The sequence below is a fragment of the Herpailurus yagouaroundi genome, unplaced genomic scaffold (genome assembly GCF_014898765.1).
Source record: "Herpailurus yagouaroundi ecotype Mexico unplaced genomic scaffold, PumYag 141, whole genome shotgun sequence".
Taxonomy (NCBI): Eukaryota; Metazoa; Chordata; class Mammalia; order Carnivora; family Felidae; genus Herpailurus; species Herpailurus yagouaroundi.
The window spans coordinates 9,686,831-9,758,919 of NW_024412396.1; the positions used below are offsets into that span (position 1 = coordinate 9,686,831).

The 72,089-nt window shown below is 39.7% G+C and overlaps 1 protein-coding gene and 1 non-coding gene across 3 annotated transcripts; both read left to right on the forward strand.

Moving 5' to 3' along the window:
• The first annotated feature begins 35,430 nt into the window (after positions 1 to 35,430).
• LOC121032572 (U6 spliceosomal RNA) lies at positions 35,431 to 35,535 on the forward strand. The gene has a single exon (XR_005791382.1). It is a non-coding gene; the product is annotated as a U6 spliceosomal RNA (small nuclear RNA).
• A 19,908-nt stretch (positions 35,536 to 55,443) lies between these two features.
• On the forward strand, positions 55,444 to 70,403 carry COCH (cochlin). Of its 2 annotated transcripts, none has more exons than XM_040476857.1 (12): positions 55,444 to 55,464; positions 56,260 to 56,317; positions 56,407 to 56,454; positions 58,521 to 58,677; positions 59,775 to 59,908; positions 60,414 to 60,476; positions 61,552 to 61,596; positions 61,683 to 61,830; positions 65,076 to 65,179; positions 65,900 to 66,126; positions 66,296 to 66,812; positions 69,422 to 70,403. In XM_040476857.1, the coding sequence occupies exons 2-12, from the start codon at positions 56,284 to 56,286 to the stop codon at positions 69,595 to 69,597; spliced, it is 1,653 nt and encodes a 550-aa protein (XP_040332791.1). In that variant the 5' UTR covers positions 55,444 to 55,464; positions 56,260 to 56,283; the 3' UTR covers positions 69,598 to 70,403. The 2 variants fall into 2 exon arrangements, with proteins under 2 accessions (XP_040332791.1, XP_040332792.1); XM_040476858.1 differs by lacking the exon at positions 55,444 to 55,464 and adding an exon at positions 55,836 to 55,913.
• Positions 70,404 to 72,089: the final 1,686 nt, after the last annotated feature.

Below are 72,089 nucleotides of genomic sequence, written 5' to 3' on the forward strand. Positions count from 1 at the left end.
TCTGAAAATAAGTTCATAGCCATTCAAAACTATAAAATATATGAAATAATCTATTGTAAAAAAAAAAAAAGATACCATAGACATACAAAAAAGAGGTGGGGGTTCACACTTGAATAAGAGAAAACTAAGCAATCTGAAATCAGACACCAGAGGAGGCACAGAGAGAGAACGAGACAGAATCCAAAGCAGGCTCTGCGCTGTCAGCACAGAGCCCGATATGGGGCTCAAACCCATGAAGAGTGAGATCATAACCTGAGCCGAAGTCGGACACTCAACCAGTTGAGTCACCCAGGTGCCCCTAACTTTCCGCTTTTTTTAAGAGCATCTAGGGAAACTGGCATTCCACAGGATACACTTAAGAAAACTCTGGTTTATGCCAACAGAAATAAGAGAAGAAAGACACATATAACTCTGCACAACTTCTAAGAATGCTCAAATTGTTTCTATTTTGGCTTTAAATCATGTCCTATCACTTGCTTGATGATGACATAGCACACACACTCTTGTCCTCCCACAGACATGCACATACCCTTGGCACCAGGCCTGAGTCCACAGCTAAGACCCCAGGACCCACCTTCCTAACTTCAAAGTCAACATGAAGGTCACTAGAGATAACCTACCAAGGACATTTGTCATTAGAGAGATGCAGACTTAAGACAGTATTTTTGCTTTTCATTTAAAAAGTTTTCTATTTTGGGGCACCTGGGTGGCTCAGTCGGTTAAGTAAGCATCCACCTTTGGCTTAGGTCATGATCTTATGGTTTATGGATTCAAGCCCTGTGTTGGGCTCTGTGCTGATGGTATTCTCTCTCTCTCTCCCTCTCTCTCTTTCTGCCCCTCCCCTGCTCTTGCTCTCTCTCTCTCTCTCTCACACAAAATAAATAAACTTTATAAAAAAGATTTTATTTGGAAGCACTTAAAATTTTTAACAATTATAAAAAGAAAATAGTACAAAGAATACCCATTTGCAATCCCTATCAAAATAACACCAGCATTCTTCACAGAGCTAGAACAAACAATCCTCAAACCTGTATGGAACCACAAAAGACCCCAAATAGCCAAAAAATCCTGAAAAAGAAAACCAAAGCTGAAGGTATCACAACCCCAGACTTCAAGATGTATTACAAAGCTGTAATCATCAAGACAATATGGTACTGGCACAAAAACAGGCACTCAGATCAATGGAACAGAATAGACACCCAGAAATGGACCCATCAACGTATGCTCAACTAATCTTTGACAAAGCAGGAAAGAATATCCAATGGAATAAAGACAGTCTCTTCAGCAAATGGTGCTGGGAAAACTGAAAAACGACATGCAGAAAAATGAACCTGGATCACTTTCTTACACCATACACAAAAATAAACTCAAAATGGATGAAAGACCTAAATGTAAGACAGGAAGCCATCAAAATTCTCAAGGAGAAAGCAGGCAAAAACCTCTCTGACCTCAGCCACAGCAACTTTTTACTCAACAAGTCTCCAGAGCAAGAGAAACAAAAGCAAAAATGAACTACTGGGGCCTCATCAAAATAAATAGCTTCTGCACAGTAAAGGAAACAATCAGCAAAACTAAAAGACACCCAACAGAATGGGAGAAGATATTTGCAAATGACATATCAGATTAAGGATTAGTATCCAAAATGTATAAAGAACTTATCAAACCCAACACACCCAAAAAAACAAATAATCCAGTGAAGAAATGGGCAAAAGACATGAATAGACACTTCTCCAAAGAAGACATCCAGATGGTCAACAGACACATGAAAAAATGCTCAACATCACTCATCATCAGGGAAATACAAATCAAAACCACAATGAGATACCACCTCACACCCATCAGAATGGCTAACATTAACAACTCAGGCAACAACAGATGTTGGCAAGGATGCGGATAAAGAGGATCTCTTTTGCATGGCTGGTGGGAATGCAAACTGGTGCAGCCATTCTGGAAAATAGTAGGGAGGTTCCTCAAAAAATTAAAAATAAAACTACCCTACGACCCACTACCAGTAGTAATTGCACTACTAGGTATTTATCCAAGGGATACAGGTGTGCTGTTTCTAAGGGGCACATGCACCCCAATGTTTATAGTAGCACTATCAACAATTGACAAAGTATGGAAAGAGCCCAAATGTCCATCGATGGATAAATGGATAAAGAAGATGGGGTATATACATACAATGGAGTATTACTCTGCAATCAAAAAGAATGAAATCTTGCCATTTGCAACTATGTAGATGGAACTAGAGGTATTATGCTAAGCAAAATAGTCAGAGAAAGATAAATGTCATATGACTTCACTCATATGAGGACTTTAAGATACAAAACAGATGAACCTAAGAGAAGGGAAGCAAAAATAATATAAAAACAGGGAGGGGGACAAAACAGAAGAGACTCTTAAATATAGACAACAAACAGGTGTTGTGGGAGGGGGATGGGCTAAATTGGTAAGGGGCATTAAGTAATCTCCTGAAATCATTGTTGCATTATATGCTAACTAACTTGGATGTAATTTAAAAATAAATAAATTTAAAATAAATAAAAATAAACTAAAACATTTATAACAAAAAAAAAGAATACCCATTTACCTTTTATCCAGATTTACCTATTTTTGACCTTTTCCCTCATTTCTTTTGTTATTTGGGCATGTTCTCTCTCCCCATATATCCATAATTTTTCTGAGGCATTTGAGAGTAAGTTATATATATCATGATACTTTATCCATAAGTACTTTGGTATGTATTAGCTAGGAACAGGAATATTCTCTTCTGTAACCACAATATAATGATCAACATCATAAATTTACATTGATGCAATGTACCATCCATAATTCAGTTTTGTTAGCTGACCTAATAACCCTTTATAGCAACTTTTCTCCTTCCAGTGAAGGTTTTCTCTAGTATGGGACCCAGTCTGGGGTCAGTGGTTACACTTAGTTACCACGTCCCTCAGTTTCTTTTCTTTTTTTTTTCCTCAATTTCTTTTAATGTAGAACGTTTCTACAGTATGTGCTAAATCAACATTTTTTAACAAAGGAAAAATATTGACTGAATGAAGAATTGTTCCTTTGGCAACCTATTTCACTACCAATTCTGTCATGGAGTTTTTTAATATCAACTTCAATACCTTCTTCTGTATAGAAAAATCCCTAAAACATACCAGAGGCTACCAACTCTGGGCAGAAGCACATTTAAAAACTAAAGTTTCCTTGGCTTTTCTTCATTGCATTTCTGTTTAGTTTTCAGAGAAGAAAATTGTATAATCAACGTATAGCAATTTCACAGACCTTCAGAGTTAGAAAGATTCCTCCCCGGAGGCACAGGGCAAACGTCTCCATGGGCTCGGCAAGTCGAGTAAAAATGAAGCATGGTGTTTTGGTGTAACTCCCAATATTATGAGCTGCCTTGCCAGAAAGCTGCTGATATCAGGAGGGCCTCACATGGCTGAACCACAGCTCCCTCCTCACTGTTACCATGAATAAGGTCCCCTAGCCAAACAACCCTCCTTATCACAGTGACCAGGTTACACTTGCTGCTTATCCCTGAGGAAAAAATTTCCTGCCAGCATGTAAAATGATTCAAACAAGACAGCCACATCTTTATGTGAGAACCAGGGGTCACCTCATCCTTTTGGTACTGTAAAGCCTGCCGCCTGAAGCCTCGCTTGTTCACCCTGTTCCTGAGTGTAACACTCATGTCGCCCTGGGCTATGAGTACATGTGATTAATAAACTGTTATTCATCTCAACTGTCCAGTGTCAGGTGTTCAGCTATCCCTATAGCTCTAGGATACGAATCCTTTCTCACTAATAAGGTGAGCAGAGGGCAATTAGAACAGGTATGAACCTGGTACAGAAACATAGCTACCGCAGCAAAAAGTGTAACAACACCTAGCCTTAGTCCTTCCTGCTAGGAACTGCTGGGGACACAGAGGACCAGACCCGACTTGCCCCAACTTAAGTAGGCAGCTGCTATTCGGCACCAGTTTCTTGTTGACAGGCAGAAATGAGGACATAAAATCACCAAATTTTCCAGTTTTCGCAAGACACTGGAAACCTGGATTTTATGTGCAAATCTCCCACTTCTTAAAGGTCTTTCTTTCATTCTTTCAGCTCAAACAAAACCCATCTGGAGTGTTTTTTGTGAGGTGCCAGTTTGTAACCTCTGTCCTGGAACTTAGTACTCTGATCCCAATACTTACATAACATTCTGCCCTTATGCCTTTTAATATCATTCATTTTCCTGCTATCACATCCTACTAACATTGTTGAATCAAAGAAGGTTTACCATACCTTTAAAATTAAAAATTGTAAAGTTAAAAATTCAAAATTCAAAATTGTAGCCATATTTGTTTATAATTCCCTACTGTATATATTAAGGCATTCTGTTATTTCCCAGCAATGATTAACCGCACTGAATTTTATTCTGGCCACATTTCACTCCCCTTTAATATCTAGGTCCATGCTGGATTCTAATAATATCCTTTCAGGTACTTCCTACCACATTCAGCTTGCGGTGTTCTCTCCTTAGATCCTTCCAAACATTAATAAAAATAGCAAAGGTCATAGCTTAAAAATAAGACCTTTAAAACACCTGTTGTTATGTTCCTCCCAGATTGACATGACACAAATAATAACATTCTTAATTACTTCCAGGAAATATAATAGAGCATTTTTCCCCCAGGATGTCACTTTTCAAATACTGGTAAACAGTAGTTTCAGAAGAGGTAATAGTATTACTATGGGGACAAACAACACTACTCTTTAACCATGCCACAACATTTTAATAGCTTTGATGAGTTTAAAAGTGTATTTAAAAGCAAGACTTTTAGGGGTACCCAAGTGACTCAGTTGGTTAAGCCTCTGACTTGATTTCAGCTCAGGTCATGATCTCACAGTTTCGTGAGATCAAGCCCTGCATCAGGCTCTGCGCTGACCACTTGGAGACCTGATGCAAATATTCCTTCTCTCTCTGCCCTTCCACCACTTGCACTCTCTCTGTCTCTCTCAAAATAAATAAACTTTAAACGAAACACTTCTGGGGTGCCTAGGTGGCTCAGTTTGCTGAGCATCCAACTTTTGATTTAGGCTCAGGTCATGATCTCACAGTTTTGAGGGTTTCAGCCCCGCATTGGGCTCTGTGCACTGACCGCATGGAGCCTGCTTAGGATTCTCCCTCTCTCCCTCTCTCTCTTCCCCTTTCCTGCTCATGTTCTCCCTGTCTCTCTCAAAGTCAATAAATTTAAAAACTTAAAAAAAACACGTTTAAAGTGTATTCATTCATGTATGTATTCATTAAACAAACTTTATTGAGCACCTACGATGTGCTGCTCACTATTTGAGACACTAGGAATACATTAGTGAACAAAATGGAATAAAATTCCCACTCTCATTAAGTTCATATTCCATAATATTAGGCAGAATAAAAAAGCAACTATATCTGTTGATTATAGCTAGGTAAAAATAGGTAAACTGATGGACAAAATCAGAAGAGACTATGTAAAAATTAAAATAGTAGGTGCTTATGTTAGGGAAGTTACAGACTGCTTCTTTTCTATTCAATGTAAAACCCATAAGCTCATAATGAACAAAAATAAATACAAAACATAAACAACTCCTTGCAAAATGTGCTAATCTACCAATTCATTAATCTGGAAATTCATAAATAAATAGAATGATCATTGTCATAGGCCATTCAACATACCATGTAACAAAATACCATAGACTGGATAGCTATAAACAGAATACTTTATTTCTCATACTTCTGGAGGCTAGAAGACCAATGAGGGATACAAACCATCAACAAAATGAAAAAGCAATCCACTGAATGAGAGAAGATATTTGCAAATCATATCTCCAATAAGCGGTTAATATCCAAAATATATAAAGAACTTATACAACTCGACACCAAAAAAAAAAAAAAAACTCCATAAATAATCCAATTAAAAAATGAGCAGATGACCTGAATAGACCTTTTTTTTCCAAAGAAGACATACAGATGGCCAACAGACACATGAAAAGATGCTCAACATCACTAATTATCAGGGAAATGCAAATCTAAACCACAATAAGATATCACCTTACACCCGTCCGAATGGCTAAAACCAAAAATACAAGAAATAACAAGTGTTGGTGAAGATGTAGAGAAAAAAGAACCCTCATGCACTCTTGGTGAGAATGTAAATTGGTACAGCCACTGTGGAAAACAGTATGAAGGCTCCTCAAAAAATTAAAAATACAAATAGCATTCAATTGAGTACTTCCACCTGTTGAATATTTACCCAAAGAAAACAAAAACACTAATTCAAAAGATATATGCACCCCTATTTTATTGCAGCATTATTTACAATAGCCACGATAGGGAAGCAACCCAAGTGTCCATCAACAGGTGAATGGATAAAGAAGAAGTGGTATATATATACAATGAAATGTTACTCAGACATAAAAGAGAATGAGATCTTGCCAATTTGTGACAGCATGGATGGGCCTAGAAGGTATAATGCTAAGTGAAATAAGTCAGACAGAGAAAGAAAAATACTTATGATTTCACTTATATGTGGAATCTAAAAAATAAAACAAACAAACAAAAAGCAAAAACAGACCCATAAATACAGAGAACAAACTGATGGTTGCCAGAGCGGAGAGGAGTGGGAGAATGGGCAAAATAAGTGAAGGGGAGGGAGACATAGGGTCTCCAGTTATGGAGTGAATAAGACATGGGGTTAAAAGATACAGCACAGGGAATACAGTCAATGGTATTGTAATAGGCTGTGTGGCGACAGATGGTAGCTACACTTGTGGTGAGCAGAGCATAACATGTCAACTTATTGAATCATTATGTTGTACACCTGAAATTAATGTAACATTGTGTGTTAACTATGTTTCAATTAAAAGAAAGTAACAGGTAGGAGTCAAAGGACATCATTTAAGATTGACAAACCAGCCAGTAAAAAGTAAGAAAAAGATAAGTGCACTCTTACTTTTTTTGATATGAAATTTATTGTCAAATTGGTTTCCACACAACACCCACTGCTTATCCCAAAGGGTGCCCTCCTCAATAGCCATCACCCACCCTCCCCTCCCTCCCACCCCCCATCAACCCTCAGTTTGTTCTCAGTTTTTAAGAGTCTCTTATGTTTGACTCTCTCCCTCTCTAACCTCTTTTTTTTTTCTTCTCCTCCCCCATGGACTTCTGTTAAGTTTCTCAGGATCCACATAAGAGTGAAAACATATGGTATCTGTCTTTCTCTGTATGACTTATTTCACTTAGCATAACACTTTCCAGTTCCATCCACGTTGCTACAAAAGGCCATATTTCATTCTCTCTCATTGCCACGTAGTATTCCATTGTGTATATAAACCACAATTTCTTTATCCATTCATCAGTTGATGGACATTTAGGCTCTTTCCATAATTTCCTCAAAAAATCAAAAATAGATCTACCCTATGACCTAGCAATAGCACTGCTAGGGATTTACCCAAGGGATGCAGGAGTGCTGATGCATAGGGGCACCTGTACCCCAATGTTTATAGCAGCACTTTCAACAATAAGTGCACTCAAAGACACAAATACAAAGATAACCACAAGAAAAACAATACAAATCTTCCTAAATACCAACATTTTAAAATTTTAAAGCAAAGAAGACACACTACACAGAGAAACATAGTAAGTATAATTACATCCAGTAATTATAAGATAATGTGACAAAGTTGAGATGAAAGATATAGATTATGAGATACAGATAGCAATAATAATATATCATAGATAGATAGCAGTATCAGTAACTCCTATCAATAAGTGTTAATGGACTTAGCTTTCCCATGAAAAGAAAAAGAATTGGTTCAGAAATCTAATCAGCTCTATACCATATACAAAAGATAGTTCTAAAACATGGTCATTTTTAAAAGGCTAAATAAAATAAAGGAATAGTCAAAAGTATATTAGGCAAATGGAAACCATAATAAAGCAAGGTTGCCATCTTGGTATCAGTCAGAGTAACATTCAGACTAAAAGGCATTAAATAAGACAAAGTAGGGGCGCCTGGGTGGCGCAGTCGGTTAAGCGTCCGACTTCAGCCAGGTCACGATCTTGCGGTCCGTGAGTTCAAGCCGGGCGTCAGGCTCTGGGCTGATGGCTCAGAGCCTGGAGCCTGTTTCCGATTCTCTGTCTCCCTCTCTCTCTGACCCTCCCCCGTTCATGCTCTGTCTCTCCCTGTCCCAAAAATAAATAAACGTTGAAAAAAAAAAATAAGACAAAGGATGATACTTTATGATGTTAAAAGCCACAACTCATAAGGAAGATATAACTTGTACCAAATAAGTCAGTGACCACCTATATGAAGTAGACGCTACAAGAGATAGAGTAAGAAATAGATAGACCCTCAATAGGACACTTTAATGCCCCACTCTCAGTACAGCCAGGTCTAGCCAATGAAAAATAAGTAAGGACATAGAACATCTAAACAACATAATCCATGAGGTCAACCATATGTATATTTCTTGGAATACTATACCCTAATAATAGAGAATATACTTCCTCCTTCAATATAGGTGGAACATCGACAAATATTAATTATGTTTTAGGTCACAAAGAAAACACTGAGTGCCATAAAACAGAAATACTACAGACAACACTGTTGCATCACAATGCAATAAAACTAGAAATTTTAAAATGTAATCATAAAGTAGAAAGCCACTTCTGGAAACTAAAAAGTCTTCTATTCTATAAATCTTGGGTAAAATAAGAAATGGACATAAGTTACAAAATCTCTGAAAACGTATGATGATGAAAACACTGCAGAACAAAGTATATGGGTATGTTTAAAGCAATGATCAAGGAGAATTCATAGCCTTTGTTGGAGGCTGAAAATAATGGTTATATAAGTTATATTTACCTCCTAATCCCTAGAACCTAATACTGCCTATACGGCAAAAGAGGAAATTTAATTATGGATCTTGAGAGAAGGAGTTTATCCTGGATTATCCAAAGGGGTCCAAATAACATCACATGTATGCTTATGAGAGAGCAGCATAAAGAGACAGACAAACACAGAAAAGATGATGTGAAGACAGAGGCAGAGATTGGAGTATGTAACCAACCACAAGCCAAGGAGTGTCAGCAGTCACTGGAAACTGGAAGAGGCAAGAAATGGATTCTCCCCTAGAGCCTCATGGCGGGGTACAGCTTTGCCTACATCTTGATTTAGGGCTTCTGGCATTTAAAACTGTGACAGAGTAAATTTCTTTTTTTTTTTTTAATTTTTTTTTTAACGTGTATTTACTTTTGAGATGGAGAGAGACAGAGCATGAACAGGGGAGGGTCAGAGAGAGAGAGGGAGACACAGAATCTGACACAGGCTCCAGGCTCTAAGCGGTCAGCACAGAGCCTGACGCGGGGCTCGAACTCACGAGCGGCGAGATCATGACCTGAGCCGAAGTCGGACGCTTAACCGACTGAGCCACCCAGGTGCCCCTGACAGAGTAAATTTCTGTTTGAACTACTAACACTGTTGGTAATTTATTACAACAGCCCTAGGAAGTTAAACAGCCTTAAAGATCATTATTAGTAAAAAATTTTTAAGTAAACATAAATGAATTAATTCCCAATTCAAAAAGCTAGAATTACACTAATGAAGCACATCCAAAATAAAGGAAATAGTGGAAATAAAAGCAGAAATCAGCGAGATGGCAAACAGAAAAATAATAGATCAAATTGTTGTCAAAGATCCTGGTTCTTTTTTTTTTTTTTTAAAGCAACAAACCAGACAAACCACTAGGTAGTTCAAACGAGACAAAAAGGAAGAGAGAAAAAATATATAAAATAATGTGTAACAAGGAATAATAACTATTAACAAAGAGGAAATTTTAAAATCATGAAAGACAATTTCGCACACCTCTAAATAAATAAACTTTATAACCTAGATGACATGGAAGATGTCTTAGGACAGTAGCATTTAACAAAATTTACCCCAGTAAAGATTAGGAGCTTAAATAGATCAATTTACATAAAGGAAAAACATCCTGAAAAACTTACCAAAAGAACCACGTCCAGATGGTTTAAGAGAAGAATGCTCCCAAACATTTAGAGACCAGATAGTACCATTGCTACCTAAATTTTTTCAGAGAATAAAAACTAAAGAAAAACTACTCCCAACAAACAAATTCCAGGACCAGATGGCTTCACAGACAAATTCTACCAAACATTTTAAGAAGAGTCAAAACCTATTCTTCTTAAACTGTTCCAAAAAAATGGTAGAAGGAAAATTTCCAAATTCATTCTATGAGGCCAGTATCACCCTGATACCAACACCAGATAAAGACACTACAAAAAAAGAGAACTGCAGACCAGTATCTCTGATGAACAGAGATGCAAAAATCCTCAACAAAATACTAGCAAACTGACCCAACAATACATTAAAATTTTTTTAATGTTTATTTTGAGACATAGAAAGAGAGAAAGTGCTAGTAGGGGAGCGGCAGAGAGACTGGGAGAGAGAGAAAGAATCCCAAGCAGGCTCCACACTGCCAGCACAGAGCCAGATGCAAGGCTCTAACCCACAAACCAATTGGATAATGACCTGAGCCAAAATCAAGAGTCAGACATTTAACCGACTGAGCCACCCAAGCACCCCCTGATCCAACAATACATTTAAAAATCATTCACCATGATCAAGTGGGATTTATTCCTCGGTTGCAAAGGTGGTTCAATATTCACAAACCAATCAATGTGATATATCACATCAATAAGAGAAAGGATAAAAACCATATGATCATTTCAATAGATGCAGAAAAAGCATTTGATCAAGTACAACATTCATTCATGATAAAAGCCTTCAACAAAGTAGGTTTTGAGGGAACATATCTCAACATGATAAAGGCCATATATGAGAAACCACAGCAAACATCATACTCAAGGGGGGGGGGGGGTGGAATTGAGAGCTTTACCCCTAAAGTCAGGAATAAGACAACTTTTATTCAACCACTTTTATTCAACATAGTACCAGAAGTCCTCACCACAACAATCAGAGAAAAAAAGAAATAAAAGGCAACCAAATCAGTAAGGAAGAAGTAAAACTTTCACTCGTTGTAGATGACATGATACTATATACAGAAAGTCTGAAAGACTCCACTATTTGCAATGACATGGATGGAGCTAGAGAATATAATGCTAAGTGAAATAAGTCAAAGAAAGACAAATACCACTATTCCCCATATATTTGGAATTTTAGAAACAAAACAAACAAGCAAAGGAAAAGAGAGAGAGGGAGACAAACCAAGAAACAGAGCGATGTTGAAACAGGTGATGGGGATTAAGGAGGGCACTTGTGATGAGCACCAGGTGATGTATGGAAGTGCTGAATCACTATTTTTAACACCTGAAACTAATATAACACTGAATGCTAACTATATTGGAAGTAAAATAAAAACAAATAAAATCACCCAGAGTAGCAAAAAAAACCCAAAACAAAACAATAAAGGAAAACTTTCTAATTAAATACATGAAGCAAATTTAACATTAATATCTAATATCACTTATAAGTATACATGTCAAATTTCCTAAATAAAATATTATTGTACAGACTGTAATATCACATTAAGAAAATAACACACCAGGGGCACCTGGGTGGCTAAGTCGGTTGGGCATCTGACTTCGGCTCAGATCATGATCTCACAGTTTGTGAGTTCAAGCCCCACATCAGGCTCTGTGCTGACAGCGTGGAGCCTGCTTCCGATTCTGTGTCTCCCTCTCTCTCTGCCCCTCCCCTGCTCATGCTCTTTCTCTCTCTCTCTCAAAAATAAGTAAACGTTAAAAAAAAAAAAAAGAAAATAACACACCACAGTCAAGAGAATTTGCACCAGAATTAATTGCAAGGATATTTCAATATTAGGAAATCTATTAATATTGTTCACTATTACAATAGCTCTATGGAGAAAAATCATATGATTTTTCTATTATAAATGCTGAAGAGAATTTCAAGAAAATTAACATCCATTCTAAATCAAATCTCTTATGAAAATAGTATTAGAAGTACAGTTCCTTAGCATGTGATATTACCTTAATGCTAAAGCCAGCATCTTCTTAATGAAGAAACAAGGCAAAAGTGCCCACCATCTCGACTACTATTTAACATTGTGCTGGAGATGTTAGTCACAGCAATTAAAACTCCTCCTCACCCTGAAAAAAAAAAAAAGAGAGAGAGGTTAAGAATTGGAAAATAAGGAAGAAAAACTATTATTATTTGCAGATGACATGCCAATATAAGTGGAAAGCCTTAAAGAACCATTGATAAAAATAACTTAAAATATTCCAACAAGATAGCCTTATATAAAATTAGTATGCAAAATCAATGGCTTTCATATACACAAATTCTCAATGAAATTGATATAATGAAAGATATAATGGAAGAAAAAAATCTCATGTAGAATAACAACCTAAAAAACTACTTAAAAATATACCTAATATGAAGTATTTGCAACCTAAAGGAGGAAAATTAAAAGTACTCTTAAAAAGCACAAATGTAGGGGCACCTGGGTGGCTCAGTTGTTTAAGCATCTAACTCTTGATTTCAGCTCAGGTCATGATCTCACGGTTCATCAGATCCCAGAGCTTGGGATTCTCTCTCTCTTTCTCCCTCTCTATCTGTGCTCTCTCCTCCACTCACGTTCTCTCTCAAAAATAAATAAATAAACATTAAAAAGAAAGAAAGAAAAACAAAGTTATACACATGGAAAGACATTTCATGTTCTTGGTTAGAGTATCTCAACATCATTAAGATGTCACCTCTCCCTACATAATATATAAATTTAATGGGATCCTTATTTTAAAAATGTAAAAACAACAACAAGCCTTTCTTTTCTGGAACTAGACAAGTTGACACTAAAATTCACATGCAAAGATAAACTCGCAAAAAGTAAAATACTGAAAAAGGCAAGATTATGAGAGAGGATTCACTTGCATATTAAAATAGACAGATTAACGGACTAGGATAGAAAGTCCAGAAATAGATTTAATGACACATAGAAATCTAGTATATAATAAAAGTCACATATTAAGTCACTGGGGCAAAGATGGACTTTTCAGTAAATACTGTTGGTACGACTGAATAACCACTGGGAAAAAGATAAAATTAGTTCCACTCCTCACACCATACACAAGAATAAGTTCCTAATGAACCAGAGATACAATACAAAACAGTAAACTATACTAAAGGTACTAAATAAAATACAGGTGAATTTCTCCAAAGCTGAGTGTAGAAAAACGCTTTCTAACCATACTCAAAATCTGAGGGCAGTAAAAGAAAACAATTTTTGACCAAGGAAAAGTTTAAAACTAGTGCATGAGTTCCAGGGAAGATGGCGGTTTAGGAGGACGCTGGGCTCACCGCGCGTCCTGCTGATCACTTAGATTCCACCTACACCTGCCTAAATAACCCAGAAAACCACCAGAGGATTAGCAGAACGGAGTCGCCGGAGCCAAGCGCAGACGAGAGGCCCACGGAAGAGGGTAGGAAGGGCGGCGAGGCGGTGCGCGCTCCACGGACTGGCGGGAGGGAGCCGGGGCGGAGGGGCGGCTCACCGGACAAGCAGAGCCCCAGAGTCTGGCTTGCAAAAAGCGGAGGGGCCTGACGGACTGTGTTCCGACAGCAAGCGCGACTTAGCGGCTGGGAGGTCATAAGTTAACAGCTCTGCTCAGAAAGCGGGAAGGCTGGAGGACAAAGGGAAGGAGAGCTGCTGAGCCCCTGGACGACAGAGCTCAGTTTGGTGGGGAACAAAGGCGCTCGCCAGCGCCATCTCCCCCGCCCATCCCCTGGCCAAAATCCCAAAGAGAGCAGTTCCTGCCAGGGAACTTGCTCGCTCGCGCAAACACCCAACTCTGCGCTTCTGCGGAGCCAAACCTCCGGCAGCGGATCTGACTCCCTGCTGCTGCCACAGGGCCCCTCCTGAAGTGGATCACCTAAGGAGAAGCAAGCTAAGCCTGCCCCTCCTGCCCCTGTGCACCTTGCCTACCCACCCCAGCTAAGACGCCAGATCCCCAGCATCACAAGCCTGGCAGTGTGCAAGTAGCCCAGACAGGCCACCCCACCCCACAGTGAATCCCGCCCCTAGGAGACGGGAAGAGAAGGCACGCACCAGTCTGACTGTGGCCCCAGCAGTGGGCTGGGGGCAGACATCAGGTCTGACTGCGGCTCCGCCCACCAACTCCAGTTATACACCGCAGCATAGGGGAAGTGCCCTGCAGGTCCTCACCACGCCAGGGACTATCCAAAATGACCAAGCGGAAGAATTCCCCTCAGAAGAATCTCCAGGAAATAACAACAGCTAATGAGCTGATCAAAAAGGATTTAAATAATATAACAGAAAGTGAATTTAGAATAATAGTCATAAAATTAATCCCTGGGCTTGAAAACAGTATAGCTGACAGCAGAGAATCTCTTGCTACAGAGATCAAGGGACTAAGGAACAGTCACGAGGAGCTGAAAAACGCTTTAAATGAAATGCATAACAAAATGGAAACCACCACAGCTCGGATTGAAGAGGCAGAGGAGAGAATAGGTGAACTAGAAGATAAAGTTATGGAAAAAGAGGAAGCTGAGAAAAAGAGAGATAAAAAAAATCCAGGAGTATGAGGGGAAAATTAGAGAACTAAGTGATACACTAAAAAGAAATAATATACGCATCATTGGTATCCCAGAGGAGGAAGAGAGAGGGAAAGGTGCTGAAGGGGTACTTGAAGAAATAATAGCTGAGAACTTCCCTGAAGTGGGGAAGGAAAAAGGCATTGAAATCCAAGAGGCACAGAGAACTCCCTTCAGACATAACTTGAATCGATCTTCTGCACGACATATCATAGTGAAACTGGCAAAATACAAGGATAAAGAGAAAATTCTGAAAGCAGCAAGGGGTAAACGTGCCCTCACATATAAAGGGAGACCTATAAGACTCGTGACTGATCTCTCTTTTGAAACTTGGCAGGCCAGAAAGAGTTGGCACGAGATTTTCAGTTTGCTAGACAGAAAAAATATGCAGCCGAGAATCCTTTATCCAGCAAGCCTGTCATTTAGAATAGAAGGAGAGATAAAGGTCTTCCCAAACAAACAAAAACTGAAGGAATTTGTCACCACTAAACCAGCCCTACAAGAGATCCTAAGGGGGACCCTGTGAGACAAAGTACCAGAGACATCACTACAAGCATAAAACATACAGACATCACAATGACTCTAAACCCATATCTTTCTATAATAACACTGAATGTAAATGGATTAAATGCGCCAACCAAAAGACATAGGGTATCAGAATGGATAAAAAAACAAGACCCATCTATTTGCTGTCTACAAGAGACTCATTTTAGACCTGAGGACACCTTTAGATTGAGAGTGAGGGGATGGAGAACTATTTATCATGCTACTGGAAGCCAAAAGAAAGCTGGAGTAGCCATACTTATATCAGACAAACTAGACTTTAAATTAAAGGCTGTAACAAGAGATGAAGAAGGACATTATATAATAGTGACAGGGTCTATCCATCAGGAAGAGCTAACAATTATAAATGTCTATGCGCCGAATACCGGAGCGCCCAAATATATAAAACAATTACTCATAAACACAAGCAACCTTATTGATAAGAATGTGGTCATTGCAGGGGACTTTAACACCCCACTTACAGAAATGGATAGATCAGCTAGACACACGGTCAATAAAGAAACAAGGGCCCTGAATGAGACATTGGATCAGATGGACTTGACAGATATATTTAGAACTCTGCATCCCAAAGCAACAGAATATACTTTCTTCTCGAGTGCACATGGAACATTCTCCAAGATAGATCATATACTGGGTCACAAAACAGCCCTTCATAAGTTTACAAGAATTGAAATCATACCATGCATACTTTCAGACCACAATGCTATGAAGCTTGAAATCAACCACAGAAAAAAGACTGGAAAACTTCCAAAAGCATGGAGGTTAAAGAACACCCTACTAACGAATGAGTGGGTCAACCAGGCAATTCGAGAAGAAATTAAAAAATATATGGAAACAAACGAAAATGAAAATACAACAATCCAAACGCTTTGGGACGCAGCGAAGGCAGTCCTGAGAGGAAAATACATTGCAATCCAGGCTTATCTCAAGAAACAAGAAAAATCCCAAATACAAAATCTAACAGCACACCTAAAGGAAATAGAAGCAGAACAGCAAAGGCAGCCTAAACCCAGCAGAAGAAGAGAAATAATAAAGATCAGAGCAGAAATAAACAATATAGAATCCAAAAAAACTGTAGAGCAGATCAATGAAACCAAGAGTTGGTTTTTTGAAAAAATAAACAAAATTGACAAACCTCTAACCAGGCTTCTCAAAAAGAAACGGGAGATGACCCAAATAGATAAAATCATGAATGAAAATGGAATTATTACAACCAATCCCTCAGAGATACAAACAATTATCAGGGAATACTATGAAAAATTATATGGCAACAAATTGGACAACCTGGAAGAAATGGACAAATTCCTGAACACCCACACTCTTCCAAAACTCAATCAGGAGGAAATAGAAAGCTTGAACAGACCCATCACCAGCGAAGAAATTGCATCGGTTATCAAAAATCTCCCAACAAATAAGAGTCCAGGACCAGATGGCTTCCCAGGGGAGTTCTACCAGACTTTAAAGCAGAGATAATACCTATCCTTCTCAAGCTATTCCAAGAAATAGAAAGGGAAGGAAAACTTCCAGACTCATTCTATGAAGCCAGTATTACTTTGATTCCTAAACCAGACAGAGACCCAGTAAAAAAAGAGAACTACAGGCCAATATCCCTGATGAATATGGATGCCAAAATTCTCAATAAGATACTAGCAAATCGAATTCAACGGCATATAAAAAGAATTGTTCACCATGATCAAGTGGGATTCATTCCTGGGATGCAGGGCTGGTTCAACATTCGCAAATCAATCAACGTGATACACCACATTAACAAAAAAAAAGAGAAAAACCATATGATCCTGTCAATCGATGCAGAAAAGGCCTTTGACAAAATCCAGCACCCTTTCTTAATAAAAACCCTTGAGAAAGTCGGGATAGAAGGAACATAAAGATCATAAAAGCCATTTATGAAAAGCCCACAGCTAACATCATCCTCAACGGGGAAAAACTGAGAGCTTTTTCCCTGAGATCAGGAACACGACAGGGATGCCCACTCTCACCGCTGTTGTTTAACATAGTGCTGGAAGTTCTAGCATCAGCAGTCAGACAAAAAAAGGAAATCAAAGGCATCAAAATTGGCAAAGATGAAGTCAAGCTTTCGCTTTTTGCAGATGACATGATATTATACATGGAAAATCCGACAGACTCCACCAAAAGTCTGCTAGAACTGATACATGAATTCAGCAAAGTTGCAGGATACAAAATCAATGTACAGAAATCAGTTGCATTCTTATACACTAACAATGAAGTAACAGAAAGACAAATAAGGAAACTGATCCCATTCACAATTGCACCAAGAAGCATAAAATACCTAGGAATAAATCTAACCAAAGATGTACAAGATCTGTATGCTGAAAACTATAGAAAGCTTATGAAGGAAATTGAAGAAGATTTAAAGAAATGGAAAGACATTCCCTGCTCATGGATTGGAAGAATAAATATTGTCAAAATGTCAATACTACCCAAAGCTATCTACACATTCAATGCAATCCCAATCAAAATTGCACCAGCATTCGTCTCGAAACTAGAACAAGCAATCCTAAAATTCATATGGAACCACAAAAGGCCCCGAATAGCCAAAGTAATTTTGAAGAAGAAGACCAAAGCAGGAGGCATCACAATCCCAGACTTTAGCCTCTACTACAAAGCTGTCATCATCAAGACAGCATGGTATTGGCACAAAAACAGACACATAGACCAATGGAATAGAATAGAAACCCCAGAACTAGACCCACAAACGTATGGCCAACTCATCTTTGACAAAGCAGGAAAGAACATCCAATGGAAAAAAGACAGTCTCTTTAACAAATGGTGCTGGGAGAACTGGACAGCAACATGCAGAAGGTTGAAACTAGACCACTTTCTCACACCATTCACAAAAATAAACTCAAAATGGATCAAGGACCTGAATGTGAGACAGGAAACCATCAAAACCTTAGAGGAGAAAGCAGGAAAAGACCTCTCTGACCTCAGCCGTAGCAATCTCTTACTCGACACATCCCCAAAGGCAAGGGAATTAAAAGCAAAAGTGAATTACTGGGACCTTATGAAGATAAAAAGCTTCTGCACAGCAAAGGAAACCACCAACAAAACTAAAAGGCAACCAACGGAATGGGAAAAGATATTTGCAAATGACATATCGGACAAAGGGCTAGTATCCAAAATCTATAAAGAGCTCACCAAACTCCACACCCGAAAAGCAAATAACCCAGTGAAGAAATGGGCAGAAAACATGAATAGACACTTCTCTAAAGAAGACATCCGGATGGCCAACAGGCACATGAAAAGATGTTCAGCGTCGCTCCTTATCAGGGAAATACAAATCAAAACCACACTCAGGTATCACCTCACGCCAGTCAGAGTGGCCAAAATGAACAAATCAGGAGACTATAGATGCTGGAGAGGATGTGGAGAAATGGGAACCCTCTTGCACTGTTGGTGGGAATGCAAATTGGTGCAGCCGCTCTGGAAAGCAGTGTGGAGGTTCCTCAGAAAATTAAAAATAGACCTACCCTATGACCCAGCAATAGCACTGCTAGGAATTTACCCAAGGGACACAGGAGTACTGATGCATAGGGGCACTTGTACCCCAATGTTCATAGCAGCACTCTCAACAATAGCCAAATTATGGAAAGAGCCTAAATGTCCATCAACTGATGAATGGATAAAGAAATTGTGGTTTATATACACTATGGAATACTACGTGGCAATGAGAAAAAATGAAATATGGCCTTTTGTAGCAACGTGGATGGAACTGGAGAGTGTGATGCTAAGTGAAATAAGCCATACAGAGAAAGACAGATACCATATGGTTTCACTCTTATGTGGATCCTGAGAAACTCAACAGGAACCCATGGGGGAGGGGAAGGAAAAAAAAAAAAAAAAAAAGAGGTTAGAGTGGGAGAGAGCCAAAGCATAAGAGACTGTTGAGAACTGAGAGCAAGCTGAGGGTTGATGGGGGGTGGGAGGGAGGAGAGGGTGGGTGATGGGTATTGAGGAGGGCACCTTTTGGGATGAGCACTGGGTGTTGTATGGAAACCAATTTGACAATAAATTTCATATATAAATAAAAAAATAAATAAATTAATTAAAAAAAAAAAAAGTCCCATGTAAAAAAATAAAAAAATAAAAAAAATAAATAAAAAATAAAACTAGTGCATGACAGGGGTGCCTGGATGGCTCAGTAGGTTAAACGTCCAACTTCTGCCCAGGTCATGATCTCATGGTCCTTGAGTTCAAGCCCTGTGTCGGGCTCTATGCTGATAGCCCTGAGCCTGGAGCTTGCTTCAGATTCTGTGTCTCCCTCTCTCTCTGCCCCTCCCCTGCTTGTGCTCTGTCTCTATCTCTTAAAAATAAGTAAATGTTAAACAAAATTAAAAAAAAAAAAACTATTGCATGACAAAAACATAAGTCACAAGACAAGTAATTAATAGGGAAAATTTTTTGCAATATATATTTTCTTTTATTTTTAAAAAAATTTTTTTTTCAACGTTTTTTATTTATTTTTGGGACAGAGAGAGACAGAGCATGAACGGGGGAGGGGCAGAGAGAGAGGGAGACACAGAATCGGAAACAGGCTCCAGGCCCTGAGCCATCAGCCCAGAGCCTGATGCGGGGCTCGAACTCACGAACCGTGAGATCATGACCTGGTTGAAGTCGGACGCTTAACTGACTGTGCCACCCAGGCACCCCACAATATATATTTTATATAAAGGGTTAATATAGGAGGAACTTTTTAAAAAAAATTTAATGTTTTTTTAAATTTTTTTTAACGTTTATTTATTTTTCAGACAGAGAGAGACAGAGCATGAACAGGGAGGGTCAGAGAGAGAGGGAGACACAGAATCCGAAACAGGCTCCAGGCTCTGAGCAGTCAGCACAGAGCCCGATGCGGGGCTCGAACTCAAGGACAGTGAGATCGTGACCTGAGCCGACGTCGGACGCTTAACCGACTGAGCCACCCAGGTGCCCCTTAATGTTTTATTATTATATATTTTTGAGACAGTGTGAGCAGGGAAGGGGCAGAGAGAGAGAGGGAGACACAGAATCCAAAGCCGGCTCCAGGCTCTGAGCTGTCAGCACAGAGCCCGATGCGGGGCTCAAACTCACCAGCCATGAGATCATGACCTGAGGCGAAGTCTGATGCTTAACTGACTGAGCCACCTAGGTGCCCCGATACAGGAGGAACTTTTAAAATCAAGAAAAATAAAAATTTTTATAGAAAATGGGCAAAAGAAATGAACAGATTATTTATAAAGTAAAAGATACCAGTGAGGCTAAACTTCAGAAGAAGGTACATTGACTTCAAGTGAAGGACAAGGTAAGAATCTCAATACTGTGGAGTCTAATTACTCTTCAACTAGACAAAGAACATCTGTCTTTTTCCACAGGGCAGTTAAGCTTACCCTTCTTTTTGTTTGTTTCGGGTTCTGTATTTGATTAATTTCACGGGCACAAGTGATATATTTGCAAAAAATTATAGTGGATATTTGAACTCAGCAAGCTCTCTTTAATTTTCTGCAGTTCTTATGAAATGTTCAAGAAGAAAACAATAATTAGACTGGCACTTCTGTGAATGCTCAATAAAACGAAAACTAAAAGATTTGCTAAAGCGCGACCCATAAGGCAAACAAATTCATCCAGCTGGTACCAAGTGATAGGCTGCAGGATTCAGTCCTAAGAGTCAGTCAGAGCTGAGCCACAGAACCCCTCCGGGTTCCATGTCAGAATCACAAATCAGGAATTCAGGGATCCTTTACCAATACCATTTCTCAGTTTGCTGGCAGTACCAAGACTCTAATAAATTAGTTTAGAAGTTCATCAAGTTCTTCAGCTAATATATCCAAATGGTTCCTTCCCACAGCAGCTAACAATTGCTGAACATGCAAAACATCCTAAGTCTATTAAGCAAATATTTTCCCTATATATACGTATATGTGTACTTACACATAAACATGTCATGGATAATGGTTTAGGACGGTTATGCTTTCATTGTTATAAAGTGTAATTCTATTTGCAAAGAGTTTACTATGTATCATGATCTATATTAAGGTTTTCTGTACTTTCTACTTAATCCACAAAAACTCTGTTAGGTAAGAATGTTTTTCCTCATTTCACAGTCAAGAAATCAACACTAAAAGACAATATGACTTCACATGGATAATAAACAGTCGATCTAGACGCCTTACCCACCTCTCTGGGTTACCCGTCCTCCCCATTGAAGCAAACCTCAACAAACATAAAGAAGCTGTCAGGTCATTGTCTCTGCACACTTCCTTTCAGTCACTTTTACAATAGGAAGAGGTATTTCCACTGTGACACTTCCTCTCATAAGTCGCCCATGTTCAGCCTTGATCAGTGTGAACCGGGGCCTTGAGTCTCATAGAAGAGAGTAGATATCAAAAACCAGTGATGATATGTGTGTATTTTGGAAAAGTCTTCCAAGGCATTCTGATACGTTGGGGTCGCAATCACAAGTTCAGAGTCATTAAACAAGGAATGTTAGAAGAGTTTAGAGACCTTCCTTCACCTATTTTCTGTAATACTGTATTTATCTTTTTTTTAATTTTCAATATATTTTTAAGTTTATTTATTTATTTTGAGAGAGATAGAGCATGAACTGGGGAGAAGCAGAGAGAGAGAGAGAGGTAATCCCAAGCAAGCTCTGTAGTCAGTTCAAAGCCTGCTTGGGTTTTGAACTCACAAAACTGTGAGATCATGACCTGAGCTGGAATCAACCTGAGCCTAACCGACCGAGCCACCCAGAGGACCCTGTATTTATCTTCTAACGAGGCGCATGGGTGTTGGCTCATTTGCTGCAATTTCTGTCACTTGGGTCCACTTTCATGTGCCAGAAATTCCCAAAAGCCCCTGGCTTATGTTTAGCCTTATTTCTTCATTTCAGAGCCAACGCAAAATTGTGTTCAATTTACTTCTCTTTGGCCATTTGATTCCACTATAAGCTTATTTTTATGCCATCACTTTTCTTTTTTTTAATTTTATTTTTTTAATGTTTATTTATCTTTGAGAGAGAGAGAGAGAGAGAGAGACAGAGCATCAGCAGGGGAGGGGAAGAGAGGGAGGGAGACACAGAATCCAAAGCAAGCTTCAGGCTATAAGCTGTCAGCACAGAGCCCAACGTGGGACCAGGAACCACGAGATCATGACCTGAGCCGAAGTCAGACGCTCACCCTACTGAACCACCCAGACGTCCCATATGCCATCACTTTTCCATGGAAGAAAACTACATATATACATACACAAGTATGTGCACAGATATATATATACATATACACACATATTTATACATTTATATATCTATACATAATTCTTGATTCCAAAAGAATATATATAACACATGTAAATTTTAAGCAAAATAAGATAAAGAATACCCCATATGACTGACAATCTAAAAACGAGAAAATTGCCCAGAACTTCTATCTACTTTTGTGTGTTTGCCTTATGGTGGAGTGTGCCATTTTCTTATAAGCAGAAACTCACAGGATATACCTGGCAGTGATTCCTGATTTCAATGCAGGTAAATTCTGCTCCCTGTTTTCACTTGTGTTAGCCATTTCCCCCTTCAGCTTTGGACTCAGGTCCTTTGGGTGCTCATTATTGACTGATGGATTCAATCTGTACCTATGTTAATAAGATTGACCTTTAATTTCCCTTTTCATATCAACATTGCCTGGATTTGGTAGCAAGGAGTGGCCTCCTAGAATGAGTTTTCTGTTCTCTGAAAGAATTTGTATAAGTTTGATGTTTGAAAATTTGGCAGACTTGCCTATAAAATAATCTAGGCCTGGAGTATTCTTTGTTGGAAAATATTAACTGCAAGTTGCATCCTTTAATAGTTTTAAAACTATTTGGGCTCTTCATTCTTTTTTTAAAATTTTTTTTAATGTTTTTATTTATCTTTGAGACAGAGAGAGACAAAGCATGAGCGGGGAAGGGGCAAAGAGAGAGGGAGACACAGAATCCGAAGCAGGCTCCAGGCTCTGAGCTGTCAGCACAGAGCCTGACGCGGGGCTTGAACTCACAGACTGTGAGATCATGACCTGAGCTGAAGTCGGACACTTAACCAACTGAGCCACCTGGGCACCCCAGGGCTTTTCATTCTTGTTGAAACAGTTTGTTTCTAAGATCTGTGGAAGAGGTTGACTCTGGAAAACTTAAAGCCCCTATCTCTTGAAATATTGCCCACAGCACTCACTTTGTCTCACTTTTCCTAGTCTTTTCTTCCTCCGCTGGTGGTTATGGCTGTATCAAATCTGCTGTAAAGCCCACTCACTGAGTTTTTAAATTTTGAACTATTTTATTTTCCACTTAAAGGGAATAAATTCCCTTTTATTTTCAAATCTACCTAGTCATTCTTTTTTTTTTTTTTTCTTACAGCTGTGCTTTCCTTTCTCAGGTTATTTTATTTTGTCCCCCTATTTTTATTTATTTTTTACCTTTTTAAAGTTTTTTTATTTTAGAACGCCTGAGTGGCTCAGTCTGTTGAGCATTCAATTTTGGCTCAGGTCATGATCTCACGGCTTGTGAGTTTGAGCCCAGCGTTGAACTGAGCTGTCAGCACAGAGCCTGAAGACTGCTTCCAATTCTGTGTCTCCCTCTCTCTCTGCCCCTTCCCTGTTCACGCTCTCTCTCTAAAAAATAAAAATATTAAAAAATTTTTAAGTTTTAATTTTTATTTTAATTACAGTTAGTTAACATACACTGTTATATTAATTTCAGGTGTACAATATAGTGATTTAATGCTTACTTATATCACCTGGTGTTCATCATAGCAAGTGCCATATTTTTTTTTTACATTTTTTAAAGCTTTATTTATTTTAGTTTTGAGTCAATAGTGAGCACCCAAAGGACTGAGTCCAAATTTGAATGGGGAAATGACTAAACACAAATGATAACAGGGAACAGAATTTACCTGCATTGAAATCAGGAATCACTGCCAGGTATAGTCTGTGAATTTCTGCTTATAAGAAAATGGCACACTCCACCATAAGGCAAGAGCACGTAAGTAGACAGAAGTGTTGGGCAATTTTCATAATGTCTCCTCTCTTCAGACTGAATGCTAATACGGCTTTTTTATTTTGCTTAATTAATCATTAAAAAAAAAAATAGCCCAGGAAGTCTATAGGAAGCTTTCATTCAACCAAAAAAACTTTGCTGTGCCCCTGCTATATGCTAGGCACTATTCCAATCTTGGAGGACATTAAAAAAAAATTCCTTTCAGGAAAAAAAAATATGTAAGAGTCACAATGTTATGAGGTAAATTAATGACAGAACTCTGCACAGACCCAGGAGGGTTTTTCAGAGAAGACTTTCAAATGAAGTAATCCTGGAATGGAGTTTTCAAATAATGGAGTCTCTCAAACTTGAAAAATGTAGAGCTTCTTTTTTAAAGAGTTTAATCTGTTTGTAAGCTGTGTATTGACAATTCTTCACCACTTTTCTCTATCCTAACTCAAAATATCCTGTTGCTGTAGCAGTCTGTGCTATATTTAGTTTGCAAGCAGTGATATAGTTTTATCAAAACAATACCATTTGTCATATAAAACTCAGGTTGTTTAGAAAAATAAAGTTGTTAATTTAGAATTAACTGGTTTGGGGATGCCTGGGTGGCTCGGTTGGTTAAGCATCCAACTTCCACTCAGGTCACGATCTCGTGATTCACGGGTTCTAGCCCCGCATTGGGCTCTGTGCTGACAGCTCAGAGCCTGGAGCCTGCTTGCGATTCTGTGTCTCCCTCTTTCTCTGCCCCTCCCCAACTCATGCTCTGTCTCTGTCTCTCTCTCAAAGATAAGTAAACATTTAAAAAAATTTAGTTGGGTAAGCATCCAACTTCAGCTCAGGTCATGATCTCACAGTTTGTGAGTTCGAGCCCCACATCGGGCTGTCTGCTGTCAGCGCAGAGCCCGCTTCAGATTCTCTGCCCCCCTTTCTCTGCCCCTCCCCTGCACATGCTGTCTCTCTCAAAAATAAATAAAACATTTTTTAAAAATTTAGAATTAACTGGTTTTACAGTTCTTTATATTTAATTTGTAAATATCTTTTAGTTTTAAAAGACTAATAAAAATTTTATGCCTAATTTTTTATATATACATATCAAAGTAACATCATCATATAATTAATTCAAGTCAGCATCATATGCTGTAAAAAAAAATTTTTTTTCCTTTAGGGGAAATCTCCACATTGCTCGGGCTTGAGAAACATGAGGAGTCACTCTCACTACTTTCCCTCACCATCCAAAGGTGCCTCAAGAGACAAACCGTCACTAAACTCACGCTGATTTAACATGGTGAACATTTCTTCACCTCTTCATCTTTGCTATCCCTACCTGATCTGATGTACCTTTAATGGTCTGTCATCACAGGGTCTACAGGATCAGATGCGAGCTCCTTATAAGGGGTCTCTGTGCTGTGTTCTGATCTTCACTTGGCACAACTGTTCTTTTCTCATATACACATGACAGTTTATTACAAATGCATGACCCCAACGCAACCATCATAAACACAAATGCATATATGGGCAATGAAATATGATGATAGAACTAAGGTATGTAAGGTAACCAGCCTGATGATCTAGAATATGTTTATACTTATTGAAATTATCATCAACATAAAAAACACAAAAAGATAGCTCATAAACAGTCCCCTCTCCCTTGCTGCATAAAGCCCAAGTAAATGCATGACACAGTAGCTCTCAGCTCAGGCTACATCCATGAATAACGGATTCTCAGTTAAAAATTAAAAAGTTTTAGTGGCCAATAAAACTGCCTATCAAAACAATTATTAAGGATGCTTCAACCCCAAAATAAGACAATTGATTCACGAAGTTGTATAGGTTTCTTGAAGAGATAGTATTACAGGTAAAGAAGAGATATTATTAAAACAGGATGAGAGGTGGGGTACCTGGGTGGTTCAGTCACTTAAGCGTCCGACTCTTGGGTTCGGCTCAGGTCATGATCACGGTTTCATGGGCTCCAGCCCAGCATCAGGCACAGAGCATGCTTGGGATTCTCTCTCTCCCTCTCTCTCTGCTCCTCCCCCACTCATGCTGTCTCTGTCCCTCTCAAAAATAAAAAAATAAAACTTTAAAAAAAACAGGATGAGTTTATTAATTTTACAGTCTTGACACTAACTATAAGGAGTTCTTTTTTTTTTTTTTTAATTTTTTTTTTCAACGTTTATTTATTTTTGGGACAGAGAGAGACAGAGCATGAACGGGGGAGGGGCAGAGAGAGAGAGGGAGACACAGAATCGGAAACAGGCTCCAGGCTCCGAGCCATCAGCCCAGAGCCCGACGCGGGGCTCGAACTCCCGGACCGCAAGATCGTGACCTGGCTGAAGTCGGACGCTTAACCGACTGCGCCACCCAGGCGCCCCAGGAGTTCTAATAACTCAGACAAAGCATTCAAATAGTCTGCCTTTCCCCCACTCTCTTCCAGAGTTCCTCAACCTGTCAGCCTAAACACCTGCTTTAGAAATACCATTGTTGTTCCCACTTGCTGCTGATAGAAACTAGTCCTGCAGAACAATGACATTTAGGAGACCTGCTGAAGTAAAATGCTGGTGGTTTGATCATTGTAGAATGAGATACCTTGCTGAACAAGATAGATTCATTCATTCACTCATTTGTTAAATAAGCAACAATAACATGCCAGAAAACATTTGGCACGGGGGACCCAGTAGTGAACAAGACAAAGTCCCTGCCTTCAGAGTGTGTACATTCAATGGTGACAGATGGTTTAATAAATAAGTAAATGGTGTAAATTCCAAAATGGTAAGTATTGTAGAAAAAAATTAGCCAGGATAAGGAAAGAGAGCAACTGGAGGTGGCTATTTTTTGTAGTCATCCCCAGATATTTTCAGATAAGTAGGGAGGTTTTCTTCTCTGTATCCAGGAGTCTATACTAAAAATTTCTGACTCCCTTTCCTAATAGTGATTTAGTATTCCTAATTTCCATACAGATGTTAAGAGTTTGAGGCTCAGGCTTAGTATCTGACCTATTTGTTCCCCATTAGACTACATGGAAATGGTTAACAAATATTTCCAAGGGGTTACTAAAAACAAAGTAACAATTCCAATCACTGTTATTTAAACAGAAGAAAATTCAAAGACTTTTTTGTTTTATTAATTACTTAAAAGCTTCTCATTACAATAGGTCTAAGCTGATCATATAAAATATGGTTTCAAGTATTATTCAGCCATAAAATAGAAGAAAATCCTGCCATTTGCGACAACATTGAAGGCCCTTGAGGACATTATGCTAAATAAGACAAGTCAGACAGAGGAAGACAAATACTGTATGATCTCACTTGTATGTGGAATCTAAAAAATAAACAAACAAAAAATAGAACTCATAAATACAGAGAACACACTGGTGGATGCCACAGGCAGGGTGAGGAAGGGGTGATGAAATAGGTAAAGAGGGTCAAAAGGTATAAACTTCCAGTTATGAAATCAATTAAGTCCTAGGAATATAATTTACAACATGGTGACTACAGTTAATAATACTGTATTGTATAATCAAAAATTACTAAGAGAGTAGATCTTCAAGATTATCACAAGAGGGGCACCTGGATGGCTCAGTTGGTTAAGTGTCCAACTTCAGCTCAGGTCATGATCTTGTAGTTTTTGAGTTCCAGCCCTGCGTCAGGCTCTGTGCTGACAGCTCAGAGTCTGGAGCCTACTTCAGATTCTGTGTCTTCCCTCTCTCTCTGTCCCTTCCCCACTCATGCTCTCTCTCTAAAAAATCAAAATAAACATTAAAACAATTTTTTAATAAAAAATAAAAAATAAGATTATCACAAGAAAAATAATTTGTAACTGTGTAGTGATGAATGTTAACTAGACTGTGGTGATTACTTTGCAATATATACATATATAGAATTATTATATGTGTCAATTACTTCACAGTAAAAACTAAATAAAATAAAATAAAATGAAACAAGGTCCTGACTATCAGGTCCCATCTTATCAAGTTCAATAATGGTTGAGATTTGGGGATTCAGGTTGCGGGATTAGTCAAAAAAATGTCTGAGCATGATGAAATATTCTGATCTAACATCTCTGACCCTGGCAACTCCAGGTCTTTGCAGGACACTGACAAACTTCCATGGTAGATTAGATACCACATGGCCAACATAAATTCTTAAAATTCTTCCAGCAAATGTTCCTAGGTTCTGGGAGTTCATAAACTGTTAAGATCTCCTCTAACTTACAGTACTGTACTTCCTGGAAACGCTGGGGCACCTGGGTAGCTCAGTTGGTTAAGTGTCCGACTTCGGCTCAGGTCATGATCTCATGGTTTGTGAGTTCGAGCCCTGCATCGGGCTCTGTGCTGACAGCTCAGAGCCTGGAGCCTGCTTTGGATTCTGTCTCCTCTCTCTGCCCCTCCCCACATGTGCTCTGGTTCTCTGTCTCTCAAAAATAAATAAATGTAAAAAAATTTTTTTAAATAAAATAATAATAAGGGCTTAGAGGCCCCTGGGTGGCTCAGTCAGTTGAGCATCAGACTTTGGCTCAGGTCATGATCTCACAGATCGTGAGTTTGAGCCCCATGTCAGGCTCTGTACTGACAGCTTAGACTCTGGAGCCTGCTTCGGATTCTGTGTCTCCCTCTCTTTCTACCCCTCCCCCACTCGCTCTCTCTCTCTTAAAAATAAATTAAAACTTTTTAAGAAGTCTTAAAAAAAAATGAATAGGGGCTCAGTTGGTAGAGCATGCAACTCTTGATCTCAGGGTCCTGAGTTTGAGCTCCACATTGGGCATAGAGTTTACTTAAAAAAAAGAAGGATAGGGGCTAATCTCAGCAGCTAATCAAGAAATCCAGTAAGAATACTGGGACTAATATCTAAGAAACTTATATCTGCAACAGAGTTTCTCAAAGTGTGATCCCCAAGCCAGCAGCATTAGCATAATCTGAGAATTTGTTAAAGATGCAAATTATAGGGCCCTGTACCCCCCCACACACATTGAATCAGAAATTATGGGGGTGAGGCCCAGCATCTGTATTTAACAAGACTTCCAGATAATTCTGATGCATTATTAAAATCTAAGAACCACTGAAGAAAGGCATCATAAAAATATATTGTCAATATTACGAAGAAGTAGCGTAGGAGTAAACAATCTGGTAAACAACACACCTAAAAATTCCAAGAATATGGCAAGCTGATGGAAAAAAGTAAACCATTAGACTCTTCGTTGTTTGTTTGTTTGTTTCTTTTCTAAGAATTGGGTGCCAGTAACATATGGAAACATTTAAGTCCTCTGGTCCAAGTAGCTGGCCAGAATCTGGATCCAGATCTGGACAGAGGGCATGGGTGTTTGCAGAGGCCAGAGAAACAATCACACACACACACACACAAAGTTCCAGAACACCAGCAGATTTTAATATTTTATAATAGAATTGGTCATTCTCATGCTCCACCCCATACCACACCACATTGAAAACATATCCATCTGCATTAAGCACAATAGCACCCTGCCTGTGAATTTTTTTTTGCCCCCCAAATATGGCACACATTTACAAAGACGTCACTGCAGTTTATGGATCTGTGTTTTTTGCAAATGCAAGGGCCATTAATTGCATCCACAGCTGTGGCCTTCTCCATACTAGAATATGTTAGGCTTCCAGTAATGCATTCTCTGTTGAGAGCCAAAGAAAATAGCCTCCTTTTGTCTGTCTTTATGTAGTGACTTCCAGAAGTTCTCAGATTCTAGCAGCACATGTAATCTGGTTCTTTAGTATTTTGTTAATAAAAATAAGAAACAAAAGGGGTACCTGGCTGGCTCAGTCAGTGGAGCCTGCAACTCTTGATTTTGGGGTCATGAGTTGGAGCCCCACACTGGGCACAGAAACTACTTTAAATAAACAAACAAACAAACAAATAAACAAATAGATTTTAAAAGTAGGAAACAAAAACTAAACAAGAAATTATATCCTCCAAGATAAGCATCATTACTAACTAAAAGAGAATGGATGTTGCACTTGGTAGAGAAATACAGAACTTACAGCCATGGCCCAGTTTCAGAACCCTGGACTTAGCTCCAAGAAAATTCCTTTCTAAGCTAATTCCAAAGATTAATGAAGGATTGGATTCTACAGCCTTAGGTATCTGTGAATTCAAATGGCAGGCAAAATGGTAAAGACAGTGAAATGTACCTTTAGTGGCCCACGCCCTGCCTCCCCCTGTCTTTCTGTAACCCTCTGTCACCTCCAGGTGAACCGTCTTCAACACCCACATCCAATCAGTCAAATTACTCCCCCTTTGCAATGTCACACCCATCACCTTGACCCAAATATCTAAGGCTGTGTAAAAACAGCATTGTCAGATTTCATAAATGTGCAATGATGACTCACACTGAAAAGAGACATTTTGTCACAAGGGAAACAGAGCTTGTCAAAGAAATTCATATTAAAATCGGATAGCTCTCAAATTATAGGTCAGAGAGCTTTATTTTTAGAGATAAGTTTTAGGTTTTGTACTATTTCTCAAAAAACTAAATTTAAATAAGTGATACTTCATTTTAAAAACCATGACTCATACTTTACTATTATGAATCCATTAAAATTTGTATTTGTCAATAATTAAGACAATTTCTGTTTTCAAAGAATTTTATTTTTAGACTCTATTTTGTTTATACTTGGAATTGAATAGCAGTTAATTTTTTTGCCCCATAAAACACTTCATTCTTTTAGATGTCTGAAATAAACCAATTTATATGTATTGTACATTCAAATACCAGTCACTTAACAGTTGGCAAAACTGAGTGCAATGCTTCATGCTGCCTTCAGTGAAGTCGACATCCTTCCCATCACTCTCAACATTGTTTAAATGTATGTTTTTAAATAGGCTGCTTCTAAGAGTCAGGTTCCCAAGTTTTCTTTGAACTTTCCTCTTCCTTCATCTCTACTTTTTTTTTCTCTTTCTGTTTCTCCCTGACAACAAAAGGTCTAAGGAAAATAAGCCAAGGGTGAAAATATTTACAGGGTGTGATTCAGAGAGTTTCCATCTGGGACTCCTACTTGAAGGAAAGTGTGAGATTGGCGACTTTCATTTACTAGCATTCTCCCCTCTGCCAGGTGTGGGAGGTCCTGTTGTTCTCTTCTTCATCACCTTGCCTGTGTCCTGTCACACTGCTCTGTGTGGTAACCTCTGGGCCACCCCAGGAGGAAGAGAATGATCGGATTATGAGGACAGGCAGGAACAACATGCCCCCACAGGCCTGCCAGGAAAAGCAGGCAACAAAGAGCAGAACTGGCCTTGGCTCTCCCCCTTTCCCTCCCAATTACACCATCAGATAATGTTTACAGGGACCAGTAAAGCCCCTTAGAACACAGTTGATATGCCCTGTCCTACAAGGGGAAACACTTCTACCACGACCTAATGAGAGGAAGGCCCCCCAGCAGCGGGGCACCCCAGCCGAGAGTGGGGTGTGTAGGGTACAGCCAGTGTCCCGCATTTCAAGTAACTGGTAGTTTTCCATCAGACAACATGGGCCCTCCCCAAAGCGCCCAAGGTGCAACCCAGTATGCTTGGCAAGGTAACCAATTACAATTCAGCGGTTAAAAGGGACATCAGCATAACTTTCTGGGAAGGGAAGACTCCTTTAGAAAAAAAAGAGGAAGCTACAAAGACAAAAAGAAAGAAAAAGGACCTAGAAGGAAAAGTTCAGCAGACTTGGCAGGGAAACTATAAAACTTAGAACTCTAAAAGAACAGAAAACTATATACAAGATACGGGATAACTATGACTTCTTAGAAGAGAAGAAAAAGTGAATCACAGTTTTCAGTCCTGGAGAGCCATTTTACAATTCACTCAAAAAGGAAGAAGGCCGGGGTAAAAAATGAAAGGTTTAGAGGGTTATACAAGGAAAAGAACCCACTGACAGCACGGATTGATGTACAACAAAATGAGTTATAGAGTAGTTGCAGGACTGAACTATTTAGAGAAACATAAAAAGTGAATTTAAAAAATCTTCATCAAATAGCACCTACTATAACACTCTATAGTTACTTTCCTGCTTTGTGGAGCTGTTACAATGATCAAATGAGATAATACACCTGGGCCAGACTGGGAAAGAGCTCTTCTGGTTCTTTCCATTCAAGCAGATTTGCTGAATGAAGCCTCCCCATTCTCAACTATTTTAAAAAAGGCATCTAGTAGGGGTTCCTGGGTGGCTTAGTCAGTTAAGTGTCCGAGTTCAGCTCAGGTCACATCCTTGCAGTTCATGAGTTTGAGTCCTGAGTCAGGCTCTGTGCTCACAGCTCAGATTCTGTGTCTCCTTCTCTCTCTGCCCCGCCCCTTCTTGCACATTCTCTCTCTCTCTCTCTCTCTCTCTCTCTAAGATAAATAAACATTGAAAAAGAAATTTTTAAAAAATGGCATCTAGTCTAACCCCAGGACAAGCCTGTAAGGTTGGTAGGAAACATAATGGCGTTCGATTTTACGCGAAGGTCCACGGAAGCCAAAGGTGCAGGGTCCTAGGTCACAGAGTTAGCCAGTTAGATGGTGTGAAACATAAACTCCCTGTAAAAGCATTTTTGAAAGATATTAGTGCTAGTTCCCACATCAGGAAATTCATTCACAATATGCCTTATCATAATAAGGGTGGGGAAAGAAAGAAACAGAAGAACTCTCTGATCTAGTTCATTTACTTGGGAAAATGAGTATATCCTGTGACATCTTCCTAGCATTTGAGAATCTGGGGCACTCATTCTATTCGGGAATATTTGCTCAATTGTTTTCATATAACCACTCTCAAAAAACAGAGCTAATAAACCAAAACACACTGTGTCGCATTCATTGCACTGAAACAAAAGGCTGCCTTTTCAACATGACAGATAACTGCAATGAAATGTTTTCTGAATAAATATTTTTGGTTTGCTAAGTCACACAGCCAGCTTTCATATTATGCATCAAAACAATCTTTCCCAAGTTAAAAAAAAATAAGTAACCACAGCTTCTTCGTAAATAAAACGTTAAGCCAACATGAACCTGAGTTTCTCTCGAGCGTAGACTTAAGAGCAAGGGTAGAGTTTGACAACTGATTCTACATGCATCTGTTATAATTAATAAAGGTAATGTCAATGATGAAATTTTTTTTAATGTTTATTTATTTTTGAGACAGAGAGAGACAGAGCATGAACGGGGGAGGGTCAGAGAGAGAGGGAGACACAGAGTCTGAAGCAGGCTCCAGGCTCCGAGCCGTCAGCACAGAGCCCGACGCGGGGCTCGAACTCAGGGACGGTGAGATCATGACCTAAGCCAAAGTCGGATGCTTAACCGACTGAGCCACCCAGGGCCCCAATGATGAAATTTCTTAAATAATAACTAACTCTAGATCATTAGGTGTTTGAGTATTCAGATTACAAGACAACAGGAAAGGGCCAAGAAAACCAATGGTAAATAACTACCCAAGTGCATCAATACCTCTGAATAAAAATGCAGGAGGACAAAAGGAAGCAGATCATGGAGAGAAGGAACTGGCAGGGCTATGGACCAGTCATTAAGATTCACTTACTCTGTGATAGTTTGCAGAGTAAATAGTTTCAATGCAATGGAAACTGATTCACAAAGAAATTAAGTGACCTGTCCAAGATCATAAATAAAAATAGAAGACAAGATTTGAATTCAGATATCTCAAGATTCCAAAGCTCAAATGAGCTTTGAGTGCATAGGTCTGCACCTATCCACCTCTCCCTGCTTATCTTCCTCTCTCCTGGCTCACGTCCTCCAGCTTCAGTTACTCCAACAGGACAAATTCTTTCCTTCACCACCACAACTAACCTGCCTTTACTTTAGCTTAGGAAACTCTTGTGCCCACTCTACCTTTCTGGCACTTCCTCATCTTTCAGTTCTCAGCATAAAGAATCACTTCCTCGGGTGGGGCTCCTGGGTGGTACAATCAGTTAAGCGTCTGACTCCTGATCTCAGCTCAGGTCACGATCTCGTGGTTTGTGGGTTCGGCGTCCATGTCCAGCTCTTTGCTGGTGGTGGGGTGCCTGCTTGGGATTCTGTCTCTCCTTCTCTATGCTCCTTCCCCACTGTGCTCGCTCTCTCAAAATAAATAAACTTAAAAAAAATTTTTTTAAAGAACCACTTCCTCAGAAAGTGGCACCCCAATCCCAAAAGTGATCCTCTGGTATATGTCTTCATAGCACTCAAGTCTTTTCAAGTTCATCCATCATGTTTTATAATCACACATGTGATGCTACCTTCCCCAATAACCTGCAAGCTTCAGCAGCGCAGAGACCACAGCTGTTTGCTCTTTATGCTCTACCCAGGAACTAGCACACTGCCCAATACACAACATGCAGTCAATAAATATTTCTGAGTGAAAGTGAGACACGGGAACTTTCTCAAATTATCCATTATCTAAGATGACCCCAATCCTAATCTTTCCAGTATGGGTTAAGTTAGCCAAGAGCATTTAGAATTTATGGTGGTAGGAGACTTCTACAGTCCATTGCTGGTGCACCACAATGGGATGTTAACAATGTGAAAAGAGGCTATTACCCACTTTATCAAAAACGCACCTATCAAAATACACAGCAGAAAGCTACGGAAACCTAATGGTCCTGAAGCCCATCACCATGCTGAGAAATCAGCACTGTCCTAGGGATTGACAGTCACTCCCTTGACCAAGAAGCCAGGCTTTTCCACATTATTGTCACAGGAGGGGTCATAGCGTGTCTGTTCTCGGTTACCACCAGACAGTCTGATTAAACTGTGTCAAGTCTCATTACCAGCTCTTCAACATTAATTACTACCAACACATCCAGGCTTAACTCTTTTTGGGTTTTATACTTAAAGGCACAGCCTGACCCCCTAATGATGTTCCTAATTTTTATTCTGGGCTTCACTTACAACATAATTGGCTTAGGTAACTTCCTGTGAGTGAAAAGGTAATGCATCCTAGTTAAACGAGGATTGAAGAGCCAGTCGAAATACCTCAGTTTTCATTCAGTTCTGTTACCAGTTCTGTAATGCACTTGGAGGCCACATAATTTTGACCTCCCCCAACTTAATTATCTTAACTTACCCATCTGTAAAATTATAATCATCACTCTGACAGACTTATGGTTAGTCAGGGCTTCTAAGATTCTCAGAGACATCAGGGTGATGGACCCTTGCTCTAATTCTGCAGCTCTAAGGCCAGAAAGGTCTCAGACCGGACTGCGCTAGCCTAGGGAGAATAAATGTGTCAAAGAGGGGGTGGTGCTCCCTTAAGCAGCACATATACTAAAACTGGAATAATTCAGAGATTAGCACAGCCCCTATGCAAGGATGACATGCAAATTTGCAAAAATGTTCCATATTTTTGAAACTAGAAAGAAAAAAGAAGATGGTATGTTGATGCTTATTTTATACCAGTCTCTATGGTCAATTTTTGTAACACTGAGATTGATGATCTGATCATAAAGATCCAGCTGGGTTTGGGTGGGTGAGGGTATTGGTTCTGCCTATTCCCCCCAGTGACACTTCCTACACGTCCCAATGTGCACCTCAGCCATTCAGCCTTAATTATAGGCAATGATAGTGAAGCCCTCTCTGGAAGAGCCAGAGGCTTACACAGTATGTCTATGATGGAGAACAGTGTTGATCTTTTCACTGTGTACCACTTTCTTCTATCTGCATTAGTTAGATAAAGACACCTTGACTTATTTCCTAGGAAGTATCTTTGTCTGATCTCCATATCAGTCAGCACCTACTGTTGATACTTGTCAAATGGTGGTAACATAGAGTCAAATATGCTTTGGAAATATTTAAAGTATTTCACAAATATAAGTGATTTCTGCAACCCTCTACAAAGCTGAATTTTATCTTTAATTTCTTCCCTATAATGAATAGATATAATATGGTATGTGCAATAGGCTCAAATTCAGACTTTCCTGTTGCTTATAGGTTTTGTATCTTTAGAGAAGTCACACTCTCTCAGCACCCAAGTATCTTCATCTGAAAAGTGGAAATTGAATAATAGTATTATCTTATCTCATAAGGTTGTCCTGAAGGCAAAATATATATGGGAAATAGGTAGTGCTGTGTTAGTCCCTTTAAGGTGCTAATATTTGATATTTGTTAATGTTTACTTATTTTTAAGAGACAGAGACAGAGTGTGAGTGGGGGAGGGGCAGAGAGAGGGAGACACAGAATCTGAAGTGGGCTCCAGGCTCCCAGCGATCGGCACAGAGCCTGATGTGGGGTTCGAACCCACAAACCACGAAATCATGACCTGAGCCAAAGTTGGACATTTAATCGACTGAGCCACCCAGGTGCCCCCGAAGGTGCTAATATTTGAACGTGAAATCAGTAACCCAAAGTTTGAGAGAAGTAAATGAATTTAAAAGCTCTGTATCTATCAGAATATTTTATGCTGAAAATAACACAGAATTGAATTCAAACTGGCTTAAATAATAATGGGAATTCATTGGCACCTGTAACAAAAAGTCCAGAGGAAAAGTAAGCCTCAGGCATTGTTCACATAAGATCTGGCTAGACTTCTCTGCAGCTTTCCTGGCTCTGCCTTACTCCCTATGGTGCCTCTTCTTCTGGCTGGCTTCTCCCACTGTTGAAAGATGCTTGCAAGCAGCTACCAGGGCAACATAATTTCTCCTTAACATCCAGGGAAGAGACAACATGACACCTCACAATGAACAAGAGTCCCAGCTTTGGAGAGCCTCAAACTAGCCATTGTAGGCAGGTGAATGCCATGCACTGATGTGTAAAACTGGGGAGACTCATTAGTGAGGTGTTATACATGGGGAAAGGTGATAGGAACATCACACAGACAACCACAATGTCCGTTATAGTAACACAATAAATCCTTAGTGAGTAGCAATGCATTGCAAAATTGTTGTTGTTGTTGTTAAGGAAATAAAATACCTATGAAGAAATGTTGAATTCTGAGGTTTCTAGGATCCCAGATGGCAGGGAGTAGGAGTGAGGAAGGAGCTAACAAGGACTCTGCAAAACAGAAATCTCAAAGTGTGAGCCTGCTCAGGAGGAAGTCTACTATCCCTTAGGGGCAACCAGAGAGGAGCACTACTGGCTTCAAGGCTGCTCTGAAGCCCCCAGAAGTGAGAATCGTGGAACAGTCCTTTCCTCCAACTCCTACAGATCTGAAATCAGCTGGAGAAGCACTGAAAGTTCCACTTCTTACTTCTCCACAGGAAATCCACAAACACTCCATCTACCACTGGAAAGGTGAAAACATCAACACAAACTCCATCTCTGTTTAGAAAAACAGTAAAAGCCCCAGGACAAATCTCTTAAGATGATTTCCTTTTGCCTAAATAAAGCATTTGATTGCATCTTGGGACTCATTTGATTGTAAGGAATTGAAATCCACTCAAATACTTAAGAAAAAGGGAATTCATAGAATGAATACCACATATCTCCCAGCCAGGAAGTACAACTGGCCTCAAAAGGGAATAGGGGCATGTGGCTGGCCCAGTGGGTGGAGCATGCGACTCTTGATCTCAGGTCTGTGGGTTTGAGCCCCACATTGGGTGTAGAGATTACTTTAAAATAAAAATTTTTTAAAAAGGGAATGATCACTTGACCAGAAGTAAACGCCCATTTAATTTACTCTTCTCTCTGTCATGACTGACTTGACTGGCTTAACTTGTCCATGGGTCAACCTTGGCTTCATATATTCCTTATTCAAGAGCCACTGCTACAATGCTAAGTGGTTTCTATAAGCCAGTTTCAAATTTCTTGGAGAAAGAGCCCACTGTTAATCTAGGTTCAGATGTCTGTCCTTGGTCAATCAGCGGAGTCATCTGGGAAGGTCTGCTACCCATGTAGGAAGGGTTTTATCAGTGGGCTTTGAGAAGGGGAGTGAGAAAGAAGGTCAAAATGACCAATATGCATATACTGGACATGTCAGTCCTCTCCTCTTCTATCAAAGTACAGTCAGTGTTACATGATTTCATAAAAACATCAGAAACCAGTAGAGGAACACAGAATAAGTCTAGATAACCAGTCTCTCAGCTTGGCCCCATTCTGTCTTTGTATGTATTCTTTACACAGCATAATTTCTTAGTGCTGCATTTTTTTCACCTGCCAAATAAAGATAATGATACTTGTTCTTATACCTCATAGGATTATAGAAAGTGTAAAGAAATAATAGATATGAAATTACTTTAAAACATTACAATGATGCTATTTATACTCTGAACACTATAAAGCGTGTCTTTTAATTTCAACTCAAATCACACTGTTTCCAAGGAAATACAAATTCAAGGATTGTTTTGTCAAATCAGCCATTTGGGGTTAATCCCCCTAGGTAGTAGATACACATCTTATGTCTTCCAACTAACTGCGTAATGGAGTGTGTTATAGTTACACTGTTACACAGCATACACACTTAGCAGATACATGGGAGGAGAGGAAATGAAAGACAGAAAAGTAGAAACAAACAAAAACAAAAAATAACAACAAAGTAAAAACAATAAAGAAAGCTCACCCCTGGGGTGCCTGGGTGGCGCAGTCGGTTGAGCGTCCGACTTCAGCCAGGTCACGATCTCGTGGTCTGGGAGTTCGAGCCCCGCGTCGGGCTCTGGGCTGATGGCTCAGAGCCTGGAGCCTGTTTCCGATTCTGTGTCTCCCTCTCTCTCTGCCCCTCCCCCGTTCATGCTCTGTCTCTCTCTGTCCCAAAAATAAACAAACGTTGAAAAAAAAAATTAAAAAAAAAAAAAAAGAAAGCTCACCCCTAAAAACCAAAAATAGATACAGTAATAACAGTCTGCAGGGATATTGTTCCTTGTCCACTAAAAACAAAAACAAGAAATGGGGGGCACCTGGGTGGTTCAGTTGGCTATGATGCCAAATCTTGATTTCGGCTCAGGTCATGAGTTCAGGCTCCACATCAGGCCCTAAGCTCACAGCAAGGAACCTGCTTTGGATCCTCTGTCTCCTTTTCTCTGCCCCTCCCCCACCCATGCTCACTCTCTCTCTCTCAAAAATAAATAAAAAAACAAACAAACAAATAAAAAGACAAAATAGGCTGCAAATGAGGAATGTAGATTCAATATGAGAGGAATTCCCAGGAATGAGGACTTACTCCCTCCTATGCAGCGGATGATGTATCCTTTGACTGCAGAATTTTGTTGCGTTCATCTTTGTTTCCCTAGCAGCCACGGCACCTGCCACTGTACGCACTCAGTCCACATTTTTGATGACATGACAGTTCAGAGATTGAGAAGGGCAGCAACAGACACCCAGCCATTCTTGTCTCTTGTCTCTGTGATCTTGATTCAGCAAACAATCCATTTATAGACACAATTAATAAGACAACTGAAGCAAAGTACACCCTAAGTGGCTATGATATTAAGGAATTAATAATTTTTTTAGGTATGACAATACTAATGTGGTTGTATTTAAAAAGCAAGTCCTTATCTTGGAGAAAGATCTTTAGAAATTATGTATTATAATATCTAGGGTTCCTTCAAAATAATCAGAGGTAATGGCATGAAAGAAACCAAAATGGCCATGAATTGATCATTGTGCAAGTTGGGCAATAGATGAAGTGTTCACTATAATATTGTGTGTACTTTTTGCACATGTTTGAAAATTTCTGTAACAATGATCTTTTTAAAAAAGAAAGAAATATAAAACACCAAACGCAACTCATGGGCTTAATGCATAATCTGAATTAGCTTTGGTCATGTAACAGCTTTTATTATAATTATAATACTGTTGATCTTAAACAGCTCAATCTAAAAACAGCTAAAATGTGTGCTTTTCTTCTGCCATCCATGAAAATGATTTTCAGTACCAATTAAATTTCAAATAATTGTGGCTGTTCAGGATAATATAAAGCTTAGCAAATCTCACTGCTACGTTTGTCATAGTTGGCACAGCATTCCTATTAAAGATGTTCTTTAGTGTGAAATGTTGGTCAAGCAATTTAAATAATTTTATTTCAAAATTTCTAAAGATATTGGCCAAATCTTCACTCATGCTTTCTGCTTTCAAAGGTTAAAGAAATTGTCAAATGAAAGCATTTCTACATATTCTTTAAAACTGTTCTTGAAGACAATGGCCTTTACATTGCTTACAGCTCTTTATATATGTTCCAAATCAGCATTCTTTTTATAACTCAGTTCTATAAAAAAAAAAAAAAGTTCATGTTTTGAGGAGGCAAAATCCTTTTAATCATTCAATAAATAGTATAGTGTGTGTGTGTGTGTGTGTGTGTGTGTGTGTGTGTATTTATACATATATTCTGTTTAGCCTTCCAGGAAATTCAAAGCTAAATTCAAGTATTCTCTGTTTTTTTTTAATGTGTCCCCTTTTCCTTTGACACGGTTTAACCATTTTTTTGTATTTATGAGTCACTTATTGTAAAATCATATCATATCATTTAGAATTAGTAATAACATGTCATTGGTGCACATTTTATCCACATTTTAACACCTTTCAAATTAGTATGCAACTTACAATCAATATAGTTCTCCTAGAAGCATTTTTTTCTTACATAAAATTACAAGAATAATAATGAGTCTTATATTTTATTGCAGCCCAGATTTGCAAAAATATTAAAATGTCTTCAACAATTATTCTGTAACATGAAAATACCACCATAGCAGAGCAGAAAAAACTAAGGCTGGAAGTAAGTCTTATTAAATACTTCAATTCATATATGCCATATTTCAAAGAGCTGTATCGTTGTGTAATGTGGGAGACGAAGATGGCAGCAGAGTAAAAGGACCTAGGTTCACCTCATTCCACAGATACATTTAGATAACTACCAAATAATCCTGAACACCCCAGAAAGTGACCTGAAGACCGGCAGAATAAACTCCACAACTAAAGGTAGAGAAGAGGCCACATCAAAGAAGGTAGGAAGTGTGGAGCCATGGTTTGGGAGAGAAGCAGATCCTGGCCACTGCTGTGGGGAGGGAGCTGTAGTTGCAGAGAAGGATGAGAAATTAGCACACAGGGGTGTGCATGGGGAAGGCAACTCCACATAACAACTGGTTTGGATAGCAAGAGAGGCTGGATTTTGTGAGATCTTGCAACCAGCGAGGCTTAAGCCTGGAGTTCTAAAGGTCAATGGATTCGGCTCTGGGAGAGCCTAGAGGTGCTGGGGAAGCTCCTGAAGAGAAGACAAGGCAAACAACCTCTGGACGTACAGCCTAGAAACAGCAATCTGAAGAGTGCCTGGTGCACACAGTGGGGAGGTTATTTGCTCTTCTTGGAGCTGCCACAGACAGGCAATGTTCATGAAGAGAGTTTTCTGGGAACAAAGGAACTGGCCAGTGCTATTTCCCTCTCCCGCTCATCAGCATAACCACAGGGCCACCTGTGGGGACAAGAGTAGCACTGGACACTTGCTACCTAACTTGCTCAACCACATCTCCCAATGGGGAATTTTACAGAGTCTCAGTTCTCGTCCTGTTGGCAACAGGTTTCATTTCACATGCAGACCGAAGCACACCTAGTTAAAATGTGCCACATTCAGGCTAGGGACAAAACACTATCCACAACAGGCAAAGAGAGCCTCTGCAGATGGCTGTCCTGAAGGATAAAGCAGTCAGCAAACAACAGCAGAGTGCATGCAGCACAGATTGGAGACACTCACAGAAGTGCCAGGCCCTGAGGAACAGGGGACACCATACTGCAGGACACTACAGGGCCTCTTCTTCATTAAGCCATTACCTCAATAACAGGATATATAGTTTACTTTCCTAAAACAGAAACAGGCACAGAGACTTAAACAAAATGAGAAGACAGAGAAATTTGTCCCAAATGAAAGAAAAGAACAAGGCCACAGCCAAAGATCTAAGCAAAAGAGATGTAAGTAACATGGCTGATGGAGAATTTAAAGCAATAATCATAAGGATACTCACTGGACTTGAGAAAAGAGTGGAGGACATCAGTGAGACTTTTAAGACAGAAATAAAGAATAACATAGCAGAGATAAAGGGCTCAATAAACAAAATGAGAAACACTCCTGATAGAATGAAAAGCAGACTGGAAAAAGCAGAGGAATGAATTAAGGAGTAGAGTATAGAAGATAGAGTAATGGAAAGTAATCATGTGACCAAAAGAGAGAAAAAAAGAATTATGCTACATGAGAATAGACTTATAGAATTCAGTGTTTCCATCAAATATAATAACATTCATATTACAGGAGTCCCAGAAGAGAGAGAAAAGGGGGCAGAGAATTTATTTGAAAAAATAATAGCTGAATACTTCTCTAATCTGGGGGAGGAAACACATACCCAGATCCAGGAGGCACAGAAAACTCCCATAAAAATCAACAAAAGCTGAGCCACACCAAGACATTTTATAATGAAAATGTCAAAATTACAGTGACAAAGAAAAAATAATAAAAGTAGCAAGACAAAATAAGACAGTTACATACAAAGGAAACCCCATAAGGCTATCAGCAGATTTATCAGTAGAAACTTTCCAAGCTAGAGAGGAGTGCCATGATATACTCAAAAGTGCTGAATGAGAAAAACCTGCGGCCAAGAAGCCAAGAATACTCTATCCAGCAAGGCTATCATTCAGAATAGAAGCAGAGAAAAAGGGTTTCCCAGTTAAACAAACACTAAAAGAGATCATAACCACTAAACCAGTCCTGCATGAAATATTATAGAGGATGCTTTTGGGGCATCTGAGTGGCTCAGTTGGTTAAGTGTCTGACTCTTGATTTCGGCTCAGGTCTTATTTCATGGTCATGAGATGGAGCCCTACATTGGGCTCCACAGTAAGTGTGGAACCTGCTTAAGATTCTTTCTCTCCCTCTCCCTCTGCCCCTCCACTCACTGCCTCCTCTCAAAAAAAGAAAAAAAAAAAAAAAAAGAGGGAGAGAGAGAGAGAAAGACTCTTTGAGTGGAAAAGAAAGGCCAAAAATGACATTATGAATATGGGAAACAAAAAAGTAATAAAAATGAATATTTCCGTAAAAAATCAGTCAAGGAACTCACAAAATAAAAGGATTTAAATATGACACCATATCCCTAAAACATGAAGAGGAGTAAACAGTGGGTTCAAACTTAAATGACCATCAACTTAATATAGACTGCTATATGCAAAAGATGTTAGATACAGACCTAATGGTAACAATAGGTGTCATACTGACATGAAAGAATAAACAGAAATAAATCCAAATATATCACTAAAGAAAACCAGAATATCATGAAAGAAAAAAAGACATGAAAGGATCAGAGAAGAATCACAAAAATAATCACAAAACAAGTAACAAAATGGGAATAAATACATATCTATCAGTAATTACACTGAATGTAAATGGACTAAACACTCCAAATCAAAAGACACAGGGTAATAGAATGGATTAATGAACAAACAAACAAATAAGACCCAACAATATGCTGCCTATAAGAAACTCTTATCAGACCTAAAGACATCTGCAGATTGAAATTGAGGGGATGAAGAAACATTTACCATGAAAATGGATGTCAAAAGAAAGCTTAAGTAGCAATATATTGGACAAACTAGACTTTAAAACAAAGACTGTAACAAGAGACAAAGAAGGGCACTATATCATAATAAAGGGGACAATTCAAGAAGAAGATATAACAATTATAAATATTTGTGCACCTACTATGAGAGCACCCAGCTAAATAAAATAGTTAATCAAAAAGGAATTAATCTATAATAATACAATAATTGTAGGGTACTTTAACACCCCACACACACTTATAAACTTGTATCAATGGACATCTTAGCAGAAAATCAGCAAGGCAACAATGGCTTTGAACGACAAACTGGACCAAAGGAATTTAATGGACATATTAGAACATTCCATGCTAAAACAGCAGAATATGCATTCTTTTCAAGTGCATATGGAACATTCTCCAGACTAAATCATCTATTATATCACAAAACAAGTCTCAAAAATTTTAAAAATATTGAAATCATACCACGCACCTTTTCTGACCACAATACTATGAAACTAGAAGTCAACCACAAGAAAAATCTGGAAAGACCACCAATATGTGAAGGTTAAATAACATGCTACTAAACAATGAATGGGCCAGCCAGGATGTCATTGAAGAAATAAAGAAGTATATTGAAAAAAATGAAAATGAAAACACAAGTATTCAAAACCTTTGGGACTCAGTAAAAGCAGTTCTAAGAGGGAAGTTCACACTTGATCTTAGCCAAAAGGCCGAGAAGCGATTAAGAGGGAAGTTTAAAGCAATACAAGTGTACCTCAAAAAGCAAGAAAAATCTCAAAGAAATAACCTAACCATACATCTAAAGGAGCTAGAAAAATAACGACAAATGAAGACTAAAGACAGCAGAAGGAAGGAAATAATCAAGATGATAGCATAAATAAATGATACAGAAATAAAAAAAAAAAAAAACAATAGAACAGATCAATGAAACCAGGAACTGGTTCTTTGAGAAAAATCAATAAAATTGATTAGTCTCCAGTCAGACTCATCAACAAAAAAAGAGAAAGGACCTAAATTTTTAAAATCATGAATGAGACAGGAGAAATAACAGCCAGTCCCACAGATATACAATCATAAGAGAATATTATGGAAAATATATGCCAACAAATTCGACAATCTGGAAGAAATGGATAAACTCCTAGAAACATATAAACTACCAAAACTGAAACAGGAAGAAATAGAAAACTTGAACAGACTGATAACTAGTCTCTTTTAGCAAAGAAACTGAATTAGTAATCAAAAATTCTCCCAACAACCAAAAGTCCAGGGCCAGATGGTTTCACAAGTGAATTCTACCAAACATTTAAAGAAGAGTTAATACCTGTTTTTCTCAAATTATTTCAAAAAATAGAAATGGAAGGAAAATTTCCAAACTCATTCTATGAGACCAGTATTACCCTGATTCCAAAAGCATAAAAGTCTTCACTAAAAAAGAGAATTACAGGCCAATATCCCTGATGAACATGGATGCAAAAATTCTCAACAAGATACTAGCATATTGGATCCAAAAGTAAATTAAAAGAATCATTCATCATGCTCAAATGGGATTTATTCCTGGGCTGCAAGAGTGGTTCAATATTCGCAAATCAGTCAACGTGATACACCACATTAATGAAAGAAAGGAATAAGAACCATATGATCCTCTAAATAGATGCAGAAAAAGCACTTAACAAAGTACAATAGCTTTCATGATAAAAACCCTCAACAAAGTAGAAACAGAGGGAACATACCTCAAGATAAAAAAGATGATAGAGCTAAGATCATCCTCAATGGGGAAAAACTTAGAGATTTTCCTCTATGGTCAGGAACAAGACAGGGATATCCACTGTCAACAATGTTATTCAACATAGTACTGAAAGTCCTAGTCTCAGAAATCAGACAATAAAAAAAAAAAGGTATCCAAATTGGCAAGGAATAAGTCAAACTTTCACTATTTGCAGATGTCATGACTCTATATAGAAAACCCAAAAGACTCCACCAAAAAATTGCTAGAAAATTGCTTTATTGATTTCAATAAAGTCACAGGATATAAAACCAACATACAGAAATATGTGACATTTCTATACACCAATAATGAAGCAGCAGAAAGAAATCAAGGAATCAATCCCATTTACAATTGCACCAAAAATCATAAGATACCTAGGAATAAACCTAACCAAAGAAGTAAAAGATCTATACTCCTAACACTATAGAACACTAAAGAAAGAAATTGAAGAGGACACAAAGAAATGGAAAAACATTCCATGCTCATGGGTTGGTAGAATAAATACCATGGAAATATCTATATTACCCAAAGCAATCTACACATTTCATGCAATCTCTATAAAAATATCAACAGTATTCTCCACAGAACTAGAACCAACAATCCTAAAATTTGTATGGAACCAGAAAAGACCCTGAATAGCCAAAACAATTTTGAAAAAGGAAAGCTGGAGGCATCACAGTTCCAGACTTCAAATTATATAACAAAGCTGTATGGATCAAAACAGTATGGTACTGGCACAAAAATAGATACATAGATCCATGGGACAGAATAGAAAACCCAAAAATAAACCTACAACTGTATAGTTAACTAATCTTTGACAAAGCAGGAAAGAGTATCTAATGGTACAATGTCTTCTACAAACAGTGTTAGAAAAACTAAACAGCAATATGCAAAAGAATAAAACTGGACCACCTTCTTTTACCATACACAAAAATAAATTCAAAATGGATGAAAGGCCTAAATGTGAGACCTGAAACCATAAAAATTCTAGACAAGAACATAGGCAGTAACTTCTTTGACACTGCCCATAGCAACTTTTCTAGATAGGTCCCCTGAGGCCTATGGCAAGGGAAACAAAAGCAAAAAATATACTAATGGAACTATATGAAAATAAAAAGCTTCTGCACGGCAAAGGAAACAGTCAACAAAATTAAAAGGCAATCAATAGAATGGGAGAAGATATTGGCAAATGACATATCCAATAAAGGGTTAGCATTCAAAATATTAAAAACTCAGACAATTCAACACACACACACACACACACACACACACACACACACACACAAATAATCCAATTAAAAAATGGACAGAAGGGGCACCTGGGTGGCGCAGTCGGTTAAGCGTCCAACTTCAGCCAGGTCACGATCTCGCGGTCCGGGAGTTCGAGCCCCGCGTCAGGCTCTGGGCTGATGGCTCGGAGCCTGGAGCCTGTTTCCGATTCTGTGTCTCCCTCTCTCTCTGCCCCTCCCCCGTTCATGCTCTGTCTCTCTCTGTCCCAAAAATAAATAAAAAACGTTGAAAAAAAAATGGACAGAAGACATGAACAGACATTTCTCCAAAGAAGACATACAGATGGCCAACAGACACATGAAAAGGTCCTCAACATCACTCATCATCAGGGAAATACAAATCAAAACCATGATACCACCTCACAACTGTCAGAATGGCTAAAATTGACAACACAAGAAATGAGTGTTGGCAAGGATGTAGAGAAAGGGAAATCCTCTTAGACTGTTGGTGGGAATGCAAACTGCCGCAGCCACTGTGGAAAAAAGTATGGAGGTTCCTCAAAAATTTAAAAAAAAATAGTGGGGTTCCTGGGTGGCTCAGTCAGTTAAGCATCCAACTTTGGCTCAGGTCATGATCTCACGGTTCACAGGTTCAAGCCCCATGTCAGGCTCTGTGTTGCAGCTCAGAGCCTGAAGCCTGCTTCAGATTCTGTGTCTCTCTCTGTCTCTGCCCACTCCCACTCATGCTCTGTCTGCCACAAATCGATAAAAACGTTTAAAATTTTTTTAAAAATTTAAAAATAGAACTACACGGTGATTTAGCAATTGCACTACTAGGTATTTACCCAAAGGATACAAAAACACTAATTCGAAGGGATACATGACCCCTGATGTTTATAGTATCATTGTTTACGGTAGCCAAGCTATGGAAAAGAGCTCAAATGTCCATCTACCGATGAATGGATAAAGAAGAGGTGATATCTATATACAATGGAATATTACTTGGCCATCAAAAAGAATGAAATCTTGCCATTTGCAATGACATGGATGCAGCCAGAGAGTATAATGCTAAGTGAAATAAGTCAGTGAGAGAAAGACAAATACCATATGATTTCACTCATATGTGGAATTTAAGAAACAAAACAAAGGGGCAAAGGGACGAGAGAGAGAGAGAGAGAGAGAGAGGCAAACCAAGACCAGACTCCTAAGTAAAGAGAACAAGAGAACAAACTGATGGTTACCAGAGGGGAGGAGGGGAGGGGGATGGATGAAATAGGTGATGGGGATTAAGGATCACACTTGTGATAAGCACCAGTTGATTAAAATAAAAACTTTTTTTAAAAAAGTATATAATCCTAAAAAAAAAAGTATATAATCCTGCCAATAAATAAGTACCATGTTAAAAATAAAATAAAAATTGATGTATAATGAAAAAATTGGCTTTTGCTACACACAATTATTTGGAAACATTTTGTTTCCAGCTTATACTCTTTGTTCCAGTAGAAAATGTTATGTGAGCTTCACATTTTAGCAACAGTGTCAATTTATAATTCCCCAGAACCACATGTAGAGATATTTTATTTCAGAGCTAATGGCTGAAAAAAGCCATTGGACCAATGATTTCAAATAACCATTACTGTCACTATCATCTGACCACCCCACTGCAAATCAACCACATTTCCTGGGGGAGAATAGAATGAATAGTCCCACAAAAATATACTGTAAAATGGACCTTTGGAGGAAAGGTTTTGGGATCATCACTAATACCCATCACATTAGGCTTTTGCTCCATATAGATATATTTTAGAAATTATTGGTTGACCTGAATGTTAAGAATATGAGTGGGGCGCCTGGGTGGCTCAATCGGTTCAGCGTGTGACTTCGGCTCAGGTCATTATCTCACAGTTCGGGGGTTGGAGCCCCATATCAGGCTCTGTGCTAACAACTCGGAGCCTGGAGCCTGCTTTAGATTCTGTGTCTCCCTCTCTCTCTGCCCCTCCCCACTTGTTTTCTCTCTCTCTCTCTCTCTCTCTCAAAAATAAATAAACACTAAAAAAAAGGAATATGAGGAAAACCTGCCATATTTGTTCTTGGAATACATAATAATATTTTATAATTATCTTGTTATGCTAACCTACAGATTATATGCTTCTCTTGAGAATGTACAAATTTCATAGCAGATCTCAGAGGCCACACACCAGTCACCCCCACTCAGGGATTTATTTCTTCTTTTTGCATATTCTTCTAGCTCTTGTCACTTCCTTCACCTCCTTGTGGCTTTATTTGGCTATCATGAGGGAAAACACAGTATAACCTGGTGGTTAAGGGTGTGTGGGCTTTAGAGAGCTAGATTTGAATTCTGGCTCTGCTTTCTAGCTGTGTGATTTGCGACACATCTTCTAATCAATCTAGACATAAGTTTCTTCATTTATAAAATGAAGATGATAACCACCTTGCAGGTATATTGCAAAGATTCTATAGGAACAGGTATAAATAGCTGTACACAGTGTCAGAATTACTATTATAATTAGCATTTTTATTACACCTTTGCCAAGAGCCAAATGGGCAATTTTCTGGCCCAAATCTTGCAGTGAAAAAGAAGAGTAAGTCATCATCAGAAAGCTGTCAGGACTGGAAGCTATGAACCATCCTTTATACCAGTGACTGAGCATCTACCTCTACTCCAAAGCACTGTGCAAGTCGCTGGGATATAGAAGAGCATATGGAATAGTCTCTGCCTTCAAGATGCTTATAGCCTTTTGGAGAAGAATTACCACATATAAAAAAAAAAAACAAGTAGAAAATAAATAAATAGAGGGAAGGAGACAAACATCCCTTGCAGAAGAATTTCCAGTAATTTATATAGCTACTCTGCCCTCAAGGAGGTTGAACCTAACTCCTCACTCCTTTTTTTTTTAATGTTTATTTATTTTTGAGAGAGAGACAGAGTGTGAGTGGGGGAGGGGCAGAGAGAGACGGACTCACAGAATCTGAGCAGGCTCCAGGCTCAGAGCTGTCAGCACAGAGCCTGACGTGGGGCTCAAACTCACTAAATGTGAGATCATGACCTGAGCCAAAGTACAAAAGTGTAACTTCACAGCAGAGAAACCTGACAAACACCACCTCAGCCCCAAGACCAAGGTCAACGTCAACAGTATTAAGTCATGTTGATAGGATATACGCAACCTTGATATGATGTGAGGAGAATGTTACTTCACCTCTGTGGCCATCCTCCAAAAACCCATAATCCCAACCTAATGGTGAGAAAAACATCAGACAAATCTCTACCAAGGGACCAGTACTCTTCAAAATTGTCAAGGTCATTGAAATAAGGAAAATCTGAGAAAGCTTCACCAAGAAGAGTCTAAGGAAATACACGCTGACTAAAAGTAATGCGGTATCCTGGATGGGATCCTGCAACAGAAAACGGATATTAGGTAAAAACTAAGGAAATCTGAATAAAGTTGGGCTTTAGTTAATCATAATGTATCAGTATTGGTTCATTGACAGTGGCATCTATACCATACTAATAAAAGATGTTAATAATAGGGAATCTGGGTGTAGGATTAACAGTAGCTCTCTGTGTTATTGATTTTTCGGTAAACCTACTGCCAGCATGGCTTAGTTGGTTAAGCATCTGACTTTGGCTCAGGTCATGACCTCCTGGTTCATGAGTTTGAGCCCCACATTGGGCTCTGCACTCTCCCTCTCTCTATCTCTCTGCCCCTTCCCCACTTGCACTCTCTCTCTCAAAATAAATAAATAGAGCTTTAAAAAATAAAACTGTTCTAAAGTACTTTCTAAAAATTAGTACAAGGGGGCGCTCCTGGCTGGCTTGGTCTGTACAGCATATGACTTTTGCTCTCAGGGTCTTAAGTTCAACCACATTGGGCACAGAGCTTACTTTAAAGTAATAATAATAATAAAATTAAAATGAACAGATAAATAGTACAAGGGAACAAATGATAAGATAGCATGGGATTGATTCATTCGTTCAACAAATACTTATTGAATAACCATTATGTGCTAGACACTGCATTGGGAACTACGGGTACAGCAATGATCAAAGAGGGAAAGAGACTTGTTCTTGAGGAGCTTACACGGGATGTAGGCTGGGCCTTTTAGAATGAATTCATGTTCCCTGCCACAGCTTTCCTCCCTCAGGAGGGAAGTTTTGGTGGCACTCCAGTGGCCAATGTGACCTCTATTACTTGATGTTAAATAGGGGCAAAGGTAATCCAGTCCATAGTTGAGCAGTGAGAGGTGAAAAGAAAGGGAACTTGCATAGGAAATGATGGCTTCTGGGACAGGTGAGAGCCAGCTGGCACAGCCAGTGTTTCCTAAGGCCTTCCAAACCCCAGAAAAAGGGCATAGCCCTTGAAGCCACTATAGGCCCAGGAAGCATTTGCCCAATCACAGAAAGTGGCCAGCGGGAGGTCTCTTCCAATCACTTGGTCTAATCCATTTCACCCTATAGGAAAGGAAACTGAGTTCCAGAAAAAGAGTGATTTCTAGTGGTCACAGGACTATCTCTGAATCAACTTCTTTTCCCCCTCCACGTTTTTATTTAAATTACAGTTAGTTAACATACAGTGTAATCTTAGTTTCAGGTGTAGAATTGAGTGTGAATCAACTTTTTGATTTTCACTCCTCAGAAGCTGTAGACATTTATTCTGTTGCTAGAAATCATCAAAAACTGAAAGGCCAGATGTACATACTTGCTTAGTAGTAGATGTGAACAAAGAACAATCAGTCAAACTAGATCTAGAAAAAACATCAATGTGGTAAGATAACATAGGTGATGGGAGTTTTCAAACTGATTATGGTCCATAACCTATGGGATACTGCAGGATAAACATACACTTCCCTAAAGGGAACAAATTCACTTTAAGTTCACCGTGACTGAAATAAAACCAAGTTACTACGTATTGCATTAGCTAAGTAAGTTTACAGGGGACCTAAGGATAGGGGGTGGGACAGGACTGATACTCTTTTTAAAGATAAAAATTAAAATTAAAAGGGGTACCTGGGTGGCTCAGTGGGTTAAGCGTCCAAATTCAGCTCAAGTCATGATCTTCCAGTTTGTGAGTTTGAGCCCAGCATTGAGCTCTGTGCTGACAGCTCAGAGCCTGGAGCCTGCTTCGGATTCTGTGTCTCCCTCTCTCTCTGCCCCTCCCCTGCTCATGCCCGGTCTCTGTTTCTCAAAAATGAATAAACGTTAAAGAAAATTAAAAAATAAAAGATCAACAACAAGAACATTAAAACTTCCAGGTAACACCAGCTTCATACTTAGGGAAAGACAAAACAGAGAAGGGACCTGTAAACTAAGAGCTTATCTGTGCAGGTAATGAACCAAATCTAATCAGAGAACCACACTATTCTTTTTTTTTTTTTTTTTTAATTTTTTTTTCAACGTTTTTTATTTTTGGGACAGAGAGAGACAGAGCATGAACGGGGGAGGGGCAGAGAGAGAGGGAGACACAGAATCGGAAACAGGCTCCAGGCTCTGAGCCATCAGCCCAGAGCCCGACGCGGGGCTCGATCTCACGGACCGCGAGATTGTGACCTGGCTGAAGTCAGACGCTTAACCGACTGTGCCACCCAGGCGCCCCGAACCACACTATTCTTGAGGAACTCTTTTGAGCTGCCAGCAGCATCCTGAAGCCTAAAAGTCCCACCTAGGGTAATAGTTTTACAGGTAGCTCACTCCCTTAACAAGGCCAGCCCATTCTGTGACCTGACAGCACACTTGGGGATAATTACTTTTGAAACTGAGTTTTCAACTCTTCTGTTAGGGATTATTTTTAAGGTTTCATTTATTTATATTTTTAGTAATCACTGCACCCAATGTGGGACTCAAACTCATGACCCCCTGATCAAGAGTTGCAAGCTCTTCTGACAGAGCCAGCTAGGCGCCCGTTAATGATTGTTTTTAAACAAACATCAGGCCAGAAGATGCTTCCATGTTTTATCTGGGAAACACAGTAGGCATATTTTTGATGGAATTTTAATGAAAAGATAATGAAAGAAGAGAGGAAAATTAGAATTATTAGCTTAACCTCTAATATTGAGCTAAGTATTACGCATCCTGGGCAGCCCATTAGAATCACCTGGGAGCTTTAAAACATTCTAACACACTGGCCCCATCCCAGACTAATTACATAAAATCTCCAGGGTGGGACTCAGGCTTTGGTACTTTTTAAAGCTCCCCCAGGTGATTCCATTGTGCAGCCCAGTTAGGAATCCACTGCTCTACAAGGAGTTAGTCTAAATTTTGGATATCAAATAGTCTTAATTAAAGCAGGGTAAACTATCCAGGCATCTCAGGAGTACAATAACCCGAAATGTCACCCAACTGAATGCAAAACTATAATTTTAACAATTTGTCTTTTTAAGTCAAACATACCCAGATTCCTTTGGCTTTCCCTCTATTCTACAGATATTCCCACAGCAGAGACAACTACCTCTCAAGTTAGTTTTTCCTTAATATACTTATGGTGAACATGAGGTACAAACTGAGAATGAAAAATCTCATCCCCACTCCCCCACCCTTCTTGGTTGGCCTTTCAAACCAGAAAAACAAAGGAAGAAAAACTTCTCTTAAATGTTTCAAAACAAAATAATTAAAATTGTATCTTTCGGTAAACAACTGTGGAACTCAATGAGGTATTTCCTTTATTTTTTAAGAGTCATAGACTCAGAGTCAATCATGGAAACAGCTGCATAGTTTTCATTCTGCCAAATGGTTCAGTGAAATTACATCACAGGAGGGCTGTGCCCCATGGGAGTTCTGAAGAGCATGCACCCCTCTGGCCATTTGGGCACCTGTCTGCAGAGCTGTGGAGTGGGAGCTGTTTTCCAAGGATCTGAACTCTCCCTCATTATATAGCATCATGACAATCTGCCCAGCCTAATTGGAAGAGATTATCCAACACTGGATAATGGAATCATGGAAAAGACAGCTTTAATAGTCCTGAAGGCTTGAAATTTCTACCAAGAAAAATATCAGGGGTGGTGGCTAGAATACTGGGTTTCGAAGAAAAGGGCAATTGTCTCTACCATGGAAGAGTTTACATCTTTATTTTTTTTTTTTCAACGTTTATTTATTTTTGGGACAGAGAGAGACAGAGCATGAACGGGGAAGGGGCAGAGAGAGGGGGAGACACAGAATCGGAAGCAGGCTCCAGGCTCTGAGCCATCAGCCCAGAGCCTGACGCGGGGCTCGAACTCCCGGACCGCGAGATCGTGACCTGGCTGAAGTCGGACGCTTAACCAACTGCGCCACCCAGGCGCCCCAAGAGTTTACATCTTTAAAGCAGCCATGAAAGTAAGAATAAAAAACTTCCCAGCCAACAAATGTTATTTAACTAGTCTTTCTCTCCACAAGACATTCAAATAGTAAATAGTAAAGGGAATGAAATGAGCACCACCCCCCTCCCCCCCACAGTTGCCTGATTCAAACACTGACTCATTCCAGATGGAGAGGATAGTTGTAAAACCACTACAGTGTTTGGCTTCCAGGTGGGGGTGCTATGTATCTTTCCTAATACCAAATGTACGGGAATACTACTGAGCAATAAAAAACAAGTACATACGGGCACCAGGGTAGCTCAGTCGGTTAAGCATCCAACTTTATTTCAGGTCATGATCTCAGCATTGGGAGTTCAAGCCTCGCCACCGGCTCCGTACTGACAGCTCAGAGCCTGGAACCTGCTTCAGATTCTGTGTCACCCTCTCTCTCTGCCGCTTCCTCACTTACACTCTGTCCCTCTCTCGCTCTCAAAAATTAATAAGCATTTAAAAATCTTTTAAAAAGCAAGTACACATACATGCCACAACATGGATAAACCTCAAAGACATTATGTTCAGTAACAGAAGTTGTATTATTCCATTTATATAAAATGTCAATAAAGGCAAATGTATAGAGACAGGAAGCAAATCAGTATGGCCTAGGGCTGAGGGTGGGGAACAATTGACTCAATGAGGAGAAGGGGTCCTTTTGGGGGTAAGGCAAAGGTTCTAAAATTGGATTGTGGTGATGGCTGTACAACTCTGTAAATTCACTAAAAATCATGGATTTTATACATAAAAGGGATGGGTTTTACGGCATATAAATTATTGCTTATTCTTTGGACTAAATCAAAATATTTGAAAAAACGATACCCTGCCACCTCTCCTGGGTCTGGAGATGGTTCCTAGGCTGCTGTGGAGGTCACTGCCACGGAGGTCACACTGCCTGTCAATTCTGCTTTCTCCCACTTCCACCTGTTAAAAATTACCAGGATGAGAGAGGACACATTACCAAATCTGAGGTTCTGTACAATCACTACAGACACCAGGTCTGGGAACTGGGAGAGGCAATCAAGCATAATTCCTTCCTGACGCAGAAAGGAAGAAAAGGCAAATACAATGAGGGGCCCGGGCCACCTCCAAAGCGTGGCCTTGCGCATTACAGTGAATGGAGCCCGCTCGGGAAAATCCGATTCCAGCAGAAACCAAGTCGGAAGGCTGCTGGATCCCTATGGTCGAAAGAATAACCAATCCGTTGACAGGGTTTCTAAAAATACGAGGGACGCGTTTGCCAAACCTAGGTTGCGTTTGCTTTAGAAGTAGGAACTCCGTTTCCACGCGAGCACGAAGTTGGAAAGTTTGGTTCCGAGGCCGCGTGGACCTGGTAGCTCTCTGGGGGCGCAAGGCCTGGGCGGGCGGCGGCCCTGGGTCACCTCAGCCGCCTGGGCCAAAGCAGAGCCGGGGTTCACCGCGAGGGCCGCAGCTCCGCCGTCGGGAACCGCGAGTGGGGGACCATCCCTCCTCAGCCCGGGTGAGGCCGGCCCCGCACGTCGGGCAGCCTCCCCTCCCGGAGCGCAGTCCAGCCGGGGCGGCCGGCGCCGGGGACCCCGGGCTCACCGCGCGCGTCCCCAGGCGCGGTCCCACCGCTGTCCTACACGCGTTCCCACACCCCTGACGCCGGGTCCCGCGGGGTCTCCGGGACTCTGCCGCGGGCCTTCGCGCCTCCCCTAGGGACGGACGCGGCGTCCGGGTGGCCGAGGTCCGCGCCGCGGGGGGAGGCGCCTGGGCGCGGACCTCCCCCCGGGACCGGCAGGGGGTGAGGGCGGAGCTGGCCGGCCGCCGCCCGGCCCCGGGGGACCGGCTCCCAGCCCCCTCCCCACGCGCCCCCCGCACAGTGCTCATGCGCGCGGCTCGGCCTTTATAGCGGCGGCGGGAGCCGCGCTTTCCGCACTCAGGCGCAGCCGGGCGGATCCGACTCAGGTGCGGAGCCCTAGGCGTCCGGCGGCGGGCGTGCGGGTCCCTGCCACCTGCTTGTCTGAGTCTCTCCTTTGTCGCGCCCAGCGTCTTTCTGTCTTGATACCGCACCCCCTCCTCCGGGCCGAGGTTGCACATCGATGCTGGGTTTGGCTCGATTTGCAGCCAGAACATCGCCTCCAGATAGAGCGCTAGCTCGGGGGCAGCGGCCTCTTAGGTCTCCTCCCTCCCCTCCGCCGCCCCTGGGTTTCCGAGGGGTGCGGGATCTCTAACGGGAGGGCCGGCCCAGTGTGGTGGGGACGTAAGGGTCTCCCTTCCCGAGAGCCTCCCTTGCATTTTCCCTCTCTCCCAGGACCGAGCAGCCCCCTCGACCACCATGTCTGCAGCCTGGATCCCCGTTCTCTGCCTCGGTGGGTACGCGCTCCTCCCCGCCCCCCTTCCCCTCGCACCAAGCGGGGTGGAGGCTGGGGCGATCCCTCGCGCTGTGTTCTCTTCGCAGGTGTCTGTCTGCTGCTGCTGCCGGAACCTGCGGGCAGCGAGGGAGCCGGTGAGTTACGTGTTCACGGGTCAGGGAAGCAGGGCTCGGTCCAGGCGGTGGGAGGGGCTGGGGGCCGGCGGGTTGAAGCGCGCCCAGACCGAGTCCCTGGACTGTGGCCCTAGGGAAGGTTCAAGGCGCCAAGGTTGGAGCGGCTGTCTGGCGCACCCGCATCCATTCCCACAGCCTGTCTACGCGGGCTTACTCATTCCTCCCGCGCGAGGGGGCCCCTGGTATCCGATGGGGACGTTCTTCCCCAAGGCGCCGAGAACGAAGCCTCCCGGAATCCACTCGCCACATCGCGGGAGGCACCTGGCGACGCGATCCTCGGCATCAAAGGTCAAGGCGGGGGAGTATTCGTTGAGTCCCACCAAGAGGCACACTAGTCCCGGGTTGTCCACGGCGTTTGAGGCCAGGGATAAGCCTCCCAGACCCGACTAAAGACTGCGAGAGCTGACAGGGACAGAGAAATGCTATGTCCCACCTTGCTTGAACCCCTGGTTTCTAGGAATAACCTCTATTTATAGACCCATTTCATATTGGAGAGAGTCTAAAAAACAGTTTGTTCCACATGTATAAGTCCGAGCATGGGTGTGTGTGTTTTCTACAATATAAAAGGCAAACTCTTTTTACAAAATCTATCCTTTGTTTTCCTGAAAGGAGGAATCAGGGTAAGTAAGACACCCACACACTCACTCACTCACTCACTCACTCACTCACTCACTCACTCCCTTACTCAAGTCAGCATTGGCAGCTAAAGGCAGAGCCTCTGATGACACCAAAAGTGGTAGGAAGGATTCAGGCTGTTTGATAACAGGTAATGGGGCGCATAGGTTTGAGGCTATTGTTTTTGGTAAGGATTTTAACTTGCACCGCGATCTTTAGTGTTGCACAGCTAAGGAGTCAGGATTGTACTTGGCATCCTGCCTTCCCTTCCATGGACATGTACAGTCCAGGGTGCAGCTCAGCACAGAGAGCTTTGGGAAGAGGGTCATTGTTAGAGGCAGGCTACTCGAAGGGGCAGTATGACCAGATAGTATTACTGTCTTGGGGAAAAGGTGCTTTTTTGGTTTTTTATTAACATCTGTTTCAAAAAGGTTTGGGTAATCACAATATTCTTGTGTTTGGAAAGGGGTATTTAATAACATTATTCTCAACTTAAAATTTATAGTAAATTGATGAGTTAACATGTGGTATTATATTATCTTGTTACATGTTGCCAATAACTTGTGTCTACCTAACATCTTTTGTAGTACAAACTTCAGTTCCTTATTAGTTGGGTTGGCTGTGTAAAACTTGAGAGTATTGACACTGTTTTCTAAAAATGCATTCACTGTCTGATAGATCTCTCTGGGCAGATTTTGACCAGAAATAAGCAGGTTCAGTTCAGATAAAAATGCTTCATTCCAAAGGGACTAACTTCCCTGATTCCCTGATTCTGATTCCCTTCCCTGATTCTGCAGAAGTTGAGCTGTGTGACCTACAGCAAATTAACCCCATGGCTTTAATTTCTGCATCTGTAAAATGAACGATTGAGCTAAATGACATTTTGTAAAGTGAAACATCTTTTTACTGGCCTACTTAAGAGATAATTTTAAGACACTGCAGTTGGAGGAAAACTAGTGTAAATGGTCTTCCAAAGCAAAGGATGAGACTTGAAGAGGTTTGTGCATGTGTCTATGAAGATATTCCTCATAGGCTTGGCCCAGATATAATATCGTTAGCTCAGGCAACTGTGTCCACAGTTATCACTGTGAGATTTTTACGTTTCTAGAATGAACTAATAAATGGTGACTAATGTCATTTTCCAGTTCTGATATATTCCCAGTTATATATTCCCAAGCTCATAAGAACTGAGAAAATTCTCCCATTAGGCTTTGGAGTGGTTGAGGACTAGATTATATTGGAAAGCTGGGTTTTGGCTAGCTAAAATCTGGAATGGTGTGGTACATATGTTAATATTCTTAAGAAGTGTAGAACTTAGGGAGGTAAACCTTCAACCTCAGACCCTAGTTTCCACCTCCCCATCCCCCTCAAAGTCCCAAGAATGGTCACTACATTCCCTCCTTTCTCTTCAGTTCCCATTGCTATCACATGCTTTACCCGAGGCCTGGACATCAGGAAAGAGAAAGCAGATGTCCTCTGCCCAGGGGGCTGCTCTCTTGAGGAATTCTCCGTATTTGGGAACATAGTGTATGCATCTGTATCAAGCATATGTGGTGCAGCTATCCACAGGTAAGCTGAAACATGCCAAGGGGAGAGAAATCCAAGTGTGATGATTTCCTTTCTCTCTTTAGCCACATGGACGGACCCACTATCTTCTTTCTTTTGGTGCCAATTTTGGCCATAGAAGATAGATACATTTTTTTTAACTATTTTTTTTAACGTTTATTTATTTTTGAGACAGAGAGAGACAGAGCATGAACGGGGGAGGGTCAGAGGGAGGGAGACACAGAATCTGAAACAGGCTCCGGGCTCTGAGCTGTCAGCACAGAGCCCGACGCGGGGCTCGAACTCGCGGACCATGAGATCATGACCTGAGCCGAAGTCGGCTGCTTAACCGACTGAGCCACCCAGGCGCCCTGATAGATACATTTTTAAGGTTTTCCTGGATATCCATGAAGCACCAGCTACACAAAGTAAGCTTTCTGACTAAAGACAAATTGTATTATTTCTTGGCAGCTAGATTCCTGTGATTTTAGAACATTCCTAATCATGTAATATATTAGTGAGTTTTTACTGTGTGCCAGACATAGTTTTAACTTCCATGAGAACTTGAGAATTGTATAGGGTGGGTACAATTTTATTCCATTTTATAGATGAAGATACAACTCAGTTGCCAAGGATCTTGCCCACGGTCATCATTGTTAGGCAAGTGCCAGAGCTGGAAATGAAAGGCCAGGTCTGCTTCCAGATCCCGTATTCATCACACATTCTGCTATCCTACAAGACTTTGTGTGTGTGTGTGTGTGTGTGTGTGTGTGTGTGTGTGTGTGTGTGTTGTCCAAAGACATGTGGTTAAAGTACCTTAGAAAACTAAGAAAATTATTTGGTGCTCTTAACCCTGAATCTCCAAGCTGCAGGGAATGGGATCTTATAGATATGTTCCTACCAACATTTAAGAAGTTTGACAGCATAAAACCATTTTTTCCCAGGCAGATGTTGTACCTATGTTAGCACGTTTTTAAAAAGGCCAACAGCATCCTTAGATGTCTTCCCTGATAAACTATTTTCTTGATTATCAGAACAATAGATGTAACATAGCACTATAAGTCAGTCGGATACCCCTGGAAAAGTGTGGGTAGAATATCGGCTGTTTTTCTGTGTTGCAGGGGAGTAATCAGCAACTCAGGGGGACCTGTACGAATATATAGCCTACCAGGTCGAGAAAACTATTCCTCAGTAGTTGCCAATGGCATTCAGTCTCAAACCCTTTCCAGATGGTCTGCTTCTTTCACAGTGACAAGTAGGTACAATTACATTGATTTTACCTTTGTGTAAATATTGCCTGACTCTCAAAAAAGTTTTCTGCTGTTCTTAGCCCAACGTCTTTGACTTTGATAGAAAAGCCTGTGATTAAGACTTGAAAGAGTCAACTATGGGTTAGAATCAGCGACCTGGACAAGCAAAGCCCACTCAGGCCAAATTTGGCTGAATGGAGGAAGGATAATCTTGCTGTTAGAAGGTTGCAATAGAAACTTGTGATCAGAATGCCCTGACACTTACAAGTAACACTAAATCAAAAAACTAGTGAATGAAAATGAATGTGAATTCATTTTTGGTGATCCTTTTAAAATACAATTTAATAGATAAGAATTCATTTTGGTCTTTGAAACTCACATGAAGCAATTACTCATGCAGTTGCCATTACTTAATTACATTTATCATCCCATAGACACCTAAGTTAGATTCATTATATTTTGATGGTAAAGAAGGAAGAGGAAAAAATAGTCTTCTCTTTATTTTAACAGAAGGTAAAAGTGGTACCCAGGAGGCCACAGGACAAGCAGTGTCCACAGCACGTCCATCAACAGGTATGGAAGCTATCTCCTAGTAGCCTGGCACAACATTTAGAAGTTAAAGATAAATGTGTTGTTGGTAGCTTTCCTTTAAAAAGTAATTGACGTTGGGGCACCTGCGTGGCTTAGTTAAGCATCCAGCTCTTGGTTTCAGCTCAAGTCATGATCTTACAGTTTGTGGGTTCGAGCCCTGCATTGGGCTCTGCACTGACTGTGTGGAGCCTTCTTGGAAGTCCTCTCTGTCCCTTTCTCTCTGCTCCTCCCCTGCTTGCTCTCTCTCTCTCAAAAATAAGTAAGTTAAAAATAAACAAATAAAAAATAAAAAGTGATGTTAAACACAAAACCAGGGCACCTAGGTAGCTCTGTTAGTTGAGCATCCGACTCTTGATTTCAGGTCAGGTCATGATCCTGGGGTTATAGGATCGAGCCTTGCGTCAAGCTCTGCACCAAGCATTGACCTTGCTTAAGATTCTGTCTCTCCCTCTGCCCCTCTCTCCTGCTCGTGCCCTATCTCAAAAATTAAAAAAAAAATTAAGAAACACAAAACAAATATCTTAAGTTTACTAGTGCATTATATAAGGAAACATTTTATATTTCAAATTCCTATCCTTCTATTTTCAATTATAAACTCTGCTACCAAACATTCTCTTGAAGTCCTACTATTTCTTTCTGATCTAATAAACCATGCCTAGAAACTGGACAAAGTGACTTCCTAGCTCCATTCGTCATATGAATAAAAGGAATTCAATGTATGTCCATTTTAACAAAGGCCAGGAATCTCCTTTCCTAAGATTGTGGCAGTTTTAAAGTCAAAGAAATTAAGAACATTAGAATCTAACTCTTGGCATTTCTGGTCCTGCCTCAATTGTGGGTTTGAGATATCAAGTCCTGAATTGGTGGCAAGGCTTACAACAGTCCTGACTTCTTTGTTGGGGCATTTCTTCCCCAGTCCAAAAAGCTGTGAACAAATTAATTTTTTTACAAAACAAGTGTTTTTAAGAATGGCACTCCTTGTCACAAGCTTTTCCCCATGTGGGCTTCTTGCTATGAAACTGTCTTCCTATTGATGCCACTGCTTCCTTTGTTTCAGGTAAACGACTAAAGAAAACACCTGAAAAGAAAACTGGCAATAAAGGTAAGAGTCCACATATCCATTTGGGAAAATAACATTCTCCCTCCCTTTGAAACTGCTAATGGAGAGACATGTTTGGGTTTTCACAGACTGTAAAGCAGACATTGCATTTCTGATTGATGGGAGTTTTAATATTGGGCAGCGCCGATTTAATCTACAGAAGAATTTTGTTGGCAAAGTGGCTCTAATGTTGGGAATTGGAACAGAAGGACCACACGTGGGCCTTGTTCAAGCCAGGTACCAACTTGTTAAAATGGAAAGAGACTTGATGATAAAAGATCAGCCGTTTTAGTGGATACATGTATTTCAGTACAGTATAAACACATAGAGTTGTGGATAGTCTGAATCCCTGAACTGTAAATATAGGATGTAAGACTGCCTAAGCAGACGGGGTAGGTCTAAGTGCTTCCTTTTTGGAATAAAAAGATTTACAGAATTTGATGACCAGAAGGTAGACTAAAAAGGTTTTGTTGTTCATACAACAAAATTACCTCTGTACATATACTCTGCTCAATTCCTGATTCTTCTTTGCTGAAGGAAGAAATTATAGGTCTGTTTCTCTTCCCTATTCTGTCATTATTCTTTTAAACATTTCCCATAGTTCCATGAGTGCAGATCTGAAGCTCGATCTTTTTAATTTTATTCATTTAAAAATAATATTGATGGCTTTTAGGAAAATAATATGCTCACTATAGATACCTTGAAAAACATATAAAGCACAAGAAAAACAAATTTCCCAAATATGCTATCCCGAGATAATCACTATAAAATGTTTGATACCCTTTCAGTATTTTAAGAAAATACTTGCTTGTACATGTGTCTGTGTGTGTGTGTGTGTGTGTGTGTGTGTGTGTGTGTGTGTGTAATTGAAGTATGGTTGACACACAATGTTACATTAGTTTCAGGTGTACGACATAGTGATTCAACATTGTGGATTATGCCATGTTCCCTGCAAGTGTAGCTCCCATCTGTCACCATCAGATGCTGTTACAGTGCCACTGACGATATTCCTTATGCTGTACCTTTTATTCTCTTGGCTTACTCATTTCATAACCGGAAGCCTGTATCTCACATTCCCCTTCCACCACTTTTTCCATCCTTCACCCCTTTCTGCATAATGTGTTTCTTTTTCAAAAGCTCAAACTATAAAAATGTTTTATGTCCTGTTTTTTCATCCCTTTGTATTTTGAGCATTTTACACCACAAATGCTCTAAATCGATGATGTTTTAGAATGTTCCTTTGCATGACTGTTTAACTGTTCTTCCATTTTTTTCACCATCGGACATTACATTGTGATTAACATCCTTATGTCACTCTTGTGCCATCTTTGATTAGTTCATTAGACTAGATTTCTAAAAGTGAGATTGGGTCAAAAGGTTCTGACATTTTTAAGGTTTCGGATACAAAGTTCAATTGCTTTCTAGAAAGTTGACCCAGTTTAAATTGCTGTCACCAGTACTACACCTACTAATTTCTATTTCATTTATTCTTATGTTATGTTTTACAACTGGTTCTTAATTTAAATAGAATTTTTTTGGTATGAGAATTTGGTATGAGAATTTTTTGGTTTTCTACATAATTTAACTATTTGTCCCATATCTTTAAAACAGATGACTTTATTTCATTGATTTGTAATGCCAATTTTATATGCAAGTTAAGCAAGTCAGTTTCCTTGATCTATAAGCCAATTCTTACATCTTTTCTACAATGCTCTGATAATTGTAGCTTTATTGTACATTTTAACATCCTGGGGGGGGGACAAATTCCACTCAGTACTTTTCTTCTTACATTTTTTTCTTTGCTATTTGTATCCAATTCTTTTTCAAGATGACAGCTACACTATCTCGTAGAACCAAACAAGACTAGCTTCTCTATAAACGTTGAGACTTCTAGTTTACTGATTAAAAAAAAATTTTTTTAACGTTTATTCATGTTTTGGTAGAGACAGAATGTGAGTGGGGGAGGGGCAGAGAGAGAGGGAGACACAGAATCCAAATCAAGCTCCAGGCTCTGAACCGACAGCACAGAGACTGACACGGGGTTCAAACTCACAGATTGTGAGATCATGACCTGAGCTGAAGTTGGACGCTTAACCGACTGAGCCACCCAGGCACCCCTATAGTTTTCCTGTTTTAGGAAGAGCCTCAGAATAAACTATATAAAGAGTTTATATTTAAGCAGAATAACAATGTAACATTAAGGATGCAAAATTAAGAATAAATCTCCTAAATCACAATTGGGATAGTTCAAAGTGACCATTAATGTGAAAAGGTTATCTACCCATAATATCTGATTTTGTGGCCCAACATTTCACCAGATATACAGAAAGATATGCAGAAGTACAGTCAGTGCTATACTTTTACCTCAAAAATCTTGACTTAATGGCAATTGATAATACTAAGATCTTAACATTTTGCACTTATGAAATACTAACTTACCTAAAAACCAACCCAACAAATGGTTGTGTAACTGTTTTACTCAACATGGTCTCTAATAAACGTAGAGTAGTGATAAAAGTGTGTTGAAATCCTTTTACTATTAAATATGGAAAGTCCCAAATATTACAATATACATAATTTGAAGATCAGCGTATGTCAATATCTTTTTTTTTTAATTTTTTTTTCAACATTTATTTATTTTTGCGACAGAGAGAGACAGAGCATGAACGGGGGAGGGGCAGAGAGAGAGGGAGACACAGAATCGGAAACAGGCTCCAGGCTCTGAGCCATCAGCCCAGAGCCTGACGCAGGGCTCGAACTCCCAGACCGCGAGATCGTGACCTGGCTGAAGACGGACGCTTAACCGACTGCGCCACCCAGGCGCCCCCAATATCATTTTTTATAACACAAATCCAAAATTGTAATACTCGATACATTTTCTTGTTATCTTCTCATTTTTAAAACGTTGGCCTCGGTGTCCTTGAAATTGCCTCTTCTAACCAGAAGCCTGAGTTAATAGACCCACACTGTTGAGTGCTTCCATGGTCTCCCACTGGAACAGACCTAGCCTCACACCCAGTCACCTTCCAATACTCTGGTGCCCTACTCTGCAGATTTCCATTAAGCCCAGTGCCTTCAGCTAAACCTGGTTTCAGGTGTTCTGGAGCCAGACAAACCTGAATTTAAAGTGCAGCAGTGTTTTGTTGGGCAACCTACCAAAATGCTGTGAGCCTCAGTTTCTTCACTTACATAGTAGGGATAGTAGTTTACACTGTGTAGAGTTAGGATGAAATGAGATGATACATGTAATACGTATTTAGCCTATTACCCAGATAAACCCTCAAGGTAGCAATTGTTTTTGTTACATTTCTGCAAGATGCCTTGAAATTTAAGTAAGGATGCAATACTTTAGTTGACTGTACACTATGGGATTAAGAAACTTAGGCATTGGCCAATTTACTTTTTTTTAAGTTATATAATGTTGCTTGTTTTGCCTTTCCAGTTCTCTCTAGATAACATTTTTTTCCTATTTTTCCACTTAGTGAACATCCCAAAATAGAATTTTATTTGAAAAACTTTACATCAGCCAAAGATGTTTTGTTTGCCATAAAGGAAGTAGGTTTCAGAGGGGGTAATTCCAATACAGGTAAGTAGACTTTGGCACCTGGAATGTAACACAGGAGAGGGTTATAAAGCAGTCAGACATGTAAAGCAGCATTAGGCTATTTTATTTAAGCAGATGTGAAACTCTTCCTCTTGACACTGAAATCTTGGCTAGGTTTGTACTTGATCATCTAAGATACTCAATTTATAATGAAAAATATGCCAAAGGGTTAATTAATATTGCTTGTTTAAAACAAGCCAAAAAAGTATCGTGATTTATAATCCTTATATTGGATAGAACAGATGCCACTTTAGAGAAGTACGTGTTCAGCAAGTTAAAAAGAAGCAAAGATCAACAGACTTGTTTAACAAATGCAGATGTGGCAGAAAGAACTAGCTTAGCACTATAGACCCTCTGAAGGGACATTTCTTGTTCTGAGTCTTTAGAGGTAATCAGTCACTAAGGGACTAGATAGCAAAAGTACAGTGGTGGGAGTCAGTTGTGTTTCTGATGATTGATGTAAGGTAAGGAAAAATGAGGCTTCTGGGAGGTGATAGGGGAAGTAATGTGGGTTGTGAAGACAAAAAAAAAAAAAATAGATCTGATGGATAATTAAACTTTTGCATCTGATGCATCTATTATAGAACCAAGTTCTATGTAAGTTAAATTCTTAAACTTTTGGTGTCATCAAGTTGGTACAGGGAAATAGAAATGTCATTTGAGCAGCAGTGCTGCTCCAGCTTGCTTCTTCTTCAAATCTAGGAAAAGCCTTGAAGCATACGGCCCAGAAATTCTTCACAGCAGACGCTGGAGTAAGAAGAGGGATCCCCAAAGTGGTGGTGGTATTTATTGATGGCTGGCCTTCTGATGACATTGAGGAAGCAGGCATTGTGGCCAGAGAGTTTGGTGTGAATGTATTTATAGTTTCCGTGGCCAAGCCTATCCCTGAAGAACTGGGGATGGTTCAGGATGTTGCATTTGTTGACAAGGTAAGGAGGTGAAGGGTCTTTTCTGTTAGGGTAGTTACTCAGTTTTTGGACCTTCAGGCATAGTGCTGACTGGCCCTTATCTGGATTAACTCTGAACATTCAAGATTTAATGTTTTTATCATTTTTAAGAAGACACACTTTTTGATCCCGTTTATGTCTCCCCCATTAGGCTGTCTGTCGGAACAATGGCTTCTTCTCTTACCACATGCCCAACTGGTTTGGCACCACGAAATATGTAAAGCCTCTGGTACAGAAGCTCTGCACTCATGAGCAAATGATGTGCAGCAAGACCTGCTATAACTCAGTGAACATTGCCTTTCTAATTGATGGTTCCAGCAGTGTTGGAGACAGTAATTTTCGCCTCATGCTTGAGTTTGTTTCCAACATAGCCAAGACTTTTGAAATCTCAGACATTGGTGCCAAGATTGCTGCTGTGCAGTTCACCTATGATCAGCGCACAGAATTCACTTTCACTGATTACAGCACCAAAGAGAATGTCCTAGCTGTTATCAGAAACATTCGCTACATGAGTGGTGGAACAGCTACAGGTGATGCCATTTCCTTCACTGTTAGAAACGTGTTTGGTCCTGTGAGGGATAGCCCCAACAAGAACTTCCTGGTAATTGTCACAGACGGGCAGTCCTATGACGATGTTCGAGGCCCTGCTGCTGCTGCACACGATGCAGGTAAGTTCTTGTCCTTTGTCTGGGTAGGGAACTGAGGAGGGGTTCAGTGAGTTTTGTAAATATAAATGTAAGCATTTATTTTATTGAACAAACACGTATGTAATGGCAATCATTGTTCTAAGAGCTTTACTCAATATTACCTGACTTAAGTGTCAAACCAGTCCTATGAATGTCATTCTACAGATAAGGCAACAAATTTCCTCAAGACCACAGCTAGCAAGTGGTGAGGCCAGTATTCAAACCCAGGCATTCTGGCTGAGTCCACACTCCTCACCACTGTATTGTTGGGAGAAGTGCCATGAGAACCATGTCATGTGTCAAGGAAGCATGTTAAAGGTGCTTATGTTGGGCCCAAACTTGGACTATATCCCCCCACCCAATCACAATTTATCATAATTTACCATGAACCTATTTGATAATTTATCCTTTTTTAAAAAGTAGTTTTGAGTCTGGCATGAGTTTTCTAAGATGTTAGAGTCTCCAGTAGACTTTAATTCTATTCCATCTAAACTTCCTTTTTAGATTCTTAGTCTTTTTTTTTAAGATAATAAAAACACACTCTGATGTTATAAAACAGTATAAAAAGGTCTTCTTTCTCCCTTACCCCAACCTTAATATTACTTTTGGCAAAGGCGACTCATTCCTGAAAACATTAGCATAATGTGTTGCTGAGATCAAATAGGGCAACAAAAAGCTGACGTTCCCTTTCCTGGGATAAAACTGAGTGATTGTGGTCCAATAATACTTAATAAAAAAAACAAAAAACAAAAAAAAAAAAACGCTAACTTGGGAGAGGGGAATTAGCGGCCTTGCATTTTTGTATACTTTTCCACACTTTTCCCTATTTAATTCTTCATGACTTAACTTTTTCCCTCTTACACATTAGCCACTGTTATATACTTTTATATTGATGAAATGCTGTTTAGTAGGGTAGAGAACCCATCCGCGCAACTTAAGCTATATGTTGGCTTATTTATATACATCTAGCTTGTTTTATCCATCAGTAGCTAACCTAAATCGAAGACCTGTTTGCTATCATCCTTCTTAAAAACGTATCTTACTGAACTAATTTGTGGTTAACGGGGTTCAGGCTAAATTAACTGAACTAGATTAAATCAAATATATTTCCCCAATGTAATTAGCTGAGCTTCAGGAGGTTATGCCACACCATTTTCATGAAAATTATCCTTTAGAGATTGTGAAGTGCAAGTTAACAAAAGCGGGAATACAGGTAGGTTTTCAAGGCTAGGTCGTAACTTTAATTGTTTAGCTCTGACCCAATATATAATTACAATCTGAGCTTCAGTCAGTCTACAAGTGAGGAAAACTGAGGGGGGAAACTTTTTGTTTTCTTTTGCCAGGGGAGGAGATGGGAGTATTGAGTGGGGTAATAAATCAGAAATTGTTTCAAGGAGCTTTTACATAATCTAAACCTGCTTTATTTACATCTCAAGTATTTACAATTTTGAGCACTGAATACCATTAGAATGGGGATGAAGTCCTAGAAGTGACTTCAGAAGCTCTCCAAACATAGGAAATTTCACTCAAAAGAAAGATGGTAGGATACACTAAGAATGTGCTAAACAACTACTGCAGTTGGACTGAGGTAAATCAAACTGGTGTAGTTGTCACCTTAACCAAAATGTAGTTGGAATACAAGCCGCCTACTGGTGCAAGGGAATGTAGAGGTTATGCCTCAATGTGTAACTAGAAGAAATTATTCCAGCTGCACAGACCCTTTTCTCTTTGGCTGTTTTTTTCACCAGATTTTTCCTTTGGGGTTAGACATTGACCATTTCATTTTTTACGTTTTAAGTATAGTTTTAGAGAGCATGTGGGCACAGGAGTGCACACCTGAGCAGGACGTGGGGGGGGGGGGGGGGGGGGGGGGAGGGAGGGAGGGAGGGAGGATATCCCAAAGCATCCAACGCTAACAGCGGAGTGGGGAAGGGGCAGAGGCATTGGGGGGGGGGGTCAATCCCACAACTGTGAGATCATGACCTGAGCTGAAACCAAGAGCTGGAAACTTAACCATCTGAGCCACCCAAGTGCCTAACACTGACAATTTCTGACTACTGGTCATTTTGCCAATGTAACATACACATCAAAATTGCAAAGTTCTCATTATTCAGAAGACTAGTCACCATTTCCAATGCAAGAGCCTTAGAAAACTTCCATTTATGTATCCCAGACTCTGTTATACTGGCTAGGCCTCCAGTCTAATGATTAACTGGAGTGATGATAGCAGGCAGACCATTCTCCTGCCAATCTCAGGCAGTTTTCACCATTTCACTAAGTATGTTATAGTTATTTATTTTTTTAAGAAGTTATCGATCAGGTCATCACATAACTTTTTGTCAGTGATCATGTGATTTATTTGCCAATGTGGTAAGTTATACTGATGGCAAACTTTTGGTTTGGGCCCAACTGTTTAGCCATTCTCATGACTGTTTAAACCTAGCTAACCATTTGGTGAAGGAGATTTAATCCTTCAGACATTATAGAGCTTCCTCTGCAACTGTAAACTGAGTCATGAAAAATAATTACGCCTGGTTTTCTATATAAGCTGCACCTTGGTTCTAATGCATGCAAAAATATTTTCATTGTAGGTATTACCATCTTTTCTGTTGGAGTGGCTTGGGCACCTTTGGATGACCTGAAAGATATGGCCTCTAAACCAAAGGAGTCACATGCTTTCTTCACAAGAGAGTTCACAGGATTAGAACCAATTGTTTCTGACGTCATCAGAGGCATTTGTAGAGATTTCTTGGAATCCCAGCAATAATGGTAACATTTTGACAACTGAAAGAAAAAGTGTAAGAGGATGTAATGTATAAGTCATTTTCTCCTAATACTGAAATACTATATAGCATACTAGGACCAGATACAAAACTATTATATTAAAAATGCCAACAGCTGTTTCAAGCAAATAAGCATTCATTTAAAGCTACTACCTTCTAATTACAATTTAGAATTATTAAACACTCTGCTGAGGCTTCATAATCATGACCCTTATAAACTCTGGTAACAGGAGATATTGTGGATCCGAATCTTAAGAATTCTAAAATGCGTATTAAATGTACAGAGACATAAATTCCATAGCTCAATAAAAGAATCTGATACTGAGAACAAAAGCAACATTCCTTCTCTCATCATTCAGTATTAAATATATAAAGAGAATGAAACTTAAATAGTTCTTTAACTCAGTTCATATGTAAGTCATTTTTCCCATAATGGATGTTGTCTTAAAACCAGTAAGAGTTATTACTTAATAAAAAGTTTTAATTATGAATCAAATGGAAGGGAATGAAGTATCAAGCTTCTTTTAGTGTATTTTCACAATAACATAACTATCTCACTGAATAAGAATTGTCTGATATTTTTCTATTTATATCCTTAATTTTATATGTGTATAGATATATTTGGCTTATACTCTAAAAGTCATCCATGTACTGAAAAAAATGTTGGTAAATTTTTACTTACCACTTTAAACATTTGGCTTTAAGGAAAATCACTTATTGAAAATGGAACTGCAGGAAAAATTATTGTAGTTTGACCAAGCAAGAAAACTGTTAGTGACTATTATTCTAAGCTGCTTTACTTTTATTATTCCAAGTCCTCCCTCCCTGGGACATGGTAAAAAATCCTACATTCAGTACTTTATGTAGAAAGACCAACCTGAATTTTTTCTTAAAATTTTTATATTTATTCATTCAATTGTTTATTGAATGGCTACTGTTTAGGCATTATACACAGCCACTACCAAGTTAAACAGCAGGAGATGCTCTTACTTAGTTCAACAAAAATGTTTGGTAATTAACATTTTTACTTAAACATGCTTGTAAAGTTAAGTTCCTAAGAAAAATGATCACAATGCCCTTAATATAGAGCTCTCCCTTCAGATACAGGTGTTGTCATCCCATCTCGCTTGTCTACAGGCAGAACCTGTCCTCCCCCTCAGCCACCTGTACATCCTAGCTCCCTCCCCACACACACTGATCCTATCTGAAACAACTTACAAGTTGACCTGAAATAGGTGTTAAATGGTCTACAATTACTACTTATACTCCAGTAAATCTCTGGAGTCCAGGGATTTTATAGGTGTGTAAAAGCAATGAAAGCATGTATGAGAAAGGCAGAACTGAAATTGCCTTGGACAATTTTACATAAAAACTTGACAAAGTATGGGAAGATAATAAACTGACCCTTTCCTATAAAATGCCACATATATCCACGTAACAAGAATTTTCATTTAATTAAACAGGGGCACCTGGGTGGCTCAGTCAGTTAAGCGGCCAACTGTGGCTCAGGTCATGACCCGCGGTCTGTGAGTTCAAGCTCCACATCAGGCTGTGCTGACAGCTCAAAGCCTGGAGACTGCTTCAGATTCTGTGTCTCCCTGTCTCTTTGCTCCTCCCCCACTCATGCTGCCTCTCTCGCTCTCAAAAATAAAAAAATAAAATAGGTTTAAACTTTTACACCACAAATTCTTGGCTGAGAGTATCACTCCTTGAAAAATTAAACTCAAATGAAAACCCAGCCTCCAATCGTCTTTTTTTTTTTTTAAGTTATGGCTTCCTGCCCAGTGCAGAGCCCAATCCAGGACTTGAACTCACGACCCTGAGATCAAGACTTGAGCTGAGATCAAAAGTCGGATGTTTAACGGAGCCACCCAGGCACCCCCTCAGTAACCCTTTAAAACGCTTTTATTTTTATAAAGGACAAAGTTCTGAGTCATCTGAGGTAACCAGGGAAACTAACATTCTGACTTAAAGAGCATTAAGAGCAGAAATGACCCCTTTATTAAGTTACTATCAATTATTTTGTAAAAGCAGTAAAGTGTAAAGCACACTTTAGCAGGCATGCCTATTTTTCAAATATGCTATTTATAACATTTAATAAAGGTGTTAAGTGAGATGCTGGTCTTTAGTGGATAACTTACTTTGAAATGTGAGAAAAGTACACAAAAATAAAATATGAAAAAGGCAGAATATGATTAAATATTGAGAAAGTCAACATACTAAAGCTTGTATATAAAAATATTAAGCTTTATAAAGCACCATTTAATAGTCAAATGAATAATTTCCCAGAAGTCACAAATGGAAACACACAAAATAAGACTTTCATTTTGCATCCTTTAGTCTCTTCCAAATGTTTAATATTGTAGAGAAAAACACGACCAGAGAAAAGTAAACATATGTTTTAATTTTTATTCATTTCCGTTTCAATACATACCCAGAGGTGAATGTTTATGCACTGCAGTGATGATAATCACAT

Coding starts and splice junctions, on each gene's coding strand:
- COCH (XM_040476857.1), top strand. CDS start 56,284: ATGTCTGCAGCCTGGATCCCCGTTCTCTGCCTCG. Junction 59,909..60,413: donor TGCTTCTTTCACAGTGACAA/GTAGGTACAATT, acceptor TTATTTTAACAG/AAGGTAAAAGTGGTACCCAG. Junction 66,813..69,421: donor TGCTGCTGCACACGATGCAG/GTAAGTTCTTGT, acceptor TTTTCATTGTAG/GTATTACCATCTTTTCTGTT.